Source organism: Equus quagga, chromosome 7, assembly GCF_021613505.1.
Source record: "Equus quagga isolate Etosha38 chromosome 7, UCLA_HA_Equagga_1.0, whole genome shotgun sequence".
In the NCBI taxonomy this organism is placed as follows: Eukaryota; Metazoa; Chordata; class Mammalia; order Perissodactyla; family Equidae; genus Equus; species Equus quagga.
The window spans coordinates 64225205-64287168 of NC_060273.1; the positions used below are offsets into that span (position 1 = coordinate 64225205).

General features: G+C 41.1%; 3 protein-coding genes across 6 annotated transcripts; all 3 read left to right on the forward strand.

The window, feature by feature from the left end:
• The first annotated feature begins 1166 nt into the window (after window positions 1-1166).
• GARIN3 (golgi associated RAB2B interactor family member 3) lies at window positions 1167-3732 on the forward strand. The gene is made up of 2 exons (XM_046665838.1): window positions 1167-1775; window positions 2578-3732. Exons 1-2 carry the CDS (start codon window positions 1167-1169, stop codon window positions 3730-3732), a joined length of 1764 nt encoding a protein of 587 aa, XP_046521794.1.
• A 15565-nt stretch (window positions 3733-19297) lies between these two features.
• Window positions 19298-24926, forward strand: MED7 (mediator complex subunit 7). 3 transcript variants are annotated; one of them, XM_046666894.1, is made up of 2 exons: window positions 19298-19376; window positions 23831-24926. In XM_046666894.1, exon 2 carries the CDS (start codon window positions 23848-23850, stop codon window positions 24547-24549), a length of 702 nt encoding a protein of 233 aa, XP_046522850.1. In that variant the 5' UTR covers window positions 19298-19376; window positions 23831-23847; the 3' UTR covers window positions 24550-24926. The 3 variants fall into 3 exon arrangements, with proteins under 3 accessions (XP_046522850.1, XP_046522852.1, XP_046522851.1); XM_046666896.1 differs by lacking the exon at window positions 19298-19376 and adding an exon at window positions 19400-19558; XM_046666895.1 differs by lacking the exon at window positions 19298-19376 and adding an exon at window positions 19584-19701.
• A 15974-nt stretch (window positions 24927-40900) lies between these two features.
• HAVCR2 (hepatitis A virus cellular receptor 2) lies at window positions 40901-57666 on the forward strand. 2 transcript variants are annotated; one of them, XM_046667535.1, is made up of 7 exons: window positions 40901-40986; window positions 41985-42323; window positions 43196-43279; window positions 47541-47581; window positions 49043-49169; window positions 52864-52900; window positions 54790-57666. In XM_046667535.1, exons 1-7 carry the CDS (start codon window positions 40932-40934, stop codon window positions 54947-54949), a joined length of 843 nt encoding a protein of 280 aa, XP_046523491.1. In that variant the 5' UTR covers window positions 40901-40931; the 3' UTR covers window positions 54950-57666. The 2 variants fall into 2 exon arrangements, with proteins under 2 accessions (XP_046523491.1, XP_046523492.1); XM_046667536.1 differs by lacking the exon at window positions 43196-43279.
• The last annotated feature ends 4298 nt before the right edge of the window (window positions 57667-61964 follow it).

The window sequence follows — 61964 nt, forward strand, 5'->3', positions numbered from 1 at the left end:
GGGGGTTGAAGTTAATTTCAAGACCTTCACATAGTAATCGTTGAGTTTGGGGGATATATTTTTATTTCAGAAGTTGTTTTCTAACTGGGGGAGGGGGAATTTGGATTCATCACCTTGTAACAAAGAAAGAAAACTCCAGAAAGAGGTCTTTGCCATAATCTCTCTGAAGAGCTTTTCAAAGAAACGAAACATCAATGGTTTCTCAGGTAGACATCAAGAGCAAAGCAGCAGGCATACCAGTGTGGGAAATCCTATGGTGATTCAAGACCTCTACGAATTCCTGTGGTTCCCAGTAAGTCCCCACGCGTACTGCTAACTGCAAATGATTCCATATTTGGTGCAGAATGAGAGCGAAATGGTGAGCCATGCAGCTTGAGACAGAGAAAAAGCCCTTACCTGAGTCACGAGACCTGGAATTGAATTCAGCTGTGCATTCGGACCCCGAGCAAGATCATCCTGAGCCTCAATTCCTTGCCATAAAATTACAGTTTTAAACATTAGCTTCCATCAAATGATAAAATGGGTGAGAAAATCGTCCACACCCTGGAAATCACTGTGCAAATGGGACTCTGTTTCTTATAGGTAGCAGAAGCCCCTTTGGACCATTCATTCAACAACTTTTTCTGAGTTCTGGCCAGCACCAGGCTATGCACTGTGAACATGGACAACAGCAACCCCGAGAGGATCCTTCCCCTTATCAAGCGCACAATCCACTTCCAGGATTTTATCCCTAGGAAATAATTCAACTGATGCAGAAGCATGTTTGCAGGAAGATGATCATTGCAGGGATACCAACAACAAGGAAACTGGAAACAATCCTGATATTTACAAAAGTGGAACGTTTTCATATATTTTGCATCCCAACATTGTGATTAGAAAGAATATCCAGTCTACCCACGCCTACACCCTGGCAGGGTCAGCCTGTCCCCTGTGGAGCTGGTGGTTTGTTTGAAGGGAGGCTGGTGACCCTGCCCCAGGGGGTGGCTGCTTAGAGGGACAAAGGGATGTGTGATGGTGACAGGTCACAAAGGACAGCGGAGGATAAATGTGGTGGTCTGAGGAGATGTAAGCAGAGCCCTGCAGGGAGATGGGCAGTTGCCTTCACTCCAGCTCTCTCTCAGGGACTTAATTTGTGCCTGGCGGAGCTGTCTGAAATGAAGAGAACTATGAGCAGTGAATGTTTGTTACCTTATTACACAGCCCAAAGTTACCGTTCAATGGGCGTGTTCAACACCTCCATGGGAGATCTGCAGCGACAACTGAACAAGGGAGGAGAGTATGATATTTTCAAGTACGCACCAATGTTTGAGAGTGATTTTATCCAGATCAGCAAAAAAGGAGAGGTGATTGATGTACACAACCGTGTCCGAATGGTGACTGTGGGCATTGCATCCACCAGCCCCGTCCTTCCATTACCTGACGTCATGCTGCTGGCCCGACCAACTAAAGTCTGTGAGGAGCATGCCAGACCCGCCCGGCCCACCAGGAGGAGAGGTCACAAGGCCACAAAGACCCTAGAGCTCACCAGGCTGCTTCCCTTGAAGTTTGTCAAGATCTCCATCCATGATCGTGAGAAACAGCAGCTGCGCCTAAAGCTTGCCACTGGCCGTACTTTTTATCTGCAGCTGTGTCCCTCTTCAGATGCACGAGAAGACCTCTTCTGCTATTGGGAAAAACTTGTCTACCTCCTGAGACCACCAGTGGAGAGTTTCAGCAGTACGCCGACACTCCAAACTACAGATGCAGTGACCACAGATGATGACAAATGCCTAGTGGTAAGCATCTACAGAGACTCAAGAAAATGAGGCAGGGTGCTTTGGGAGGGCAGCTCTAAGCTGGTCCCACAAAGCCTTTGGTGCTCTCTGAGGCTCACCTGGGAAATGTATTCCATTTTCTAAAAAGCTCAGGGCCAAATGAGCCACCACTACGGGACTCACTACTCTGGGGAGGTTCCTAGTGCTTCTCTAAATTGCCCCACAAGGCCAAACTTCAGAGACCTTAGGTATCAGCTGCTCTGGTCTCATACCCAGGGTTGTAATCCCTTCTACAGCATCCTGATTGCCCAGTCTCTTCTTAAACACTTGCCCCAACCTGGGTAGTCTCCTCAGTTGTGAAACATCATTAACAATTAAGAATTCCTTCTTTCATTCTGTCTCCCTGTGACTACCATGTGCTGATTAAAATTGATACAACCTGCATGTGTGTCTGCACATGCACAATTTGTTTTAGCAGCCACCAAAATGTGAAATGTGTAGATCCTGTGACCCAGCAATCCCACTTCTAGGAATCTGTCCTGCAGACAGATAAGCACAAATGTGTAAAATAAAGGTGTATGAGGATAGGGAATTGCATCAGCACTTTTCCTAGCACTGGGATTGTTCAAGCAAAACTGAGTGACCCTTTGACAGGGTGCTCTAGATAGGATCTTGCATCCAAAGGGAGATTAGACTTGATTTCAAAGGCTCTTCTAATTATAAGCCCTTGATTTGCCCAGCATCAGGATGAGAGAGGAGCAGACAGTTCTGGTCTCACTTTCTGTCATCTCTATTTTACCTGCCTCTCCTCCCCTTGGCACAGACCACAGAGCACCACGGAGAAGGAGACCAGGATGAGTTTAGACTTCACAAGCTTCGTGACGTGTCTGGAGCCAGCTCTTCTGCTTATGTTGGAGGAGAGGGAATCCCTCATGCCCCTCAAAGAATGACCAGGTCACCTATAGACATGAAAACTCCAGGGACGGCCAAAGGGGCAGCCACAAGCGTGGCAATAGCAGGGACAGCAACAAGCCCTGCAGCAGGCGCTGTGAGCCTAGCAGCAACCAAGAGTGGAGGTACAGGCCAGGTAAACACGGCCCTGGCAGGAGCCGCCACCAAGGGTCCAGGAGAAAGTGGATCTAGCAAGGCCATTGCAGGTGCTGCCAACATATCTTCAGAGAGTACGAATGTGGTCTTGGTGGGTGCTGCAAGTACATCTTCGCCAGGTACTTCCACTGGAACGACGGGGGCTGCCAGTGTCTCCCCAGAGAGCAGCACAAGTATAGTGTTTGCAGGTGCGCTGATGACCAACAAGCCTGCTGCAGAAAGAGCTGAAGGCCCCGCAATAGCACCCCTCGTGTCAACCTTGCAGAGTGAAGGCTATATGAGTGAACGGGATGGAAGCCAGAAGGTCTCCCAGCCCAACACTGAAGTCCGGAAGGAAAGAAGGGAGAGAAGAGAAAAGAAGGACAGAACTACCACTAGGAAAACTTCCCGTCACCACAGGACAGGTGAAAGTCACCACAGGACAGGAGGGGACAAGTCGACCAAGAAATCATCCTCCCACCGTTCCTTATCTAGCCATGGAAAAGCAAGAGATGACAAAAAAGAAAGAGGACAGAGCAACAAAAGGGGCAGAGGACGCAGCTCTCACAAGAGTGCCAGTCACGGCTCCACTGCAAAGGAGTCAAGGAGAGCTCACAAATTGGGGAAGAGCAGATCTGCAACCAGTTCAGGAACTGTAAGTAAGCAATCCAGTAGGATTGGCTCTTTCTTCAGGAGCTTCAGAGTCATTCCTGGTTCAAAAGCAGTGGTCACAAAACGCGATACAGAGGTAGACATTGTGGCTAAGACAGTAGAGAAGTGCAACATAGAGGCCAAATTGGAGAAAACCCCGGATGGCAAGGATGTGGAGATCTGTGGTACCATGACATCTGAGACGATGGAGACAATAATCATTGAAGCCAAATCCGTTTAAATAGGAGTCAGGGCAGGAAGCTGCAATGGAGAGCAGCCTCAGGGAATATCCCTAGAGAGTCAATTCCAGCTTTCTTTAATAAAGGAAATCGTACAACTCTAAAAGAAATGCTATCTTCTGTTTGAATTTCTATGCCCCCTAGTCTGGTAGTGACCTCACAGTGGCTTCTGTGATGTGAACTGTGCTGCAGCCTGAGACCCCAGCCTCCCATCAAGCAGAACCCCACCTCGCATCCATGCCCTGCAGAGCCAATGAGCGCACTACCTTGCCTCAACCCCTTGCTGCCTTTGGTTTCCCCAAGACTACGGCTGCAAGTCACAGACTATGAGCTGGCAAGCATCACCACTACCATGTCCCCATGCCCTTCTTCCTCTCCACCCTGCAGGTCCCTGAATATGGACATTCAGTCCAATCTTTACACAGGGAAGACAGAACTCATGTCTCCTCAGGAAATAATCAGGGGAGGAAAGGCGGGGTGCAATAGCATTTGTATGCAACCAGAATAGTGAAGGTTCTAGATCAGGAATTGGCGTCTGAGGGCCAAATCTTGCCAACTGCCTGGTTTTGTAAATAAAGTTTTATTGGAACATAGACAAGAGCCATTCATTTACATATCATCTATGGCTACTTTCACATTAAAAAGACAGATTTGAGTAGTTGCAACAGAAATTATATGGTCTGAAAAGTCTAAAATATTTATTATCTGGCACTTCACAGAAAAGGTTTGCCCACCCTGGATCTAATCTTAACAATTCTCCTTCCCCCTGGGTATATACTCTGGAGAAACTCTCACATGTGCTTGCCAGGAAACAACTAGCAGAACGTTTATGGGAAATTGATTTGTAATAGCAAAACTCTGGAAACAGCCCAAATACTCATTGAACAGAATCAATAAATTGTAGTATATGCCTACCGTGCATATTATGCAGCAGTGAAAACGAACAGTAGCCATACATGTTGCCCTGGGTGACTCTTACGTAATGGTGAATAGAAAAGCAAATCAGAAAAATACGTACGATACACTTCCACTTGTAGAACAGTTCAAAAACAAGATCAAACAATATGTTTGGGGGTACATATTTGCTAAAAGTGTAGAGAAGAACAAGGAAATGAGAAACACGAAATTGTATATAGATATCTATAGAGTACAAAAGAGGGCGGGGTGATCCGGGAGGTACACACAAAGAGCTTCAACAGAGTGGGGAGTGTTCTATTAAGCAAAGGGGTGAGTCCATGGTAATTTATTATTGTATCTTTTTTATTTTAACCTCTCCGAAATCAGGCTGGTTTTCAAATTGCTGTCAGCCAGGTGGCAGTCACTGCCTTAGAAACAGCCAGTTTATCTCACTTATGTTTTCCTTTTAATATATGCACAAGAGAGATAGATGACAAAATATCTGTCTTAAAGCTATCTTTCAACAAATATAAAATAAAAATTCTAAGTGACAAATACTCACAATCTAGGGACATGGAAAAGCTTTAAATATATTGTTAAGAGATAATACAATAATCCAAAATGCTGTGTACTAATGAACTATGTAAATTATGTATGCATGGGGAAAGTAATTCCAAAAATAAAAAATCATACTACACTAGAAATGAGATTATAAACTGTAAAAATTGTAAAAAAAGAAAGTATGTTGTCTTTTCAATTTAAAAAAAGTTGTAAGTAAATTTCACGAGTTTATGAAAATCATTAAATTGTTAACTGCAGATGACAAAAGTTGGATTTACGAAAAACGGTTCTGAGAACCACATGTGTTTATATGACCCTGGGGGTCATCTGCCCAGCCTTGCAATTCTTTGCTCATTCTCCTCTGTGTGAATAGTGTCTACCAGGATGGAATTTGGGTTTCCAGTAAAATGAAGGGACTTTCTCCACAGAGCAAGTGTGTGTGGTAGAGGGGAGGAGGTGAGAAACAAGGTACTCCGGGAGGACTAGTGGTTTGGGAGTATCAGGGGAGGCCCTTCTTGGTTGCTCTGGTGAGTGGTTGGAAAATCCCACCTTGTGATTTCTGATATACAAAGACCAATAGATACTGGGGATCAAGGTGTCCTTGGAGTTGACTCTTGAAGCAGTGGGCACAGGTAGAAGGAGAGAAAGAGACATATTCTCAAAGAGCTTAGAGGGGCTTTGGGGAAGCTTTCTGGGAATGCGAGAGGTTTTAGGGTAGAGGAGAGAGACAGAGGTGAACTCTTTCCAAAGCCTTTCATTCAGAGCCCCAAATTTACACTATGCCAGAGGCTGAATTATCCTCGCTACATATGGCTTGAACTCATGAATCTGTAGCCCCTGGCTTTATCGTTCATCCTTCTCTGAGCTTTGCTTTGTACACTCCCACTCCCATACCCCAAAGGGCTTCTTTAACAGGAACCTAGTTTGTCCACCATGCAGGGTGTTAGCTCAGCAGACCCACAATTTATACAAACGCCACTGAAGTAAAGTGGAGGTGGGGACTTGCCCACCACAACGTGCTCTGCCAGGCACTTTCTCTGCATTTCCTTTTCTATCTGACAGTTCATCAAGAGATGTATGCATATAAATACCTATGTATTTCAAAGCAACAGCTCTCTTCCTCTGGAGGGAGATATCAATTGGGGTATCAGGGCAATATACCCTATCAGATAAAGGCCAATATTTTTGACAGCAATATTCATCACCATGGTAGCAATTTTGCTGCTGCATAAACAAAGACATAATGGATGGTTGATTAACCAGTGTCCCAAACTTAAAGTTTGGCACACATACACACATATATACAAAAGATCAGAAAGGGATCTTTTGCCGAAAGCAAAATAAGGTCATTCAGGGAGCTGCTGTGATGGAGTGGAGTCTTTCAGATAGAAGAAAGATGTGCTATGGTGGGAAGAAGTAAGGTGCCTCAAAATATCGAAGGCAGTATCATGACTGGCAGGGTAAGAGTGATGAGGGAGACGCTGGAGAATGCAGCAGGGGACAGGCCAAAAAAGGCTTTGAGGTTCATGTAAAGGATTTTGAATTCTGACCTTAAGGTAACAGGATGCCACTGAGATGTTTTAAATAGAGGAGTGGCTTGATCAAATTTGTACTTTGTAAATGGCACCGTGGTGGCTGTGAAGAGAAATATTTGGGGAGGGATTGTTAATATGTGACCTTATGTCATGTCCTGTCTTTTGCCACAGGATCTATAAAATGAGGAGATTGGAGGGGATGTTTTGAAAGACACTTTTCCTTTTGAAATATCCATATGGGTTGGACAGTTCTTCAAGGAGGGACTTGTGGCCCCAGCTGCAGGGAGTGCTGCCCATGGACAGCCTTCAGCTGGTAGTGAGTTTGGAAATTGCGTCGGCTTCAGAGAACTCCCTCACTGAAGGTAACGCTCTTCCCAGACCGCACAACAAGAACTGACTGATGTGGAGAGTGAAGGTCTGGCCATCTTAACCCAAGGCAGACCAACTCTGAAGGGCCACTCTAGTTTGAGAGCTCCCCACAGAGCCTGCATCACAGCTTGACTTCTCCCTCTGTGCACCCCTGCTTCCAGCACTTCCCTTCCACAGGTGCTACTCCTAAGGGTACTTCCTAATAAACATCCTTCTCACAAAAATCCATCTCAAAATCTGCTTCTTGGAGAACACGATCTGTGACACTGTGCTCCTGTAATGTGCTGTGGTCTCCTCCTCTGACTCCACTAACCTTGTGAAGAGAGTTGGTGATGGGCAGGAAAGGAATAATGCATTGTATATGGTTTTGAATTTAGATAATTTAAAAATAAAGTACGTTTCTTTATTGCAAAATTGGGTCTATTTTAGAAAGTTTAGAGCATGTAGATATAATACAGAAGGAAACAAACATCCCATTGATTGCCTTGCTAACTCACTGTTTACTCAAAAATGGACTGATTAGACTTATGCTTCCAGAAAGATGGAGTACACATATTTTTCCCTATTCCTCTCATTTGTACAACTAAAGACCTAGGACATTGTATATAAGACAAGCATTAGAAGACTCTGAAAGGTGGAGGGAAGACACACCAGCCAGGAAATGAGGAACAACATGGTGGTGAGTTCCTTGGATTTCCTTTTTGCCTCATACATCCCAGACTTGGAGCTGAAGAAGCTGGCATTCCTGAAAATAAGTCCCAACAAAAACCTCTCTCTAGCCAAAGAACCAGGAAAGGAACAGCCAAGACACACAGAAACCTTTTAGACAATGACTGCTCTAATTCAGCCAAAGATCACATGCCCCCCATTCCCCACCATGCAAGCAAAGGCCAAGTGGGCACTCTGGACTAACATCCTCGTGAAGCTGTAGCAAGACCTCCAATACTCCCCCTGGGTGGTGTCATAGAATGAAAGGAAGGGAGCTAGGGCTTTTATCCAGCTAGCTGGTAGTAAAGCCCCTCTCCACTCTTCCCTCTGTCATTGGAGACCATGTAGGGAGTCGAAAATCTCACCCCTGCCTAGAAGTAATGAGAAGCCCCCACCTCTGGGATGTGTGATCTGAGGCCAAGCGGACACCTGACTTCGACAGCAGTAATAAGATGATACCCACTCCCCATTTCTCTGCTGGAGTAGTGTCAGAGCAAGCCTGTGAAAAGAAGTTTAAATAAGAGCTAGAGTCTCTTCAGATGATACAAAAATGTTCAGGCTTCAACCAAAAAATCATTTGTCATACCAAGAAACAGGAAGATCTCAAACTGAATGAAAAAAGACAATCAGTAGATGGCAACACCGAGATGGCAGATGTTAGAACTAATGACAAAGATTTTAAAACATCCATGAAAAAGCAATTAGAAATATGCTTGAAACAAATGAAAAAATAGAAAGCCTCAGCAAAGAAATAGAAGAGAAAAAGAATAACCAAATGGAAATTTTAGAAATGAAAATACAATAACTGGAAAAAAAAAAAAAGCTCAGTGATTGGGCTCAACAGCAAAATAGAGGAGTAAGAAGAAAGAATCAGTGAACTGAAAGATAGAACAATAGAAACTACCCAGTATGAACATCACAGAGAAAATAGACTGGACAAAAAATGAACAGTGCACCAGGGACCTGTGAGACCAGAACAAAATATCTATTATTCCTGTCATTGAAGTCCTAGAAGAAGAGGCAAAAGGGTGGGCTGAAGAAATATTAGAAGAAATAATGACTGAGAACTTCCACAATTTGGCAAAAGACATAAACCTACAGATTCAAAAAGCTCAGTGAATCCCAAACAGAAAAAATCCAAAGAAATCCACACCAAGACAAACCACAATTAAACTTCTGGACAAAAAGAAAGAAATCTTGAAAGAAGCCAGAGGAAAATGGTGCCTTACCTATAGGAGAAAGCAATTTGAATCACCGCAGATTTCTCATCAGAAACCAAGGAGGACAAAAGGAAGTAGCACGATGTTTTTCAAGTGCTGAAAGAAAAGAATAGAAAACTCAAAATCCTGTGCCCAGTAAAAATATCCTTCAGTAAAGAGCATCCACAAAAACCTCCAGTAAACGTTATATGTAGTGGTAAAAGATTGAATGCTTCCTTCCCAAGATCAGGAACAAGACAAGGATGTTCACTTTCACCACTCTTATTTAACATAGTGCTGGATGTTTTAGGCAGTACAATAGGCAATAAAATTAAATAAAAGGCATACAGATCAGAAAGGAAGAAATAAAACTGTCCTTATTTGCGGATAACATGACTATCTATGTAGAAAATCCCAAACAATCTACACAAAAGTTCCTAGAACTAATAAGTGCAGCAAGTTTGCAGAATACAAAATCAATTGCATTTCTATATATTAGCAATGAACTTGTGTACACCAAAATTAAAAATACAATACCATTTACAATAGCTCAAAAAATAAATATTTATGTGTAAATCTAAAAACACTTGTACACAACTTGTATGCTGAAAAGTACACAATGCTGAGGGAAGAAATCAAAGACCCAAGTAAATGGAGAAACATATCAGGTTCATGGATTAGAAGTGTCCACATAGTAAAAATATCAGTTTTCTCCAAATTGATATACAGATTTAATACACTGCTTATCAAAATCCCAGCAAGATATTTTGTATATATAGACAAGATTATTCTAAAACTTACATGAAAAGGGAAGGAAACTAGAATAGCTAAAATAATTATGAAAGAGAAGAATAAAGTGGGAGGAATCAATCTACCTAATTTCAAGACTTATTACATAGCTACAGTAATCAAGACTCTGATATGGGTGGAGCGATAAGACACACAGATAAATGGAACACAATAGAGAACCCAGAAATAGGCTATACAAATATTCCCAACAGATTTTTTTATTTTTTAAAGATTGGCTCTGAGCTAACATCCATTGCCAATCTTACTCTTTTTTTCTTCTCCCCAAAGCACCCCCCGGACATAGTTGTATATTTTAGTTGTAAGTCCTTCTAGTTGTGCTGTGTGGGACGCTGCCTCAGCATGGCCTGATGAGCGGTGCTAGGTCTGCATCCAGGATCTGAACTGATGAAACCCTGGGCCGCTGAAGTGGAGCATGCAAACTTAACCACTGGGCCATGGGGCCAGCCCCCAACAGATTTTTGACGAATATTCAAGAGCAATTTAAAGGAAGAAAGATAACCTTTCAACATATAGTGCTTGAGTATAATAATAATCATAATAATATAGTAATAATAAATAATAGTAAATAGTAAAAAACAAAATAAATAAAATAGTAAATAAACCTTGACCTAATTTCTCTTTATCAGAAAAAAGAACTCAAAATAGATCACAAACTTCAGTAAAATGTAAAACTATAAAACTTTTAGGAAAAAAAACATAGCAGATAATCTTTGGGATCTAGGGCCAGGCAAAGAGTTCTTAGTCTTAACACCAAAAGCATAACCAACATAAGGAAAAATTGATAAATTTGATTTCATCAAAATTAAAACCTTTCACTCTTTCAATGATCCTGGTAAGACAATGAAAAGACAAGCTACAAACTGGGAGAAAATATTTGTAAAAGATATATATGACAGCAGATTGTTATCTAAAACATACAAAAACTCTTAAAATTCAACAATAAGAAAGCAAACAACTCTATTAAGAATGGACCAAAGACTTTAACAGACACCTCACCAAGGAAGATATACAGATGGCAAATAAACATATGAAAAAATGCTCCACATCATATGTCATCAGGGAATTGCAAAGTAAAACAACAGTGAGATACCATTACACACTTATTAGAATGGCCAAAATCCAGAACGGTGACACCACCAAATGCTGGTGAGGATGTGGAGCAAGAGGAACTCTCATTCATTGCTGGTGGGAACGTACAATGGTACAGCCACTTTGGAAGACAGTTGGGTGGTTTCTTACAAAAGTAAACATACTCTTACCACAAGATACAGAAATCGCACTCCTTGGTGTTTACCCAAAGGAGTTGATAACTTAGGTCGACACAAATCTGCACATGATGTATGTAGCAGCTTTATTCATAATTGCATAAACTGCAGTACATTCACACAATGGAATATTATTCAGGAATAAAAGGAAATGAGCTATCAAAACAAGGAGGACACACAAATGCATATTACTGAGTGAAAGAAGCCAATCTTTAAAGGCTACATGCTGTATGATTCCAACCGTATGACACTCTGGAAAAGGCAAAACTATGAAGACAGGGAAAAGTTCAGTGGTTGTCAGGGGTTCAGGGGGAGGTAGAGACGGACAGGTGGAACACAGAGGATGTCTAGGGCAGTAAGACTATTGCGTATGATACTATAATGGTGGATACATGTCATTATATATTTGTCAAACCCCACAGAATGTATAACACCAAGAGTGAACCCCAACATAAACTATGGACTTTGTGTAATGATGACATGTCAATGTTGGTTCATCAATTGTAACAAATGTACCACTTTGGTGGGGAATGTTGATGCTGGGGGAGACTCTGAGTATGTAGGGGTTGGAGGTATTCAGGAACTCTTGGCACTTTCCACTCAATTTTGCTGTGAACCTAAATGCTCTAAAAAATAAATTCTATTTAAAAATTCTACTTAACTTTTTGGTTGTGGAATTCCAAAGCTTTCCCCCAAACCCCTGGGAAGAAAAGCTTTTTTTCCTATTAGACATGACTTTTCAAATGCTCTTTGAAATGTGTGCAATTTCTAGGTCTAATTTGTATTTATAATCAACAATACAAACAGAGGGAGTTACTAATAGAACTAATCAATGTCAAAGCTTAAGGAAACTTAGAGACCCTAAGATTCAGTGGTTTCCAAACTTTTGGTACAGTTTGACCTTTAAAAAAATTTTTATAAGAAATCTTAAATGGACCCTAGTGAACAAAGAGATGAAGGTGGAAGTGTTCTGGTTGAAAGTGGGGACAGGGCGAGCAGCCTGAAGTCCCACCAGTTTGGCTCCCCTTTGCCTTAGTGGACACCGGGAAAGCATTTCCCTGACTTAGAGGCTACTGATTTCTCCTGAGATTCTCATTTTACTGAGAGAAGATATGGCTTGCTCAAGGTTACCCATTAGGCTGGTTGAACTCCAGTCTATTGACTCTTAGGCCAGAGCTTTCTCCACTCTCTTCCACTCTGATTGAAAAGGAAGGTTCCTTAGCCCAGGATAACAGATGCTTGAGGACAAATTGGGCCTCAGGTGTCGAGAGGTGGAAGAGGATAATAAGGAAACAAAGAAAGTAGATTCAGAAGGAAGATAGCCAAATCCTGTGCAAGTCACAAAGACCAGAGTGTGTATTGGGGAAAGGAGGCTGTAGGGGTCTGAACTCATAAAATCTGTCTCTGTCCTTTGGAGGTCCAAAGTTCTAAGAAAAGTTCATTTTGGACCTGAAGCAGATGGAACCGTGGATAAAGACTTTCTCAGATAACTGCAGAGAAGCAGTTTCTAGGCTTGCATTGAGTTGGACCACTGTTTTACAGCCCCTAAGACAGTAGCTGGCATTTAGTAGATGACCAATAAATAATGGATGAATGAACAAACTTATTTTTTTATTTTTTATTTCTTGTGAGGATGCTTTGCCCTGAGCTAACATCCGTTGCCAATATTCCTCTTTTTTTTTTTTTTTGTTTGAGGAAGATTAGCTCTGAGCTAACATCTGTGCCAATCTTCCTCTATTTTGTATGTGGGATGCCTCCACGGCATAGCTGAGGAGTGGAGTAGGTCCACACCCAGGATCTGAACCCACGAACCTGGGCCACCAAAATGGAGGATGCGGAACTTTAACCACTTGGCAACCAGGCTGGCCTCAGATGAATGAACAAATTTATTAGAAAATGAAAATGTCATTAAACTCTAAACTGCTGTCTAAGAGTGTATTGCCACCCATGCCTTCAGGAAAATAATTCTAGTCTTTGAATGATAGAGTTCCATGGAAGGATCTCTCCTCTTTAAAGGGTGGTATGTGAACTACTGATCCTGTCTTTATTTAAAATTGTAATATTTTGCCCATTATGGATTTTTGCCTTAATTTTTATCTCTAAAATATTGCATTAAAATATTATTTATCTTGCCTACTGAGTTTTGCTCTCTCTCCTTAATTTTGCAGCTGAGGCAAGTGCCTTGTATGCCTTGCCCTAGTCTCAGTTCTGAGGTGAAGTGATACTGAAGGCAGGCAGCTCATATTTGTACTCACTTGCCATTCGGGAAACATGGAGTTTTTCTTCTTTCTCTTGCTTTTGTTCAATGTCCATCTTTCAAAAAATACCAGCACTGGCTATGTGTGAGGCAATGCTGGGAGCTGTCAGAGCTGATGCCCAGACAAGTCAGGAACTTAGCTATAGCCACAGAAGTACAGCAGGTGCATAATTACACCTTACGGTAGAGAAGTGCTGTAAGTACAGAAAAGAGTGGGTATGAGTGGGTATGGAGGTAATATTTATTTTGGTGAACTTGGAGAAAACTTTTGCAGAAGGTCACATTTGAGATGAACCCTTAAGAAGGATCTTAAATGGGTTGGATATAGTCCAGATCCTTTTGGGAATGCATAGGAAATAAATCAAGCAACCAATAAAACGGGTTGATTTGGGATGATTCAAAAACAGGTATGACAATATCATGGATACTATTACACTGGTGAAATTCCACATAATAACGTAAATGTAGACTTTAACCACAGTAACAGCTACAATAAAAAATTCAGTAGGGATTACCTGATTTTTGTAGGATTTTAAATCCATTTTAAGTTTTTCAGCCTGCAGGAGATAAAAGATTTTGTCCTCCAGTGGGATCTCATGTGTGAGACACAAATCTTTGTTTAAATGAAAAGTGTAAACTGGGATAGTTCCCAAATGCCAGGGTTACTGCTGCCCCCTGCTGCTAAAGACAGGTGTGGCAGCCGAAGCAAACTGGGCATCCTGCCCCCCATCTGCTCACACAGGTCTGGGTGTTGCGATTGTTGTTAGCGATAAGGTCATTAGCACCCATTAGACAACAACAAGAGCGAAAATGGTGATCAGCAATTGAAACTATACAGCAGACTAAAGGGAACAATGCATTAGCAATGACTCATCCAAAGTGCGTTGTTTAAACACTATATATGAGCTGACAAAAATCATACGATAGGAAGAAGCAGTGGCTGGAGATGAAAAACTTAATCTGCTAGCTTTCATTTCTTCTGCCTGGGCTGATTAACAAGTAAAGATACAAGGTAATTGACTAATAAGACTTCAGAGATTATTATTTATGAACCTGTCTACCAATGACAGAGGTAGCAAGACCAAAAAATCAAAATCAGGGTAAATGGCACTGGAACAATTGGGCTCCCACACGCAAAAAAACAAAAAACCCCCAAGTAATATCAACTCATCTCACACCACATATAAAAATTAACTCAAAAAGGATGTTAGACCTAAATGTAAAACTCAAAATTATAAAACTTCTAGAAGAAAACACAGGGGAAAACTGTGACCTTGGGTTAGGCAAGGATTTCTCAGATAGAACACAAAAAGAATGAACCATAAAAGAAAACAATTGGGGCTGGCCCCGTGGCCAAGTGGTTAAGTTCGCGCACTCTGCTGCAGGCGGCCCAGTGTTTCGTCAGTTCGAATCCTGGGCGCGGACATGGCACTGCTCATCAAACTACGCTGAGGCAGCGTCCCACATGCCACAACTAGAAGGACCCACAACGAAGAATATACAACTATGTACCGGGGGACTTTGGGGAGAAAAAGGAAAAAAATAAGATCTTTAAAAAAAAAAAAAGAAAACAATTGATAAATAGGACCTCGTCGAAACTAAAAACCTCTGCTCTTTGAAAGACACTGTTAAGAAAATGAAAAGATTAGCCACAGACTGGGAGAAAATATTAACAAAACACATATCTGATAAGGGACTTGTATCCAGAGTGTTGTTTGTGTGTGTGTGTGTGTGTGTTGGTGTGTGTGTGCATGCTCTTACAACTCAATAGTCAAGCAAATAAGCCAATTAAAAAATGGGCAAAAAATCTGGACAGTTCACCAAAGAAAAGATACACGTGGCAAATACGTATATAAAAGATACTCAACACATTTGGGCCAGCCAGGTGGCATAGTGGTTAAGTTCGCACACTCCACCCTCACAGTCCAGGGTTCGCAGGTTCTGATCCTTGGTGCGGACCTAGCACCACTTGTCAAGCCATGCTGTGGGAGCACCCCACATAAAATAGAGGAAGATTGGGACAGATGTTAGCTCAGCGAAAATCTTCTTCCAGCAAAAAGAGGAAGATTGGCAACAGATATTAGCTCAGGCCCAATCTTCCTCACACACACAAGATGCTCAACACTAGGGAAATCAAATTAAAACTACCACATAGCTATTAGAATCACAAAAAGTAATAATAAAAAGGAAAATACCAAGTGCAGGAGAGGATGCAGAGCAACTGCAACTCTTATCGTTTGCTGGTAGAAATGAAAAATGATACAGCTTATTCAGAAAACTGCTTGACACCTTCTTATATAGTTAAACACAACTATTATAAGGCCCAGCAATTCTGTTCTTATGTATTTATTCAAAAGAAATGAAAACATATGTCCATACAAAGACATCTATATGAAATTTATAAGACTGAAAATAACCCAAATGTCCATCAGTTAGTGAACGAATAAATGAATTATGGTACATCCACACAATGGAATATTCCTTACCTATAAAAAAGAAGAAACTATTGATACATGCAACAACACTCATGGCCCTCAGAAGTTTTATGCTAAGTAAAAGAAGCCAGACACAAAAGTCTACATGCTGTATTATTCCATTTATATGACATTCTGGAAAAGGCAAAACCATATGAACAGAAATCAGATCAGTAGGGGCTGGGGGTGATGAGAAGGGATTGACTGCAAGGGGGGAACAAAAGAAATTGCTTGGGGTGATGGAAATATTCTGTATCTTAATTCTGGTCGTGGTGGTTATATGACAGTACATATTCATCAAAACTCATCGAACTGTACAACTAAAGTTAATTTTACTCTAGGTAAATTATAGCTCAATAAACCTAAGCTTACAAAACCAACAGGGTGGAGAAAAAGTGTGACTATTTCTGCTTGTCACTTAGGGTGAAATGATAAATAATGATGTTCTTTATAATGTGCCAAGCTCCTAACAGGCAAGATGCCGGTTACCACGTACCCCTGCCTGTTTCCGCCCCTCACCTCCTCTCAATCTCCCTTTGCTCATTAGCTGTAGAACTCACAGGCTCCCTTTCTGTCTCTCTAACTCAGGAAGATCATGGCAGTCTCAGGCTCTTTGCACTTGCTGTATCCCAGATCTCTGCACAGTTGACTCCTCGTCACTTATGTCTTGGCTCCAAGGTCACCTAGTAGAGGCTACCCTGATCACCCTCCATAAAGTAGCTACCCCCCAACTCACATAGCTATCACATTATTTTATTTTATTTTTTCCCCCATAGTCCTCATCATTATCTTAAATTTGTGTTTGTTTGCATGTGTGTGTCTGTGTCTCTCCATTAGAATGCAAGCCTTTTGTTCGTCTTTTTTACCTTCTAGAACAGTAGATGCCCAATAAAGATTTGTTGAATGGATGTATTCCTCACTAAGCTATAGAGAGCATCTTTAAGGAATAAACTTTCCATTCAGATTCTGAAAATGTAGCCAACTAAATAATGTTTATTGCATGTTATATTTTCACTAGCCTCTCTCATGATATAAATTTCATACCATTATTCATTTGTAGTTTATTGTAAAGAACACTAGACTGAGAGTCCAGAGTGCTAGTTCTATCCTTGATGCTTCCACTAACGGTAAGACCTCGCACCTTTGGGTCAAGTAATTCCATTTCTAGAAATTTATCTCAAGAAAAAATATTGGACACACGTGGAAACACATATGCACCGGGATGCTCATTTGGTGTATTAACAACAGGAAAAATTGGAGGAAGATAATTTCACACAGTGGGGCTTTGGCTAAATAGACTGTAGTTTATACATCAATGTCACACTGTGAATTCATTTGAAAATGATGATTATATTCATTGAGTATTTGCCAATTTCAGGCACTGTTCTAGGTGCTGAGAATGCAGCAGTGAGTGAAAAAAAAGCCTCCCACTCATGAACCTTGTATTTTGATGAGGAAGAAAGACAATAAAAAAATAAATCTACTACATAATATGATATCAGATGATAAGTTCTATGGAGGAAGGATAATGCACAGTAAGGGGGTTGGGGCATCCCCCACGAGAATGATTGGGGACATGCTATTTTTACAGAGAGTGACCAGGGAAGGCTTCTCTGAGAAGGTCACATTTGTCCAGAGACCTAAATAAAGTGAGGAAGTGACGCATGTGAATTTGTGTGGAAAGGGAGTTCCAGGCAAATGCAATGGCCCTTAGCAATCTTGAGGGAAAGAAATAATGCCTGTGGCTGGAGAAGAGTGAGCATGGAAAAGAATGGTAGGAAATAGTATTGAAGAAGTAGCCAGGGACCGGATTTTGTAGCGCTTTATGTAGGCCATGGTGAGGACATAGATTTTATCATAAATGTGATAAAAAACCTTGGCAAATTTTGAATAGAGAAGTCAGTGTCTCATATTTTAAGACAGTGTGATAAACAGGCTAAAGGAGGACAGAAGAGGAAGCAAGGAAACCAGCTAGGAGGTATTTCAGAAGTCCAGGGGAGATAATGGTGGCATGGACTAGGACTGTACCAGTGGGGATGGTGAAAATGTTATATTTGGGACTTTTCCTTTTTGTAGATAGAACTAATATAAAAGGCCGGTATAGTATACTCCTATGCTTCGATGGAGTGTAAGGAGAAAGAAGAGTAAAAGTCGAATCTTTAGATGTGAGCCTTTGCAATGCCGTGAAGTGCACTTGAGTAACGATGTGCAATACTGTTGGAAAAAGGGGTCTGAGTGCAAAGGAGAGGGTGTTGCCAAGGTCTGGAATCACCTGGACAGTATTACCTGGATGAGTCCTGGGCAACTCGAACGATCAAATGTGCCAAATGTTGCTGAGAATGGAGTAAAAGGAAGACTGAGAATGACCATTGGAAGTCAGGGGTGTAGGTCACAGTGGGCTCAGTAGCAGGGAGAAAAGCCTGATTGGGATATGCTCAAAAGTGAATGGATTTCTTCAACAAATAAACTGATGTGGGGGGAAAATTGAGATGAGGGAAGAAACCTATCGATTAACAGGTAATTAAAAGACATCAGCCAGTCACAAATGGGTATGCTTCACTGGATCCTGAGACAACTGGTATCCAAATATTGACTTGATTTTGGTGATATTAAATAATTATTAATTTACTTTTAAATGAGACAATAGTTCTGTGGTTATGTGAAAAAAATAAGTCCTTATTTTTTAGAGATGCATGCTAAATGAAATGCAGATAATTGTTCAAGTCGGGTGATGAGTACACTGTTCTACTTTTGTGTATGTTTGGAACTCTCCATAATAAGTTTTTTAAAGACGAAGTCAAAGAATTTTATTTTAAAGAGGTAAAGTTGAGAGCTTTTATCAAAATAACCACCTTACTTTTTAGGTGCAACATGCTCTTCTAAGATTCCCACGAATTTAGAGATTTGTGACACTTCTTATGAAAGTAACATCCAAAAGAAAATTTTAAGTCTGATTTTTAAAAAAAAAAATTGTTAATTTATTGCTTGGAAATATAATAGACATCGCTGGATTCCTAAATGAAAATAAAAGTAAATGGATGATGAGGAAATGGAAATGGAGAATACATTATTGACTCCCAATCATGTTCACAAATATTTCCACACTAAAAAATATATAAATAGTATATAGAGTCCAATCTCATTTCTTTAAATGTTATTTTTGACAGTGGGGTTAGAGTCGACAGAATTTTTTAAAATATCCACTTACCTGTATTTTCTAACTTATGTAAGGCACATGGATGGATGCCTTGTTTAATTTTAAGCGTTAAAAAACAAAGGAAAAGAAAAAAAAAAAAGAACGAGACACCACCGGCTGCTTTTAGTGATACAAAATACAAACACTCTCCCGCCAACTCCCAAACCTCCGCCGAATTCCGGAGACAAGAAGAGAGATATGCGCAGGCGCAATAGCGAGCCATCGGTCTGAGGCGGGACTAGAACCTCGGTTAAAGGACAGCTCTCTCAGCCAATCCAGGGGCAGTGTCAGTGGCTTCTTCCTGGAGGAGGAGGCCGGAAGTCGGGTTTCGGCTGCGGCGGCGGAGGCGCTTGCCAGTGTCAACCCGCTGCGGAGGTGAGTGGGCGGCGACGGCTCCGGGCTCCGTTCTCCCTGCGTTTCTGCCTCCGGACCCCGCGGCCTCCTCAGGGCGGGCTGGGAACGCGGGAGGCCTGGGGCGGCGTGCCCTCGGCCGCCTTCCTCGGAGAGCGCGGCTTTCCAGCCGCTCGTGGAGCCCCCGGTGGGCAGGCAGGCAGCAGGTGCCCTCAGCGCGGCGGGTTCGGGCTTCCTCCGGGTGGGGAGGCCGAGCCCGACCGGAGCTTGGGAGACCTGCGTTCGCGTCCCGCGCCGCTGGTTTGCTAAGCTGTGTGGCCCTGGCGAGTCATTGGCCTCTCTGCCCTTTGTAAGATGAGAATGACCCTTCCTCCCCAGGGAGCCATCCTGAAGTAGGCTAGTTACCGGGGCCGGGGGAGGAGGTGGAGCTCCAGCCTGACGGCAGGCTCATCTGGAGAGCTTCCAGCGGGCCCGTTCACAGTAGACAAAATGAATCGAATGTCTGGGGGTGGGACCGTGGTGTACCTTTCTTCTTTTGGGTAAGCCCCCCGGATTGGAACAAACAGTAGAAAGTGGGTCTTGATTCTGATAAACCGGCCATGCTGGTTTTGCTAAACATCTCCATCACCTTTGATAAGTTCAGTCCAGAGACGTGATAGAGAAGTAAACATAATTCTGTAATATGTCAGGTTCTTTTTGTGCGCTTGGAGGCTTCATAGTTTACCGGTTTAAAAGAGCTTGTACTTTGCAGCCCAAAGGACCAAGGGTAAAAATTCCTGCTGTGCCGCTTACTGGCCTTTTGACCTGGGCAAATGCTTGCCCTCCCCTTGAGATTTGGGAGCCTCATCGCTAAAATGAAATTGATAATAGTACTTAACTCATAGGATTGTTAGGAAGGTTAACTAAGCGAGGATGTAAAACAATGGTAAAACAATGGTACTTGTCACGTTCTTGGCCTTTGGAAAATGGCAATTTAAATAGATGGTGCTGGGAAGCACAAAACAGTGGAGGGAAACCTGGGCTGGCTAAAATTTATTTTGAAGTACCAGTTCAATGCTGATTCTCTGATTTTGGTAATTATGTGGTTATAAGAGAACATTATTGTTTTGGGGATACACACTGAAGTATTTAGGGGTAAAAGAATGAGAGACCAGTAAGGCAAATGAAGGAAAATATTAACATTTGGAGAATCTGAGTGAAGAATATGGAATTTGCTTTGTACTATTCATACAATTCTTCTGTAAGTCTGAATTTATGTTAAAAAGTTGATTATAACTATTTGCAACTGTAAGTGTGTTGTAAATAAATGAAACAGTACGCAGCGTTTATAACCCCCCACCCCATGCATTTTCAGCCCTTTTTCCTTAATGGCTGTATTGTATTATAGAGACAGATTTTATGCAGCCCTCATATTGATGAAATCATGAGTTATTTCTGACTTTTCCTGCTCTTTCAAGCAGTCCTGCATTAAACATCCTTATACACATTTTTGTGTACTTGTACCAATATTTCTACAGGATAAATTTCTAGAAATAGAATTGTTGGTTCAAAGAATATCAGCATTTAAAATTTTGATACTGCCAAGTTAAATTCCAAATATGTATCTGTTTCCTTTCCTGTCAGTTGTGTATGAGAATTCCTCATATTCTCTTAGCTGGTACTGATCTGCCACCTAAGAGGATTATGCGGAGGTGGTGATGGTGGCTTCTGTGAGAGCTGAGGAGAATGGATGCTCCACCACAGAAGGCTTTCCTGCGAGGCCAGAATAGCCAAGAGCCTGCTTCTAAGACTGGAATGACCACCCTGCAGAAACTGAGAGGGAGTGTGTGACCTCTGGTGGAGTCTAGGGTCTGCCACATAGAAGGCATGTTAATATTTGTTGAATGATGGAATATTTGAAATCTTGGTAGTCTGATAGATGAAAAGTACTCTTTTTTTTTTTGAGGAAGATTAGCCCTGAGCTAACATCTGCTGCCAATCCTCCTCTTTTTGCTGAGGAAGAGTGGCCCTGAGCTAACATCCGTGCCCATCTTGCTCTACTTTATATGTGGGACGCCTGCCCCATACCGCTTGATAAGCGATGGGTAGGTCCACACCTGGGATCCGAACCAGCAAACCCCAGGCCACTGAAGCGGAACGTGCAGACTTAACTGTTGTGCCACTGGGCTGGCCCCGAAAAGTATTCTTTTTAAAATTTACGTTTAAAAGGGTGTTAGTCTGAATATTTCCCTGCCTTTATTCAGCATTTGTTTTTACCTCATCATCTTTTGTCTAGTTTTCTATTTTTTTGAAAACTCATTCAGTGGACCTTTATTGAGGATCTAGCACCTTCTAGGCATTGTTGAGCTGCTGGAGTTAGAGTTCTGAACAAGACAGGCAATCCTGGAGTCAGTGCTTTCCTTCTAGTGGAGATGGAGTTGGAAAATATGTTTTTAAAAAATCAAATTAAAATTTTTAGTATTTGCCCTTTATTAGCTCACAGGCATTTTTCTCCCAGAAAGATGGATTGTCTTTTAATTTTGCTTGTCATATTTTCCTGTATGGAACTTTTAGATTTATTTTTGATAGATATGTTGGTTTTTTGCCTTGTAGTTACTTATTTCTTGTCTGTTTTCCTTGATAGATTGTAAGCAATGTTAGGATGGAGACACTGTTTCTTGTTTATCTTTGAAAGATAGTGTAGTGTTTGAGATCTTTAGGCTCTAAATCCTTCTACTATTTACTCTGTAACTTTACACAAGTGGCTTAACCTTTCTGAGCCACAGTTGTCTTATCTCTAAAATGGAAAGAACACCTTTCTTTTCTCAGATTACTCACAGCCATGAGAAGAGCATTTAGAACAGCGTCTGGCACATAGTATGCACACAAATATTGTCTATCATCATGGTCATCGTTGCTGGATACTCATTGTCATATATTAGACAATAAATATTTGAAGGAGTGAATATGTATTGAGGGTGTTTGTACCTGCTTCCAAATTCCCATTGATTAGAGCCCTCTTGAAATGGATAGCGCTGCTCAACAAATGTTTAGGAAGCCCTTGTGTGCAACGTTGTGGCTGCAGTGAGAACTATAATAAGAGTCCTTCCTCTCATGGAGTTTATGGCCTGGATGGGGAGACAAATGAGATACTGGTACAGAAAGAAAAGAGAAAGCAGCATCTACTTTTGATAGAGAAGTTGTGTCTTTAGAGGTGACATTTTAAGCTAGTGCCTGAAGCAGGCAGAAAAGGATATGAAAGACCCAAAGGCAGAAGACGTTGGTATAAAGAATTGTGAAGAATGCTAGATTGAGGGGCCAGCCCCATGGCATAGTGGTTAAAGTTCAGCGCACTCCACTTTGGCCGCCCAGGTTTGCAGGTTTGGATCCTGGGTGTGGACCTATACCACTCATTAAGCCATGCTGACATGGCAACCAACATACAAAATAGAGGAGGATTGGCAAGGATCCTAGCTCAGAGCCAATCTGTCGCACCAAAAAAAAAAAAAAAAAAAAAAGCTATGGAATTGACTGAGATCTTCCAAGGGAGATTATAAAGTAGAGGTCTAAAACTAGTGGCCAGCAGACCACAAAGATCGTTGTGGCTAAGTTCTTTTTGACTCCACAGTACTTGACAATTTCTGGAATTAATTACCCGTGTTTAAATATTGAGAGATTTCACCTAAAAATCTGGATTTTGGCCCTCTCTTGAAAAATTAAGGAACTGAGGAACAATAAATCTTCATTTCCACGTGAAGGCTAATGGCTGGAGTTGTTGAGATCTGGCCAGCCTGTGCTTGTTAGTTCACCCTAATCCCTGCCCCAGAGCACTTCAGTCGTTACGTTGCCTGCCTTTCCCTTTGATATTTGAGTTTGTGATTCCCTACTTTAGAGAGAGAAGAGGGCCCAGGGAGCGTTCTGCAGCACCCCGCTGTTAACATTTGGGTAGAGAAGGAGAGGCAGTAAAGGACACTGAGATGGAGTGGCCATAAATGCAGGCTCACGGAAGGTGAAGGAGGGGGGAGTGTGTTGGGAAGGAAGAAAGTACTGCTGAGAGATTGAGATTAGAAAAATATCCATTGGATTTGGTGGTATGGTGACTGTTGATGACCTTGATGAGCAGTTTTTGTGGAGGTAGGAGGTTGAAGCCAGATTGGATAAGGACAAAAATGAATATGCAGAAGGTTAGTAAAGCAGCAAATTGCGGGTTGGTAATTCACGATGCCACTGCCACTGCCTCATTGACTCCCAGCAGCATCTCATGCAACACTGTGGCTTGGTGGAAACTCAGGGCTGCCCGGTCCGGCGGAATACATGGATGATTGAGGATGTAATGTGAATCAGAAGAGCGTGGCAGCCTTTCCCTGTTGTAAATGTTAGTTTTAGAAACTAAGGAGATCATTTTGTCTCGGACCCCAGACTGCTGGGGGAAGAAAAGTCAGCCAGTGTGACTGGTTTGTTTTGTAGCTCTACTCTAAATCTTTGGTCTATTTTTATAGGTTCTGGATCTTCCACAATGGGTGAGCCACAGCAAGTAAGTGCTCTTCCGCCACCTCCAATGCAGTACATCAAGGAGTACACGGATGAAAATATTCAGGAAGGCCTAGCTCCCAAGCCTCCACCTCCAATAAAAGACAGCTATATGATGTTTGGCAACCAGTTCCAATGTGATGATCTCATCATCCGCCCTTTAGAAAGTCAGGGCATCGAACGGCTTCATCCTATGCAGTTTGATCACAAGAAAGAACTGAGGAAACTCAATATGTCTATCCTTATAAATTTCTTAGACCTCTTAGATATCTTGATAAGGAGCCCTGGGAGTATAAAACGAGAAGAGAAGCTAGAAGATCTTAAGCTGCTTTTTGTACATGTTCATCATCTCATAAATGAATACCGACCCCACCAAGCAAGAGAGACCTTGAGAGTCATGATGGAGGTGCAGAAACGTCAACGCCTTGAAACAGCTGAGAGATTTCAGAAGCATCTGGAACGAGTCATTGAGATGATTCAGAGTTGCTTGGCTTCTTTGCCTGATGATTTGCCCCATTCAGAAGGAGGGATGAGAGTGAAAACTGAACCGATGGATGCTGACGATAGCAACAATTGTTCTGGACAGAATGAACGACAAAGAGAAAATTCAGGTCATAGGAGAGACCAGATTATAGAGAAAGATGCTGCCTTGTGTGTCCTAATTGATGAAATGAATGAAAGACCATGAAGGGTGTTTCTTTTTCTTCTTGCTTTTCTTTTTTCTTTCCAGTAAATAGCATCGTATATTAGTTAATTTGCTCTTGGAGAGTCTTAAAAGAGATAGAACTAGAGGTTATGTAAACGGCTTGACTCTCCAACTTTATCAATGATGAGATGTCAGGCAGTAATTTCAGTTTATGGCAAACATAGGCAAATGAGTGTGCCTATATTAAGAGTAATCACCTTAAAAAGGAAGATGTTTGCTGCTTTTCTGTTGAACCTGCTTGTTTTTGGAGTTTCAGTAAACATTGGAGATATCCTCAGTAATAGCAAGCCTTCATCCTTGTAAAGTAGATTTGTCATTTGCTTTAAGAATGATGGATAAATAAAGGATATCAAGCTGTATAAGTGTGAAATTATGAAGTCTTTAGATTTATTTCACTTAAAAATTTACTTAATCTCTGAAGTAGTGTAACATGTTAAAAGAGAGGAATCCCATAGTTATAAAACAGCGATTTTATTTTGTCTTCTTTTGTGTGTGTGTGGAGAAGATTGGCCCTGAGCTAACATCCGTTGCCAGTCTTCCTCTTTCTGCTTGAGGAAGATTGTCCTTGAGCTAACAATCTGTGCCAATCTTCCTCTATTTTGCATGTGGGACGCCACCACAGCATGGCTTGATGAGAGGTGTGTAGGTCCACACCAGATATGCAAACCCACAAACCCTGGGCTGCTGAAGCAGGGCACACAAACTTAACTACTATGCCATTGAGTCAGTGCCGTATTTTAACTCTTGACTGCTCCTGTAAATACACTATCTCAGCCTCTTCTTCCGATCCTGGTGGGATCCCATAACTTTTTTCTAGTCACTCAGTAAGTCCTTTGATCACTTTTAGTTACAAACATTTAGTAATTAAAATGTCTATGTAATTAGCTATACATTTCCTTTAAAGCTAAACTCAGGCTTGCTCAAGGCTGCAAGCCTGCAGTGGGAAGGGCATTTGGTGGCAGACTGAGAGATGTGCTCCGGAGATTCTTGCTGCCCTGAGATATGGCTGTCCTGCCAGGGACTACATTTCCCAACTCTCCTTGCATCTGTCTAAGGCCATGTGACTAAGTTCCTAGCCATGGAATATGGGTGGAAAAATCCAGGCCTGCGTCAAGAATATCTTGCATGATCCTCCATTCTCTTCTCATTTGGTTGCATGGCCGCACCCAGGATCACTTTGGAAGCCACTTGAAGATGGTAGAGGTTCAGTTTGGGTCCTTGAATGACTGAGGACTAGGCCCTCCTTTCATTAACTCCACCCCCAGCCTACCCCAGCTGGTTCAAGTTTATATGAGCAAGAAGTCAACTTGTCTTGAGTGCTGAGGTTTTGTTCTGTACTTTCTTTTCTGCCCTCCAGCCTCTCCTCCACCAACGTCTTGGTGTAGAGTCTGCCTGATGTCTGAGATTCACTGCTGGCCTTTCCTTAATGTAGGCCAGTGGTTCTCAAAGTGTAGTCCTGGGCCAGCAGCATTAGCATCTTTGGGGCACATAGAAATGTAAATTCTCAGGCTTCATCTCAGACCGACTAATCAAACTCTAGGGGTGGGGCCCAACAAACGTGGTTTAAGAAGCCCTCAGGGGAATCGGATGCATGCTTGAGGTTAAGAATCACTGATGAAGGTCATGCCTTTTCGCAGATGTCCACTTGTGAGTCTTCCCTCCGTCCTGGTTTCCAGTATACCACCCTTCAGGGATTTGCACTGTGAATGTTTCCAGCTCTAGAGCTGGTGAAGGCCAATTTAAAGTGGCCACAGGCCAATTCTAAATGGGAAACACTCATGTGTTTCTTTTCTTTAAGAATGGGGAGTGTAGGCTGTTCCCAAGTAAACACCTCTCTATTAGAGAGGCAGCTAGCTGGCCAGTCTTCTTTTTTTCTGGTATGTGTTCGGTATAGATCTTTGGGCTCCAGAGGCTCCAGAAGACACAGTCCTGGCTCTCTTAAGTTTAAATTGAAGGGAGAGGAGAGCCCCCTCATCCGCTCTTGGGATGGGTTAGACATTGCATAACACTTGAGCAACTCTGCAAAGAGATCTCCGTTTTCACCTACTCTTTTTATAATCTTGAGGGTTTTGGGCTTAGAGGTACAAAACCAATTTTTGGCTGCCTTGCAAATTCTTACGTGGAAGTAACTAATTGAATCACATTGTAATGTCATTGCAAGTCACATCATTTGTTTATGAATTTGTGTATGCGTGTGTGTTGGTGGGGAGGAGGATTAAGGGATTAAAATTCTTAGAGGAATCTTAAATTCTAATTTTGGGAGTATCTGATCTTGCGGTTCTGTGGGTGGGAGCTGACATAAAAAACTTTTTAAAAAAGAGTTCTGATGTGAACTACTATTACAATGGGATGAAGGAGCTTCAGGGTTCTGATAGTTGTTACAAGTTTAAAAGTTTCTGTGCAGCTGGCCCTGTGGCTGAGTGGTTAAGTTCACGTACTCTGCTCCTGCTGCCCAGGGTTTGCTGGTTTGGATCCTGGGCATGGACCTACACACTGCTCATCAAGCCGTGCTGAGGTGGTGTCCCTCATAGAAGAGCTAGAATGACTTACAACTAGGATATACAACTATGTACTGGGGCTTTGGGGAGAAAAAAAAGAGGAAGATTGGCAATAGATGTTGGCTTAGGGCCAATCTTCTTCCCCAAAAAGAAAAGGTTGCCTTAAAAAAAAAGTTTATAAAAAGTCTTTCAATCTTGTGAGGAGTAAAATACACCTCTGCATGCCTGATTATAATGAATATTCCTGATAGATTGAGGCCTCAAAGTGAAATATTTGGAACAATAGCCTGAGTATCTCTTGAAATTACCAGTGCCCAGGCCCCAGACCAAAGAGATTCTGATTTCATTGTTCTGGAGTGGGGCGTTGGTATTAGTTTTAAGAAATCTGTAGGGGCTGGCCCTGTGGCATAGTGGTTGGGTTTGGTGTGCTCTGCCTTGGGGGCCTGAGTTCATGGGTTCGGATCTGGGTGTGGACCCATGCTACTTGTCAGCCATGCTGTGGTAGTGACCCACCTACCTACAAAAAGTAGAAGATTGCCACAGATGTTGGCTCAGGGAGACTCTTCCTCAAGCAGAAAAAGGAGAAGATTGGCACAGAGATGTTAGCTCAGGGCAAATCTTCCTCAGCAAAAAAAAAAAAAAAAAATCTGTAGATGATTTTACTGTGCAGTGAATTAAAGGAGTATTGCATTAATACTTTCTGCTTGAACTAGTGTAAGCAAAAAGATGAATTTGTTGAAAGGATACTGTGCTGTCACATGATTGAAGGATAAGTGGAACCTCCACACTATGAAGAGGACTAGGAGGGTCTCTAGAGCAAATGGGACTCAAACTCCGGACCCGTCTTGTCTCTCCTGTCTGGCCTCTGTTAGCTTCATTCCCTTTACAAACCAAATGCGTTCATGGTATGGGTGGAGAACATGGCTGCTAACAGTTCCCAAGTGTTCAGTTTTTCTGCACCACTGCCTGGGAGTTGTCCCCCCCCCCAAAAAAAAGGAGGACTAATTAGCTAGCCTGGGAGGAGGGATTAGGGGTGGCATTCCTGATTGCACCTGGGCCACTCAGCAGGGGCCTGTAAGAGTTGGACAGTCCTGAAAAGGTCCATGCGTGGGAGGAGGTAGGCCGCCTGTCAGGGGAAAGGAGTTGCTGAGCTGACCATACTGTGGATGTCCACTACAAATTAAGGACATAAATGAACTTTTGATATAACTAGCAAAAATAAACAGGTGTGCCAATTTATATTCCTTTTATCTGTGTGAGAGTGGTCACCCCACCACCATTCATTCATTTATTCTTTGTATTCAGTTAGTGAAGATTGTGGTCCTCTCTATGCCTGACACTGGTTTAGTAGCTGGGGGTCTGGAGAGTGGGGAGGAAAATGAAAGATAAGAAAACAAATGAGTTAATTTTTGAAGACGTAAGTTCATGCATGTAACCATGCAGCCATTACAACACTCTGAAGAATCTGGATCCAATTATATTGCTCTTGCTACCTCAAAATGCCTTGTCCACATGATCTTTTCAATTTAGGTTGATGTGTTCACATTTAAGGGCTTTGGAAGGCAGCTTCAACTGTGCTGCGCTGTATTTCAGAGAAGAGGCTGTGCTAGGCCCCAAGGTCACTGGAAACAGCAAGTGCAAGCGTCTCCTGAGGAAATAAAAATCGGCATGATTTGAGTGAGAAAGGCGATTATGTTGGAGCCAGAGAAGCCGATGGAAGGCAGATTACGGGATATTGAAGGTGAAGGGAAGGAGTTGGAGATCGACAGCAAACATGTTTAGGGCTCTGTTGGCACTATTCTAATCTCTACATACATCGGGTCATTTTATCTTCACAACAACCTGATGAAATCAGTCTGATTTTGACACCCACATGACAGATGAGGAAGCAGAGGCTCAGAGAGATTATGTAATTTACCTAAAGCCACCAAGCTAGTGGGTGGCAGAGCCAGGATTGAAACATTCTAGTCTCAAAGCCTAAGCATTCAACCTCCATACTTGACCACCTCTCTACTGCGTCATGTAGTTGAGAAGTCATAGGTAATAAATAGTGGGCCGAGAGTGGAATCCAATATTTTGACCCTAAAGTCCACACTCAAACACTACATGATACTGGACTGAGGCGGGAGCGGATTTGTAGATGGGACTTAGGTGTTCCCTTTGAACACGTGAAGGCATTTATGCCTCAGACTTCTGCGGCTGTCTTGAGATACTGTGCCTATAGCGCTAATCTTCCTAAAAACCCCTCTTGGTAGGTATTATTCCCACTTTATGAAACTGAGGATCAGTTTTGTAGTTTGCCTAGGTGGCATATTCAGATTAGAATCTAGGTCAGGAGTTGACAAACTTTTTCTATAAAGAGCCAGTTGGTAAGTGTTTCAGGCAGTGAAGACCATGAGGTTTCTGTTGCAACCACTCAACTACCGTGGTGCAAAAGCAGCCATAGACGATATGTGAAGAAAAGAGAGCGACTGTTCCAGTGCAACTTGTATGTGGACGCTGAAACTTGAACTTAAATAATTTCCACATTATGAAATATTATTCTTTTGATTTTTTCCAACCATTTAGACACCTAAACTAAATCTTAGGTTGTGGACTGTACAAAAAAACAGGCAGCCGACTGGATTTGGCCAGCGGGATATGATTGATCTAGGTGTTTGGGTTCTAAAGCCTGGAGTGTTTTCACAAAACCACTAATAACCACAGAAATGAACATTACAGGATTGTTCTAAGGCCTAAAGGAGATTATGGCTACAAACACTTAGAACAATCTCTAGTACTTAGTAAACTATCAAAGGTCAACTAGTATCCTTCCTGCTAAGTCTTTGTGTCTTGCGTTTGGCATTTAGAATCAGATTGAAGAGCTGGTTTCAGACTGCAATGTGATGAGGCTAACAGTAGGTGGCACTCTTACCCCAAGTTTAGGAGCTGCATCCCCCTGGCAGAGGAGGGGAGTAGGAAGGAGAAACTCAGAGGTGCTGCTGATGATGTTGAGCTTTTTATTCAACAAGTGAGATTTGCTGCCTGTGCCTGTCTTTGGTCTACAAAATCTTTTCTCATGGAGAGAACAGGGTGTGAATTTTTCAAAATAATCAGTGTTATGTTGTGAATAAGAGTCTTTTGATCAGAACCTTTCTGCCAGGGCTGCCTGGACAAGACCTGGGGAAGACCCAGGCATTATTGGTTAATACTGAGTGGATGATGACAGTAAGATGCTTTTTACATTTGCTTAACACATATGACCAAGTTCTAAGAAGCTGCTGGTTCCCTGCCCCCAACTCTAGGTTTGGAGTATGGGAAGACAGTCAAAGGATGGGAGTTGGGTGGGGACATGTTACATTGTACTAGAACTACAAGGAAAGATGCCCTTTGGCTCTTTATTGATTTTCACACTCATTCATTCATTCAACAAACATGAGGATCTACTATGAATACCATGAAATCAGTAAGAGCCATTAAGAAGAAGAATACTGGGGCCGGCCTGGTGGTGTAGCGGTTAAGTTCACACACTGTGCTTCAGAGACCTGGGGTTCACTGGTTCGGATCCCGGGCATGGAGCTGCACACTGCTTGTCAAGCCATGCTGTGGTAGGTGTCCCACATATAAAGTAGAGGAAGATGGGCATGGATGTTAGCACAGGGCCAGTCTTCCTCAACATAAGAGGAAGATTGGTGGCAGATGTTAGCTCAGGGCTAATCTCCCTCAAAAAAAAAATAAAAATAAAAAGAATGAGAATACTGAACCAGCCTGGTGGTATAGCAGTTAAGTTCATGTGCTCCACTTCGGCAGCCTGGGGTTCCCTAGTTTGGATCCCAGGAGTGGACCTATGCACTGCTCATCAAGCCATGCTGTGGCAGGCGTCCCACATATAAAATAGAGGAAGATAGGCATGGATGTTAGCTCAGGGACAGTCTTCCTCAGCAAAAAGAGAATTGGCAGTGGATGTTAGCTCAGGGGTGATCTTAAAAAAAAAAACAAAAAAAAAGGAATGAGAATACTGACATGGAAAGATATTCTAGATACGATAAAAGTAAGTTTCTGGGTATAGTCTGAACCCATATTTGTATCTATCATCTATCTATCTAGCCATCTATCTATCTATCAATGCATAGTCAAATTGGAAAAATATGTAAAAACTATTTTATAGATGAGGAAATTGAAACTCAAGAATGTAACTTTCCACACACCAAGGACATTTCAGCTAGGAAACGGCAGAATTAAAACTTAGGTTTAAAAGAAAAGGAAAGAGAAAGAAAAAGATCACAGCACGGTAGAATTCGGGCTCCACCCTTTACTAGCTGTGTAGCCTTAGTTGAAACTCAATTTCCTTACTTATGATAATTATAGTACCCATATCGTAGGGTAGGTACCATCTAATATTGAGAACAAAAGAGAAGACACTAGTTCTTTCCGAAACTTGTTTGTCCCCAAGCAACATACTCAGTTGGGTCTCAGGCATGCTAATCATCTGTGCAGAAGCATCTGAGCTGGAAGGGCCGAGTGGGTCCTGAGCCTGGGGCTCGGAAACACTCCTGCTCACAGGGGAGAGTGATAAAGAAGAGAGGAGGAAGGCACAAATGACCAACAGCAGAGAGGAAAAAGGGACATGACTACAGATTTTATAGACAGAAATAATGAAAATGTTATAGATTACCAATAAATTTGAAAATTTAGACAAAGTGGACAAATTCTTATAAAATTACCAATATTGGTTTAAGGCTAGGAAGCTGGAATAACTTTTTAATGATTAAAAAAAATGACCAGTAGTCAAAATCTTCTCACAAAGAAAACTTCAAGTTCAAACAGCTTTGCTGGCTAGTTCTACCAAACACTGCCAGAAAAAAAAAATATATTATACAGACTCTTTCAGAGAATAGAAAAAGAGGGGATATTTCCCAACTCTTTATGAGACTAGCGTAAACAAAATATTAACACATTGAGCCTAGTAATATGTAAAAATAAAAGGTAATGTGTCATGGCCAATCTGTGTTTATTTTAGGAATAAGAATAGAAAATTAGTTAATGTAGTCTGTCACAATAATAGATTAAAAGAGAAAAATCATTTGATCATCTCAACAGATGCACAAAAGGCATTTTATAAACTGTAGCATCCATTTATGAAAATGAAAAAGAAAACAAACCATTTAGAACATTTAGGAATAGAAGAGAACTCCTTTAATCTAATAAACCATAAAACCTATAGCATGTATTATATTTAAGGTGGAAAGCTGAAACCTTTCCTTTAAGAGCTGGAATGAGACAAGGATGCCTGCTATCAAAACGTCTATTAAATATGTGCTAGATTTCCTAACCAGCATGGTAAGAAAAAAAGGTAAGATTGAAGAGGAAGAAACTAAACTGTCATTATTTGCAGAAAATATGATTATCTACATAGAAAATTCAATATAACTCCAGATAACTTATTAATAACAGATTTTACTGGTTGGAGGAAAAAAAATCAACATTCAAAAATAAAGTGCTTTTCAGAACACCAGCAACAAGCAGAAAGTAAAAATTTAAAAATAAGATACTATGTAAAATAGCATCAGTAATATGAAGTACCTAGGAAAAAAATCAAGGAGTAAGTTGAAGACCTCTGTGGAGAAACTTTTGAAATTTTATTGAGAGGTATTAAAGAAAATCTAAATATGAGGAGAGATAAAACATGTTTATGGATTAGAATACTCAATAATATAAAGAGATCAAATTTATTCCACATTGATCTTTGGATTCAATGCAAGCCAATCAAATTCCCACCAGTTTTTTTTTTTAATTTGATAAGGTGATTCTAAAATTTATAGGAGGTATAAAGGACCTAGATAGCCAAGATGCCCTTGATAAAAGGACTAAGTGTCGGTGGGGGGGGGTGGGGGTGTGGGTTAGCCTAGTGGTGTAGTGGTTAAGTTTGCCCACTCTGCTTCAGCAGCCTGGGGTTTGTGGGTTTGGATCCTAGGCGCAGACCTACACACTGCTCATCAAGCCATGCTGTGGTGGCTTCCCACATACAAAATGAAGGAAGATCAGCACAGATGCTAGCTCAGTGACAGTCTTCCTCAAGCAAAAAGAGGAAGATTGGCAACAGATGTTAGCTCAGGGCCAGTCTTCCTCACACACACACAAAAAAAGGACTAAGGGGAGGATTTGCCCTATGTGCTATCAACATCTCCCATAAAGCTGCAGTAACTAAAATAATGTATTATATTGGCAGAAGGATAGGCAAATATCTCTCTATATATTGGTACAGAGTAGAAAATCAAGAAACAGATCCCAGCCTATATTATTTTCGAAATATAGCAGAGGTGGCATTACAAAGTAGTGGGAAAATGCTGGAATTTTCAATAAATGGGGCTGGGGCAAAACATACCAGTATAAATTCTTGGAGGATTAAAGGTCTAACAGTGAAAGACAGAACTATAAAGCTTTTAAAGCTAATGTGGGCGAATATTTTCATAATCTCTAAGTGAGAGAAGAATCCTTAAATAAAATACAAAAGTACTACCTACAAGAAAAGGCTAGTAAATTTTACTATGTTAGAATTAAGAAACTGTGTTCAAGAAAACCCACCATAAATAAGTGAAAAGCCACGAAGTGGGAGAATATATTTACAACAGATGAAACCAGCAGAAGACTAGTATCCAGAGTATATAAATTATTCATATAAATCAATAAGAAAAAGTTGAGAAACCCAACAGAAAAATGGGCAGAAGATTTGAAGAAGCATTTGTTTCCCTACCCTTCCCCAAATCCAAATGGTTCATAAACAAAAAAAGGTGTTTATTAACCTTGTTAGTAGAGAGAGAAATGCAAAGTGAAGCCATGGTGAGATGCCATCGTATCCTTACCCATTTGGCAAAAAAAAAAAAAAAAAAAAAAATCTGGAAATACCAAGTGTTGATGAGGATGTGGAATAAGAGAAATTCCTATACAGAAGGTGAAACGTTCCTCTAAAATAGAATAAACACATAATTGGAGGCATATCCATTCCCAGGGAAACTATTCAGTAATAAAAGCAAACAAACTACAGGGATATACAAAAGTATGAATGGATCTCACAAATACGCTGCTGAGTGAAAGAAACAAAACATGAAAACCTATAGACGATATGATTTCATTCATATGATGTTCAAAAACAAGCAAAACTATACATATAATTTGGGAATACGTACATAGGTGGTGAAACTATAAAAAAGACAAACAACTGTCGCAAAATTTAGAATAGTGATTACCTGTAGGAGGGGGAGCCTTTGTGATCAGGAAGGGACACATGGGCTTGGAGTCGGGGTGGAGGGATTTTACGAGACTGGCAATGTTTTATCTTTGGTTTTGGGGTCCTGGGTACTTGAGTGTTTGCTTTGTAAGTATTCGTAAACTATACATTTGAGTTTATGCAACATTCTGTACATTCGTTATATTTTCCAATAAACAATGGTTTAACCTCACAGCCACAAGGTCATATCATCATACACCCATCATATTAAATTAAAAATTAAAAAGTCTGACAGTGTTAATATTGCAAAGACATGGAACATCATAAGAGTTCTCACAGCCAGTGAGAATGTAAGCTGGAATAAGCACTTTGGAAAACTGCTCAACCTTCTCTTATAAAGTGGATGCCTATGAGAAGAGAAAAATGAGAATGTGGGTCAGGGACAAAGGGGGAGAAAAGTAAAATGAAAAAAAAACTGAGAGAGACCTCACCAGGACCGATGAGGAGTATGTCCCTTGAACTGAGGAGTATGATTAGCTTCACCCTCTCAACCTGGAATAAAAGATGAATAAACAAACCAAAAAAAAGAAGAGGTGCCACCACGGAGAACATGCTCAGGATGAGTGATCACTCACACAGGTCCACCAGGGGCATGGATTCTGTAGGAGGGAGAGGGGCCTGCATTTTCAAGATGAGACTGCAGATAGGAGTTCCTGCGGTGACTCATACGCAGTTCAACAGTTTCCTCGCTGGTAGACCCCTTCTCAGTTTCATCACTGGAAGCCCTGCTGAGTTACTAAGGCTAAATGATTTCACACCCCTCCCCATTTCCTCGACTCTGAAGAGGTTTGATTAAGTGGGCAGGGGCACATTAACTTCCCTTAGAAGTTACTTGCTGCATAAATATTGTAATATCTCAAAATGCAGACTTGTCTTCGCTGGGCCACTGTTTTCTGTGCTGTGGGGCAAAGAGCACTGGAGAGGGCTCTGAGCTGCCTCTTGCACTGATTTGAGTGTGACCTCAAGCTTAGTCTCCCTGGCATTCATCCATAGTTACTAAATATAAAAACTCTCTATAGACATGAGAGCTCCTTATCATCTTCCTAGGGTTGTGAAGAGTGTGTCCTTGCAAGTTAAAAAGTACTGTATTAGTAAAAGGTCATTTTTGTAAGAAAAAGGACCATACGTGTTTGGAGGGGCAGGTTTTCTCTCCCCATCTCCCTGCCCCATCCCTTTCTGGGAGGGGTCTGTAGTGAACATTTGTTTTTGCTGCCCAGCATCCATTTCTCCTCCTGGAATGCACTGAATATTTTCTTTAGGGGAACAACCCTTCTCTCACTTTCAGAACATGAGGTTTGAGGACGTGACCCAGGCATAACCCAATTAATCCTTTTTGACCCCGTGGACACAGATTGTTCGGGAATGAGACTGTCCCAATTTGGACCTTTGAAGAATGTAAATCTGCCTGTGTGGAAGCAGCCAAGAGATGCTCTTTGTATGTAGATTGGTGCTCTGCAGGTACAGGAGAGGGACGCCACATAGAATCTGAGGAAGGAGCCAACACTGGAGAGCCAGAAACTAGGTCCCTGCTCACCTCACTGGGGCCATTGAACCAAGTCTTGACTGAACCTGGGCTTTTCAATAATGTCAGTCATAAATTCACTTTATGGTTTAAGCTACTTTGAGTTGAGTTTTCTGTCATCTGCAGCATAAATAAACTAAGGGTCTTTGGTGAGAGGAGAAGTATTTGTGGGCATAAGAACACACAAGGATCATTCTATGAGCGGTGGTCAATAGCAAGGGAGAAATTTATTTGTCTTGGAAATGACCCTGAAAGACCTGGAGTTCCCTCCTGGTATGCCCAGGATCTCAGTGGTCTGAAGCAGCCCTCTCAGTGCTGGGACCTGGTGGGGAGGACAATGTCAAACACAACTTCATGTAAATGAGAGCACTGAGCCACAAAAATAAATGTAAAATAAAAATAAAAAGACTTCTATCTGAGGTGGAGTCTATGAATGGACAGGTGATTTAATGGAGAGTGTAAAGAAGTGTTTTGTAACTTCTCCTGGATCCCCCTGTGTTTATGATATTCACAACTGTCCACGAGTGAGACTTTCTTTCTGGTGATATACCCTCAAGATGTCCTGCCTTTACATGTTCGCATGTATATAAAGGTATGCAGAAAAATATCTGAAAGGAGACCCATTGTGTTGATAGTGGGTATTTCATGGTACTAGGAATATGGCCTTTATTTTTATGCTTATTTTATTTTTCAGAGTTTTCCACAGAGAATATGACTTATATAATAAAAAAAGGGTTTTCAAGTACTGTACAGACACACAGGTTACAAGCACTCTTAAAGGGAAGTCACATGGCTAGCTGCAACCTGGAAGTCAGGACACCTAGCTCAAAAATGCTTAACTTAACCTCTTACTCTTAATATCCAAACTTGGTGTCTCCCTTTGCAACATTTTGGGACTAATGGTACATGGAACCTCGCTGAGATGTTGTGATTTAAATAAGAGAGGGTTTTTGATTCAAATCAAGGCCATATAGGATTCCATCTTTAGTGGGCATTGTGGTTATCTCCCCAGTATCCATCCCACTGCAGCTCCTCCATTGTGTGGGGTAGATTCTAATTGCACTGAGTTCTTCCAGATGACCCCGTCTATACCACCCGTGTTTTCCTGTCTCCTGACCTGGGTGGAATTCTCTAACTTCCATTTTCTGAATTTTGTCAAGTGGCTCCATAATTATAGCCAACATTTAACAACTACCCCTTAGGAAAATTCGTGATGCAACTTTCTAAGCACAATTTAGAATCTAATTAATTACAATACAAAAGTCTTCTTCAACAAAAACACACTCTGGGCTCCTTTTAAAAAAGCAAACTTTCATTGCACATAATTAAAGAATCATAGGCTGGGGCTGGCCCGGTGGCTCAGGGGTTAAGTTCGCACGTTCCACTTTGGTGGCCTGGGGTTCGCCGGTTCGGATCCCAGGTGTGGACATGGCACCGATTGGCAAGCCATGCTGTGGTAGGCGTCCCACATATAAAGTGGAAGATGGTGGGCACGGATGTTAGCTCAGGGTCAGTCTTCCTCAGCAAAAAGAGGAGGATTGGCAGCACTTAGCTCAGGGCTAATCTTCCTCAAAAAAAAAAAAAAAGAATCATAGGCTGAGCTGGGTCTTTTATGATCATCTTTACAAATAAACTGAGACATGAAGTGTCTATTTCAAGAGGATGATATCTGTTACTGTCACCCAATGTTTTTGTCCAATGGGATCTATGTAGCTTTCATAAAAAATGAGGACATTCTATATGAGCTGAAATGGAGAGATCTTCAGAATAGAATGTTAAGTTAAAAAAGAAAGGTGCAAGCTGATCCCTCTTACCATCTCTAGATGTGGAGGGACCAGACAGTTGTGATGGAATCTGAAGCATGCAGCACCAGCTGTGAAGAATTCTTGCCCAAAAGTCGAACCTGAGTCTAACCAAACCTCACTTATAGGAAGCACAAAGAAAAGAGAAATAATTTAACTGCCGCCACAAGGAAGCAGACACACCCAGAATGTGGAACATTATACAAAACTGGTTTGTACAACCAGTCCATGGCAGAGGGAAAGGAGGGAAAATTGTCCTAGATTAAAAGAGACTGAGACGTAACAACCCAGTGCGGTGTAGGGAACTTGTTTGGGTCCAGATTTAAACAAAGCTATCGTGAAAGGACATTTTTGAGATAATCAGGGAAATTTGATTATAGACTGAGGAATTAGGTGCTGCTAAAACATCATTATTAATTTTGTCAAGAATGATAGTGGTATTATGGTTATGTAGCAGAAGGTCAATTTTTTGAAAACAAGATGCACACTAAAGTCTGTAAGGGTGAAATAACATGATATCTGGGATTTGTTTTAAAATAAAAGTTTGATAATTTTGGATCTGTGCTTTGAGAACTTGTACTATTCTCTCTGGTTTTGTATATGTGAAAAATTTTTATATAAAATAATAAGTAGAAAATGCAAAGTGCAAAACCACGTATATGATATGATATTTTTTTTGTCTAAGAAAGGAGGGAATAAGAATATTTATTTTAGGGGCTGGCCCAGTGGCACAGTGGTTAAGTGCGCACTTTAGCTTCAGCGGCCCGGGGTTTGCTGGTTCAGATCCTGGGTGTGGACATGGCACTGCATAACAAGCCATGCTGTGGTAGGCATCCCATATATAAAGTAGAGGAAGATGGGCACAGATCTTAACTCAGGGCCAGTCTTCCTCAGCAAAAACAGAGGAGGATTGGCAGCAGTTAGCTCAGGGCTAATCTTCCTTGGAAAAAAAAAAGAATATTTATTTTATTTCTTGTGTTTGCATTGGGAGGATACACAAGAGACTTATGAAAATGGAAACCTAGAGCGTGGGTGGAGAAATTGGTTGACTTGGAGGAGTGAGAATAAAGCTTCTTAATATACGCTTTTTATATTGCTTAAGTTTTAGCCATTTGGATGTATTACCTAGACAGTTTTTTTTTAATAAACAATAAGTAAAAGTTAAATGAACATGAAAATGTTCAGAAACAGCTCCCTAAACACAGAGAAAAAGAAGGGAGTTGGAGTAGGTTTCTCGGCTCCTTTATGTCTAGACTTCAATGAACTAATAAATTGTTCATGTTTTGTAAAGCTGGTCCCAGTGGCAATTCTGGAGATGCACAGAAAACAGAGTAATAACAATAAAAAGCAAAACAAAACAAAAAAACAAAACACAAAATCTGATGGCTGAACCTTTTAAGGGTGTTGCCTGGAGTCATGCTCTTAGTAAATATGACCCCTGACCCCATGTTTAATCCACTCCGCCTTACACTTCAATATGGGCATTTACTGGTTGTTATTAGTTATGTGGGCAGACATGTTAAGGGCAAATATGAAATTTATGGAACGTACATATATAGCTTTTAGAGGAAAAAAATCTAGAGCTTAGGGGACTAGAGTTCTCATTTTGAAATTCCCAATCATGCGCCTTTGGGCAAATCAGTCTTTTCAGGCCTCAGTTTCCCTGTCGATAAAATGAAGAAATTGACTATGGTCTCTTTAGTAAATGCTAGCTCTGAGGTGCTATGGAGGTACACACACTGAACATGCTGGATATTTATGTTAAATGCATTTAATGGCATAAAGGAGAGTGACAAGGAAATTCAGGAAGGAAAGATAGAGGAAGGCCACCATCAGGTTTTCAGAAACTGTTTATGTGAGCTCACTTCCCTTTTGTGAAGAATTGTTGGCTTTTAAGCCAACAGAAGTCACTTTTCCAGCGCTGAGAACTTTTGGGTGTGAGATGTTACCTTTGTGATGGAGAGTGTGGCTGGAATTCAACACTTTCTGACAATTTATGCCTGAAGCTCCTGGGGTAGGAGCAGAGGGGACATCTCGTGTATGTGAGATGAGATAGAATACTGAAGTCCCCTCACTTCTACCCACGGTAGGGCGAAGAAGCATTGCAGAAAGAAATGTCTTTCCTAAGCGAAAGAGTTTGAAAGTTCTAGTCAAAGCCAGAATATTAGAGCAGGGAGCTGTGCCTATACCATCCAACACAAGTTTCTCATTTTTTAAATTTTGTAAGTGAGGAAACTGAGATCCAGTAAGGTCATACGATATAGCCCAATTTATGTTAGAACAAGGCTAGGAATTAGGCTCATGATTGGAGTGGAAAAGGCCCAAAAATGTGAAGATAAGGAACACATCATTCATTATGGTATTCTTCATCTCCTAGTCCACTGCCTGACACATAGTAGGTGCTTCATTAACATTAGTCACATGACTGACCAATTGACTGACTTCTCTGAATGAATGCATGGATGATATGTTCCTACCTTGTGTTCCGTGGAAACTAGCTGGACCCGTACCCTGCCATTTCAAGCAGAGGACTATTTCATCAGAGATATTAGAAGGCTCTCTCTGCTTGCTGAGACACTTTTTTTTTTTTTTGAGGAAGATTAACCCTGAGCTAACATCTGCTGCCAATCCTCCTCTTTTTTGCTGAGGAAGACTGGCCTTAGCTAACATCTGTGCCCATCTTCCTCTACTTGATATGTGGGACACCTGCCACAGCATGGCTTGAAAAGCAGTGCCATGTCTGTACCCGGGATCCAAACCGGCGAACTCTGGGCTATTGAAGTGGAACATGTGAACTTAACTGCTGCGCCACCAGGCTGGCCCCTCAGAGAGACTTTTTTTTTTTTTAAAAAGTCTTTTATTAAATATTTCAAACATTTAGAAAAAGTACATACTGGAATAACCGGTCCTAGTTTTGTCACCTGCATGCTCTTGGGCATAGAGAGATACTTTTCTTGACTAATACTTTTCTTCCTCTGAGTATTGCTTCCTCTTTGTTGATACTAGGAGGATAAATGTCAGAGCTCTTGCAGGATGTGCGTGGTGTGACATGACAGAGAACTGGGGTTTCCTTTGATGTGACTGTGGCCTTGGTAGTGTGAATAGAGGAATAACTGACAGTCAGACGCCCTGGTGTGCTGGACTGGCACCCAGGGGAGTGGCCACCACTCCTGTGATTGTGGAACAGAGACGGTTGCAGGAAGTATCCAGTTCAACTGGAGAATTGAAACGGCACCTACACAGAGCCATTCTTTGACTTTTCTTCTTCGGAACACATGTTTTCACATCTTTCCTTTGACTGTGTCCTGCTGTTGCTGCTACTACTTACAAGTAAGTCTGGGCATAGACATTTGCAGTTGGATAGTGCAAGATAAAGATACGAGGATGGACATTGTTTGTAACAGCAAAAGCTTGGAAGTAAACTAAATGTCCACCAGCAGAGTAGTGGGTAAATAAATTGCAATATATCCATGATGCAAACAGTGAAGCTGCTAGACATAATGATATGAAATGTCTCTAAGTCATAATGTCAATTGGAAAAAGCAAGGAGCAGAATAATGCATATGTTAGACTTCTATTTGTGTGTGTGTTGCAGGGGAGTGGGAATCCATGAATGCTTCTTAATGCTCAGGCTCTGGGAAGGGCAGCTGGGAAGTGGGAAAGAGCAGGGAGAGAGGAAGCAGACTTTCATACACCTTTTATACTGTTTGAATGTTTTACTATGTATGTATTTTTTTTTTAAAAAGGCAATTAATTTTAAACCTCAAAACAGCCATATACTAGCTTCTTATTCAGCCAACGTTTTTATTCATCATGTACCCGGTGCTTTAAAAAAAAGGAGAGAGACATTTATATTAGGATAACGACCCTTTGTTGCTGAACAGACAACTAGCCCAGATGGATGAGCTGTTTTCCTGGCTGACAATGGCCGGTTTTCTCACTGTCTGTTTCCATCAGCCTTGCCCTCTGGTGTTCACTGGCCTGGGCCACAGGTCTCTCCTAGGGCTTTGGTTCTCAAAGTGAGGTTCCTAGACCAGCCATGTAAACAACTCCCAAGAGCTTGTTAGAAATACAAATTCGTAGGCCGCACCCCAGACCTATTGAATCAGGAACTCCAGCAGGTGAAGCCGGCCATCTGCATTTTAACAGGGCTTCCGGGTAATTCGGATGCCCCTCAAGTCTGAGAATCATTGTCATCGTGAATTATCCTCCAACAGGATAGCAGCAGTGGTTTCGTTTTTATTCTACGACGCATTATTGGCAGTTTTCCTGAAATGGACCAATCTCACTCATTGCCTGTGTCTTGCTCTCCTTCCTTCTTTCTTCAGGGTCTTTGGAAGGGGAATACACAGCCAAGGTGGGTCAGAATGCGCATCTGCCCTGCCACTACTCTCCAGCCCCCTCTGAGGATCTCGTGCCTGTGTGCTGGGGCCGGGGACCCTGTCCTGTGTTTGAATGTCATGGTCTAGTGGTCAGCACTGATGGAAAGAACTTGAAATACCAGATATCCAGCAGATATCGGCTGACGGGGCATTTATACAAAGGCGACGTGTCCTTGACCATAGAGAATGTGACTTTAGCTGACAGTGGGACCTATTGCTGCCGGATCCAATTCCCAGGCCTAATGAACGATAAAAAAACAAACCTGGAGTTGGTCATCAAACCAGGTGAGTGAACCTTTGTATGCCTTCTTTATGAACAAGATCCACCTGCAAATCATGTTAAATACACTGATTGCCCTCACCTCTGACCTCCCCGATTACAGCGTGGGTCCCTAAGACCTAAAGTTTAACAGGCCCTGTCAGTGATGCCCAGCCACGTATAATTCCCTCCGTCTGTTTTTAAACTCATAGATAGGATCTAGAGAATGGGAGCAAAGGCCTGGATCAGTTGTTCGAGATGCTGGCCACTCATTAGAATCACCTGGGTTGCTTTTTAACACCTATAGATAGATGCTTGGGCCCCACCCACGAATCAGAGAAATCAGCATCTCTGGAGGCAGAGCCTGAGCACCAGGATTTTACAAAGTTTCCTCCAGGTGATTCTTCCCCACGTGCAGCCAAAATTGAGAATCATTGGACTGTGTGTGTGTGAGGGGAGCATGTGCTTGTGTGTTTGAAGATTTATAGAGCGTGTACTTTGTGGCGAATGGAGCTGAGTTCAAGCCCAAATCTGCCTCTTACTATCTGCGTAATCTTGGGTAAGTTATATTTAAATGCTGTGACCTCTTCCTCTATAAAATATGATAACACCCATCATATAGGTCATTGGAAGGATTTTAGCAGAAGTTTTATGAAAAGCATTTAGTGCTGCCTTTTGTGGCCGTTAGTTCTATTATTAACAACGAGACCGTGACAATGATGACTGTAACGTCCTTCTCAAAATGTATAAGAAACATTTTAAGTGTGTGATACACTCTCAACAAGCCCCAGCGAGGTTGGAAAGTTAAGCATGTGTTTCTCTTTCTGTGCTATGCTGCCCCTCTGATTCCCCGAAACAAACGCTCTGCTCTCATCCTCACGTTGGTTTCTGACATTAGCTAAGGTCACCACTGCTCCCAGTCCATGGAGACATTTCACTACAGCCTTTCCAAGGATGCTCACCACCAAGGGACATGGCTCAGGTAATTACACATGGGGTGTAGGAGGAAGCCTTTGGCCAGTTTCTGAGTTCAGAGGGTTTTGAGTATGCGAAAAATATGAGAAAGTTTAGGAGTGGAGGCATGAATGTTTCTGTGCAGCTGAAACAGTGTTTGAGGGGAGGGAGGTGGTGGAGACAAAACTTTGCAGGGGAAAAAGGAGCCCCAGGCTAGGATTCTGGATTAGTCACGACTAACCCTGTGGCCTGGGCCAAAGCCTTTCACTTCTCTGGATCTCACCTTCCTCTTCTGTCCAAGGAGTAGGTTCAGAGACTTTTGGATTTCATGACTCAGTAAAATTCCCAACCCCCCAAAAAGAATATTGGTGATCCACATATTTTGCCAAATAAGAGAAGACAAATTTCTATCTACTCTTACCAACACTGCACCAAAAAAGGGACAGTCTTTTAAATTAAGTAAGTTTAATTTAATGGAAAACTCATTACAGAATCATTATTTTCTGATTTACTCCCAGACTGGTGGTGTTTTGTCGTGAATTGGCTCCAGTCCATATTTGGGGTTGGTTTAGGTGATTTGTAGGATCCCTTCTAACTGGAATAAAGCCCATCAGCTTCCTCAGATTCCAACCTCAGAAGGAGCAGCTAAATTCTTTAATTAATTCAGCAAGGACTTTTCCACTCTGCTCTGGAAGAGAAGATAGCGCCAGAAGGGCAGATATCAGATCACACTGATCAGGGAGGTTAATCTTAACTATTTCCTGTAAGAGTCCTAACTTCTCTGGAGCTCAAGCTTTTGTTCCATAAAATGAGGTTAATAATAGTTAAGTCCCATTTCCTAATCTCATAAACCTCTTATTTATGTAAATAAGAAAATGTGTCTAAAGTGCTTAGCCTAGTATCTAATCATAGTACGTATTCAACGCATGTTAGTTATTGTTATTAATATTATCAGTAAGATCCGGAAGCAGAATGAGATTGTGGTTAGGTGCTTCAGTAAGAGGTAGAATGGGTGTTAATGTCAGCTCTTCATACTGGCTTTATGAACTCTGTAAAGTTGCTCAAACTCTATGAGGCTCAGTTTCCTCACCTCTACAACGAGGGTAATTCCAGTGCCTACTTCATAAGATTGTTGTAAAGGTTGAATGTGATGATGTATGTAAAGTGCTCAGCATAGCACCTGGCCCACAGGAAGTGCCCACACATTAGTTATTATTATAGTTATTAACTTCAGCTCTCTAAAGTTTCAATCTTTGGTTGTTCTTTAGCGATTGGTAGCCAATAGCTCTTACGCAATTAGTGAGGAAATTAAATATGAGGGGGACAGATGATCATCCTCATTGTGGGCTAATCGAGTCATACCAGATGTTTATTGTATGCCATTGTTATGTTTTAAAGAATCCTACAAACGTAGACCCAGAAGGGACCTCAGGGATCATTTAGTCCCACTTTCCGATCCTGTGCCCCAAGGCTCTTTACAACATCACCAAGTGGTCATTCACTGCCCACACACCTTCCTGGATGGGGAGTTCACTTCCTCCCAAGGCAGTGCGTTTTCTTAGAATTGCCTACACTACGAGCAGAAGTCTCCTTCCCTTTAGCTTTTACTTGTTAGGCCATTCCCTCTAGGACAACAAAAATGTAGCCATTTCTTGCATCAGGGGGTATAGACACAGTACCTATAGTCTCTGAGCTTTTCAGAGGCCCGAGAAAATATTTAAACAAACAAAAAATAGCTCCAAATAGGAAAATAAAATGAAAAATTGAAATTGATGAATATTTAATGGCATTTCTTTTTTTTAAAAAGATTTTATTTTTCCTTGTTCTCCCCAAAGCCCCCGATACATAGTTGTATATTTTTAGTTGTGGGTCCTCCTAGTTGTGGCATGTGGGATGCCATCTCAGCATGGCTTGATGAGCGGTGCCATGTCCGCACCCAGGAGCAGAATGAGCAAAACCCTGGGCCGCCGCAGTGGAGAGTGCGAACTTAACCACTTGGCCACAGGCTGGCCCTAATGGCATTTCTGTAGTATGTAACATTATGTCAATTAGTTACCTGCCAGTCAACTCATCTGTAGTTATACCTATCTTTTCTTGAATGTGGAATGTGGGTACATTTGGTATGTTTGCTATAAAGTGGAGTGGAGCCTTAACAAGTAAGAGTCCCAAGGATTCTGGAAGTTCCTAAATCCAACTTGAACACAGAACAAATGCGATCTCTCTTCCACCTGAAGGAGGTAGGACCGGGTCATGGGTGAGTCCTCAGCTCTGAAGGTAAACTTGGTTTGAATTTCAGCTTTGCCAATTAATAACTGTGTGATCTTGGGCAAAGTACCTCTCTGAGACTCAGTTTCTTCATCTGAAAAACGTGAAAATAATAGTACCTACCTACCATGGTGGAGATTAAAAGAGATTGTACATGTAAAGTGCTAAACACCATCTCTGGCACATAGTACTTGCTGGATGGTAACGACTGAATTTTTATACTTATAAGACCATCACTTCCACCCCCACTGTTGCCTCTACCCCAGCCAAGTCTTGAGTTCTTTAGGGAAAATATTGCAAATTCCTCCAGCTGTCCCATTCATCTTTGTTGATGGCTATCTATGTGAAAATAAGCCACGATAACCCAGCAGTGGTCTATTTTATTGATTATTTTCACTGTAAAATGAAGCAAAAAAAAAAAAGCCATCAGACAAGAAAAAGTCATCATCATTTAGACCAAGAAAAATAATTACAGGGAAGCAGAAACTGGGTTTGAATTAGAAAATCTCATGTGTGGTTAAGATTCATGTTTACTTAGCCATTCCACCAATGTGGTTTTTATACTTTAAATTCCTCTTTTTTTTAAAAAAAAAAATAATTTTAGGCAGAGACTAACCTTTACAATGTTTAATTAAGTATGCTTTTAATACTATAAAAGCATAATCTATGAAAACAGCAGTTATTCAAACCCTTTACACACAAGGGTTTTACATTCAAAGGTTTAGACTTTTAGGTTTCCAGAAAGTGATCATGACATTTAAGAAGTTTCAGGGACCGGCCCTGTGGCTGAGCGGTTAAGTTTCAGTGCCCCCAGGGTTTTGCCTGTTAGGATCCTCGGCGCCGACATGGCACCACTCATCAAGCCATGCTGAGGCGGCATCCCATATGCCACAACTAGAAGGACCCACAACTAAAAATATACAACTATGTGCCAGGGGGCTTTGGGGAGAAAAAGGGAAAATAAAATCTTAAAAAAAAAAAATAAGTTTCAGAGTCTCTGGCTCAGCCAGAAAAATGAGTATGCATGCTTAGTTTTTCCAAAGCTGACGACCTCATCTTGATTTTCTAGAATGCAGTGTCCATGAAGTCAGGGCCTGTACCAACTGATCACTGCTCTGTCCCCCGTGCCTGGCATAGAGTAGGGGTGTAGCACAAGTTCATAGAATAATGGATAGGCAGATAAATTAATAAACCAATGAAAAGGAAAGGAGGTGGGCTGGCAGCTGGGCAATGTGATGTGCTGAGCAGTAGTGACAATGTTCAGGTGAAGGTTGTTGAGGGCAGCATAGTTGAGTATATGCTTAAAGCCATGTGGACCTAAATTGGAAGGCCATTTTTGTCATTCACTAAGCTGTGGGATCTTGGGTAGATCACTTACCTTACTAATTCTCAGCTCCTTCATCTGTGTGATGGTGCTAGTAGTCCCTATTTTAGGATAGTTGTGTTGAATGCTAAATATTTCATTTAAAGAGTTCAGCACAATGCCTGTTCATGGTAAATTGTAACTGTAGTTGTTATTATATTCATTTTTAGGCAACCAAATACTCTATCAAAATAAATTATTTTTAAGTTTAATAATAATTTTTTATAAAAATAAATAATTTTTAATATTTGCATAAATGTTAAACTTTTTCAAGAAAATTAACCTTTGTTATCTTTTGAAGTCTAATTAGAATATAATGCCTGCCTGAGTGTTATCACTGTTGTTGGAATTTTGTAGACCCCATTAGGGTCCTGTGGACATAACAAACCACATATTCAACGCAGGGCTTCCTGGCAGAAGTCTCCATTTCACAGAGATTAAGTAGCTGGGTTCATTATCTAGATGAGAAAAACGTGGGCATCCTAAAGTTGATTTGTAAGTGTTCAGTAAATTTTCTTGGGCTCCCAATTAATTATTGTAAAGGTTATGGGAGCAGAATTAATTTCAGATAGGATTATAGGCATCTTCAACATTTTTTTTAACTCAGATAAAATAAAATGTTCCTAACTCTTCTATTGGCTGTTTTTCCTCTTTGTCGCAGAGACACAGACATTGGAGACCCTCCATGACAAAAATCTAACAGTAAGTAACTGTGTGTGTGTGTAAGAACTAACATTGTGTTCAACTTAGAGAAAAGAAAGCGTGGCTTTAGCCTTCCTTCTTGCCCACTCCTTCCTTGGTCTCCCTTAGCTTCAGATTCCTTGGCTGTAACATGCTGCTGATGACAATTCTAACCGCAAAGGCCTGTTGTATGGAAGGAATGAGGTGATGCATGTAAGATGCCTGGCACATAGTAAGTGCTGGAAAACCAAAAAGAAGTAGCATTAGCATTTTGTCCCTCTTATCAAATTTCACAACTCTATACCACTGGGGAGGATTTGAAGACCCTCCATCTCCCCAGAATGTTTCTTCTTGCTTCCATTGCAACCCTAATGAGAGAGATTATTTGTTTGTTTAAATTTATTTATGTATGCCAGGAGACTGGTCAGGAATATTCTAATCCAAGAATTTATATGTGTAACTATCAGCAAAGCAGTATTACAATTAACCACAATTTTAGTGTCCCCTACCTTCTCAGAGTAAAAGAGAAAATCACTAGAAAGCAACCTTACAGCAGTGACTTAAAAATTCTTTGAGGACGTATCCAGGAGTCCACAGTCACTTGACTCAATCTCTTTTGTGTGTTCACAACTGAGGCTCAGCATTTTGTGTTTGTCCCTCCCATCTTTGCGATCAAGGACGGCCTTTAAGTACCTCTGTGTGCCCACAGTGCTTAATGCACAATGCCTCACACACAGCACTCCTGCAGTAAATGTTTATTGAAGGAATGGAAGATTAATTTCCTTGACTTCCTTGTTTTAAAAGTGTTTACTCTTATTGTTTAAAGGGGGAACATGGACTGAAATTTTAGAAGCAGAAGGACTTTCTGTGTGACTCTCAGTTTTTAAAACATCAACTTAATTAGAGCAATAGCAATAATAGCTACCACTGATGGAACATCTATCATGTACCAGGCCCTGTGCCAAGCATTTTATATTTTTTCTCACGTAATTTTCTCAGTAACTCTACAAGATGACTCAGCTCTTGGCGACAGCGCTGGGATTTGAACTCACAACTGTCTGGTTACAAAGTCCTGGCTTTTAAATCACTGTCTTTCTGTGGAAATAGGAGTTTCATTGCAAGACACCAAATTTAGACCCCTCTGAAACTCCTTGGGAAGAACAAGGGATCGTGAATGAACAGGACTCAACTCTCAAGCCCATTTTTGTTTGGGGAGTAGGGGAGCCCATTTCTAAGAGCTCCTTCTCCACCCACAGCAGAGGACGGCACATGTTATTCCCTTGCTAACTCCAAAGATTAAGCTAATCCCTTTCTTTGGGTGATTTGAGGCTTGTCTAGAAGGGGACAGATCAAGGGTGGTTTCAAGGTCCCTGCAATGCTGTGATCCTATGAAAGGGATAGTCTGAGGCACAAGTCATGAGATTGGCTGAGTGCACAACCGATTTCTGGCCATTGGCTGCAATTCTGTTTGTGTTTCCATAGCAAATATCCACATTGGATAATGAGTTACAAGACTCTGGCGCGACCACCAGAATAGGCGTCTACATCGGAGCAGGGGTCTCTGCTGGGCTGGCTCTGGCTCTTATCTTTGGTGCTTTAATTCTCATATGTAAGTCATCTAATGTTGCTTCTCTCTCCCTCTGACAACAAACTGCTAATATAGGAACCAACATAATCCTAGATAGAAATATAAATTTACATTTGTGCCTAAAGGTCATTAGAATAAATAGCCTTTAGATTTTTCAAACCCTAACAACAATAATAGCTAATTTTTATTCAGTGCTTACCATGGAACAGGCAGGCATTGTGCTAAATGTTTTATTTACATTTTCTCATCCTCACCATCTTATAAGGTAGGTAGTATTGTTATCCCCATTTTACAGCAGAGGAGAGTAAAGCTTAGAGAGAGTAAACCACCTCCCAAGGTTTCAGATTCAGTAAGTGGCAAAGCTAGAATTCAAATCCAGGCTGGCTGATTCCCATACCTGTTCTTTTATCTTTTGTTAAGTAAACAAAACTGTTTAATTCATGAATACCTCCAGGTTTATTAGGAAGCACGACGAAGAAAATCACGTCTGTGCATTTGTCCGTCTTGTTTCTCAGGTGTAGGTCTTTAGAGAAGGGCTGCAAGTCCTTTTAACACTGGTTCATGGCCAGGATTGCAGCATTCGTATTTCCCTCCATCGTGAAACTCAATACATTCTTTTTTTTTTTCCGCAGTTACTTATCTTTATTTTTAAAAAAGTTATTAATGTATAATTTATATACAATAAACTGCATATTTAAAGTGTGTTCAACTTGATGAATTTCAATAGATGATTACACCTGGGAAACCATCACCACAGTCAAGACCCAAACACTTCCATCGCCCCAAAGGCCTCACACACTTTTCTAATTGTGATATATTCTCTTCTCTTTGAGGGCAGATGCCAAGGTCTTACACCCCAGGGCTTCGTGCATTCTGGCAGCTTTTCTCACTAATATACAAGCATGGAGTTCCTGGAGGGTGGCCAACTGTCCTAGATTTGCCCAGGACTGAAGGGGGTTCCTAGGATGTGAGACTTCCAATATTAAAATGGGACAGTCCAGGGAAAACTGGGATGAGTTGGTCACCCTAACTGTGTAGCTTGAAGCTACTGAGGGCTTTACAGGCACTAAATCCTCATAACTACCCTATGAGAGAGGTATTAACACTATTCTAGTTTACCAAATGGAGAACCAGCGTGCTGGAAGGTTAAGTAACTTACCCAAAGTGACACAGTTAATTGATTTGTATAGGGTTTGAAACCAGGGTTGTCCTATTCCTCACCATTAAGTTGTTCTGCCATTATCAGTAGATGAATTGTTCGGAGAAAGAAACTACCCCACCCACACTTACTTGATTTACACAGAGGTAGCAGTGGAGTTTGTGAATTGATCACCCGAATGTTAAGTCTACGGGTTGATAAGGAGCAATGATAACACTCACTATCTTTTTGAGTTCTGCCAAGGCCTGGATACTAGGGATCATTCTAATTTGTTTAAAGGGGTTTGAAAGGAGGGTAATGAGGAGTTAGAAAAGTCTGATGCTTTGCACACACATATTACTCCAAAAAATATGGCTACTTAGAAGAACAGATGGGAAAGTCCTGTTTGATTTATAATCTTTTTCTTAGAAGCTGCTGGAGAAAATCTTATAACCAAGGTGACAGGTTTTTAAGTCATGACATCAAAGCCATAAAGTGGCACTCAATAATGGCCAGCAATCCTATATCTTTCTAGGGCACTCTCTGAGATGAGCTTCCATACTTCACTGCTACTCACACCTCCCTCCTGTCTCATTCAGCTGATGAAGTATCAAAAGCCTGTTCCATCTCCTTTGCCTTAGCCTAGACTTCAGTCCTCCTTTTATCCCTTTCTCCAGAATCATCTCTCCCTTTCTATTTATGCTTTTTTTTTTGAGGAAGATTAGCCCTGAGCTAACATCTGCTGCCAATCCTCCTCTTTTTGCTGAGGAAGACTGGCCCTGAGCTAACATCTGTGCCCATCTTCCTCCACTTTATATGTGGGACGCCTACCACAGCATGGCTTGCCAAGCAGTGCTATGTCTGCACCCAGGATCTGAACTGGTGAACCCTGGGCCACTGAAGCGGAACGTGTGCACTTAACCGCTGCGCCACCGTGCCGGCCCCCTATTTATGCTATTTTTAATAGCATAAAAATATGTTCTAGTTCACACATTCCTTTCCAGCTACTCTCATATCTCTGCTCTCCTTCACAGCCATATTTCTCAAATGAATTGTCCCTACTTCTCACCCCCCTGAATTCTTCAACCCACCATGTAACTTCTACCCCTGAAGCACCATGGAAATAGTTTTAATCAAGCTCACCAATGACCTCCATTTTGCTAAATCCAATAGACATCTCTGTCTTCATTGTAGTCAATCTTTCAGCAGTATTTAACCAAGTTACTCTCACTCACTCTGGAAAGTATTCCTTCTCTTCACCTCTGAAATATCACTCTCCTACTTCATTGGCCATTCCTTTTCAGTCACTTTGTTATTTCCACTTCTTTGGTTTGACTTTTAGATGTTGGGATTCCTTAGGGCTGGCCCTTTTCCTCTCTATACACCCTCTAGGTGATGACCTATATTCCCGTAGACTTAAATGTCATCCTTAATTTCTCTCTCCAACTCTCAGAGTATTGGTACTGATTTCCAACTGTCCAAATGCTATCTCCACTTATATATCTCCCACATTTAACATGTCCAGAATGGAGCTCTAGATGCTATGTTCCACCTTCCCAGAACCCAACCTCTCCCTCTCTGATCTTCCCCATCATAGAATTTCACCACTATCCATCTGGTTGCTTAGGCCAGAAAGCCAGAAGACATCCCTGAATCTTCTTTTTCCTCACTCCCAACTCACAATCTATCTTCAATTCTTACAGAGTCTTTCTCAAAAATATATCTAAAATCCATTCATTATTCTGCATCTCTCTCAGTCACCACCTTACTGTGAGGCATCATCATCTCTACTTATCTCCTTATTTTTTATAACCTCTTTTAATCCATTCTCTGCATAGCAGCCAGAGGGATCTTAAAAACCCAATCATATCATATTTCTACCTTTCAATTATTTCTTACGGGTCTTAGAATAAAATCCCAACTCTTGAATATTACTTAAAAGGTCCTATAGGATCTTGCCCCAGCCTGCCTCTCAGATCTTATCTTGGCCACTCTCTTATTCCAGCCATGATTTCAGTTTCAGGCACTCATCACCATCTTTACCAGGGGTTCTCTCTACTTGGAATGTTCCCCTTGTCTCTTTACTTGCCTGACTCATTCTCTTCTTTCAGAACTGAGCTTAAAAGTCATCTCTTCTGAGAATTCTTTCCTGACCACGCTCTCTATTATCTGTTCCAGTGCACTCTTGGTTTTCTTTATAGCGCATCATAATTTGAAATTATTTTATTTTCCTGTTTACTGTTCTTTCTTTCTTTTTTTCTTAAATGCCTCCCTCACTAGAACATAAGCTTCATGAAGTCAGGGCTCATAATTCACATTTGTTTCCCCAGTGCTTAGCATACTGCCACATAGTAGGTGCTCTATATATTTTTTGAATGTGAAAAATGCATCTTTGTTGCTTTCTAGCATGGTTCGTGTAATAAACCAAGACACACACTGGTAGTTTGACTCAATTCAGTATAAGAGGAGACCAGATTTCCCTAAACAATCCTTGCCTCCAGCGAGCCCATTTTATTTCTTATCTCATTTATTTTATGAAAGCATTTTTAACTGACTTCTCTTCCCCCTTTTACCTAGGGTATTCTCATAGCAAAGAGAAGTTACAGAATTCAAGGTAAGAATGATGGGTGGGGTAGGGGAAGGGGGGACTCTTGGAGACTCCTACTCTACTATGGCTTTGATCTTTGCTCTAGAAGTCGTGCCCTGGGACTTTGGGATATAAACTTACACTTCCTTTTTGCTGTAGGCCTAGATTTATGGAATGCAAATTCAACACATTGCTCTGTTTACCGCCTGATCCTTCTAGCTTCCTTAGTCCTAAAATTACAGATATAGAATTTATCTACCCATTGATAGGAAATGTTTGTTTATTTCTGAATTAGGGATTTTTTCGATGAACTAACCCTTCAGTTGATTGAGCACCTACTACATCCAGGCTCTGGGCTGGCCATTGGGTTACAGAAGTGAACAAGAAACCCAGAGTCTACTGTCAGGGCTTTTACAGCTCAATCCATGTGTTCTTAACTCTGATTGCCTATTAGAATGACCTAGAGCATTTAAACATACTGTTGGCAACCCCAAAGCAACTATATCAGAATCTTTGGGGATGAGACCTAAGCATAGGTATTTTTCTAAAAGCTTTCCAGGTGATCCTTGCAAACAGGGATGAGAACTACTGGTCTATTATATCTCGGTCTTAGTCTCCATTCCTAACTATATATATATGTATATACACATATATACATATATATACACATATATATATACACATGCTCCCATTCCAAATACACATAGCTTACATAATTTTTACTAGATTTTAGTGACATTTGGTACATAAGTAGAATACAAAGTATTTTAAGAAAAAAATGACTCTGTCCATTGAGTACTATCTAAATCACTAATAATTTTAGACTAAGTGTAGACAGTATAATTATGAAGAAGAAATAGCCTGCAGTAAAAAAGTCAAATAAGGACAAATAAAATATTTAATTATCAATGGTTTTAGATCATCTGTGCCAGTATTCTTTATTAGAGCTGAAATCTGAAATGTGATAATATCCATAGGTAACATTTACATGCATGAATTCTTTAATTTCACAAATTATTTGTGAAATTATTTGATTGCTATTCATCTCTGCCTATAATTAGCCTCCATAGAAAACTAGGAACTTGTCTGCACATCAATAACTGTATCCCTTAGCATAGCACTTGATACTTAGTAGGCGCTTAATAAATATTTTATGATTGAATGAATAAATACTCCTTTACAATGGCCCTGTGAGATAGAGCACTTATCATTCCCATTTTGTAGACGAGGACCCTGAGACACAAAGTTTACTGATATGCAACCTCTATGGGATTTCTGTGTTTTGTTCACTTCTGTACTCTTGCTACATAGAACAGTGTGTAACACACTAAGAATGTCTTGAATGAATGAATGAAAAAACCAACCCAACTTACCCAAGGTCAGATGGCTGGTAAGCGACAGAGACAGAATTCAAACTCAAGTCTGATCGGATCTATCACGTATTCTTTGTTTTTTCTTTTCGAAATTGTTCAAGCCCACAAAAGAATTGAAATAACAGCACAAGGAACAATAGAACCCTTCACCTAAACACGTGATTTAATGTTTTGACATGTTTGCTTTATCTGCTTCTTTATTTATGTAATACATGATTTTTTTCTGAACCATTTGTAAGGATGATTCAGACATCTTGACACTTCACTTAAACACTTCTCTCTGTACTTCCTTAGAATAGGGATGTTCTCTTAGATAACACATGCCATTTTTATACCTAAGAAAATTAGGGTTAATTCAGCTTTCCTCAATTGTTCCCCAGTTATTCTATTGCTGTTTTATGGGGTTTTTTCCTCCAGCCAGGACCCGATCAAAGATCATGTACTGCATTTGGTTGCCATCTTTTCAGTAAAGCCTATTCTCTTAACTCTATTCTATGTTGCCTGGGAAGTGCTAAACTCAACTGCAACATTTTATTTCCACAGCCTTGTCACTTTGGCCAACCTCCCTCCCTTGGGATTAGAAAATGCAGGAGCAGAAGGGATGCGCTCAGAGGAAAACATCTATACCATTGAGGAGAACATATATGAAATGGAGGATCCATATGAGTATTACTGCTCTGTTAACAGTGAGCAACAATCCTGACAACGTCTGGGTTGTCACCTTTCAATGCCATCAGATCCAACTACTTCATTTTTGAGCTTGGTATTCTTTGAAAACTGTGAAATGTGTCAGCTGACCGGTTTTAGAGGCTCTGTCCATGGCCACCAAGCAGAGTTTTTCCATTTTCTGAAGATAATTAGCTCACTTGGGGATTGAACTGTGACCTGCACTCTACTTATGCCCATCACTTCTGTATTCCAGCCAATGGCGCTACCCAACTCAGAGAGTGCTAATCAAGGCATTAGAGATCTAATGGGCTTTTATACAAAGGAGGAATTCTTAATATGGGAGCTCTGAAATTCCGGGAAATTCCTTCTTATCATGTGTCCATGAAGTTCCCGAAAATATAGGGAAAATTATGTGCTGAGATATATGTGCATGTCTTTTTTGGCACAGAAAGTCTAAAGGAGTCACTGATTTTCAAAGAAATCTGTGACCCATAAAAGGTTAAGAAACTACTGGAGTAGGAAGATGGTCTTGGAAGTTCCCTCTGAGTCTCAAGGTTTATGCTTCTTTGAATGTTGATTCTCCAACAGTAAGTGCCACGGCACAGCTCTGCTTTGCCATTTGAGAAGACTGCCCAGCAAGGACTGTGTTGTGGCAGGCGTTCCTGAGAAAAAGGAAGTGCACTTGGTGTGTTTTGCCAAGTTTTGCTTGTGGTGCACTCAGAGTGAAATATCTCTGACCAACTTCTCCATTCATGGAAAGGACTGGATCTGTGTTTTTCACAGAAGAAGAAGCAGTGACTGGGACGTAAATTCTGTTTCCTGGTGGGAAGAAGACAAAGGACTCCAGCAATCTGTGTTTGTCGGGGTCAGGTCCCTTACGGAAAGACAGTGTTCCTAAGGTTCAATTCCAAGATGGTGGCGACTAGGTCTGCTTTGCTTATTTTTTGCCTTCCCAGTGCCTGGCACAGCTCTGACACATAATAGAAATTTACTAAATATCTTTGGAGTGAAAAAAATTAAATAAGCAGAAAGGTAGCTTTCTAGAAAGACTTTTCCACTGGAAGCTTAGACAGATCTCTGTAACTTCTCTTCTTGGAGAAATCACAAATACCCTTACGCTCCCATATGTGCTCTTATCTAGGCCGAAGTGGCCTTTGTTTCTCAGCCTCATCTCCCAGCTCAGACCCTTGGAAGTCTGTTACTCTCTTGCCTGTTTCTCCCTTTCTGCCGAACCCTCAGCAGCACATGAAGAGTCAATCAACAATACAACCTGTTGCTGCCTGAAAACTGCTCCTCCCCAGGTGGTGACTAAAGTGCTACTGTGCCACATGCAGAAGATCGTGGTCACCAAAGATGCAGGCAGCCTGTTTGTTTGTTTCTAGACGTCTTCCTGGCAGTTTTGTTGTGTGCATTATAGTGTTTGGGCTGCATCTAGACAGTTTTGGGAAGCACTGGCTTTCTAGAAGTTGATATGTAAGGGAGATCATTTTGCAAAGTTATAGGCAGTTGCTCTTATACATGCTGAAAAATTAATCGTGTAAATGTTTTAAAGTAACGAAATTCTAGGGGAGGGACTTAGAACATATTTGGACCAAATCAGGGGTTCCCCCTGAAAGAGATTCTCATTACAAAAATCTTTATACAAGGGCTAATATACAAGAATGATCATTGCAACGGTGTTTGTAAGAGACTCCTTCCATCAATGGGGGAATAATTGATTATTATGGTGTGTCAAGACACTGGTGCAGTTAAAAAGAATACGTGGTTTCATCATTGAGCTATTTTGCTAATTCAAGAAATATTTATTAAGTGCTTACTATCTGCTGGGTACTCTGGTGCTGAGATCATAGAGACCAAATAGACATATCCCTGACCCCGTACAACTTCTAGTTGATCTGACAGGAAGGAGGACTCATTCCCTTCATTCATTCAGTGAACATTTACGGGCACCTACTTCGTGCCAGACGCTATTCTAGTCCCTGGAAATATAACAGTGAAAGAAGCAGACACAATCCCTACTTTCACAGAGCTTAGGTTACCTGTCAGAGGGAAATACTATATAGCTAAGTCAAAAGAAAAAAACAGTTCTAAAATAGTGTATATAGTCGGTGCTAATTTTTTTTTCTTTAAAAAATCTGGAAGAATATACCCAAATTAATATGGTTAGCCCGTAAGGGCAAATGGTCAATAGATAGATTTTTCCTTTTTCCTTTTATGTGCTTCTGTAATTGTTTGAATTATTTTCTCCATTTTCTTTTGTAATAGAAAAGTTAGAGTTAAGCATGATGACAATGTTTTCCTGTCAGCCCACCCTCCTCGTCACAGAAAGAAATGAAGAAATGAATACGTTAAGTTCAAGGTCATGGCCGACAGTAGGGTGTGGCAGCAAGCCAGGACTAGAACCCTGGTTTCAATTATTTGGAATGGGGACTCAGTTGAGAAGTGGCAAAGAAAAGGGGGATAGCTGGAACATTTGGTTGGAGGGTTCTCAAGCTTGACAAGGGCTCAGATTTTGGCCAGTTTTCAGAGGAAACTTGTACAAAGGAGCAGTATGAGTCAAAAATGTTAGTTTCAAGCTTCTAGATCCTCTTTTTCTCAGTCATATTGACTGCAATGATTAAGGTCATTCCAAGTCACTCATTGACTGGTAGCAGTGATTTCTTTTGTGAATTCTTATTCAGATTCCTTCTGCTTATGGTTGTGTCTCACTTTTTCCAGAGAAGGCAGTGATATCTATTTTTTAAATGGTTATTTATGCTACTCACGTGTGGTAGTGGTGGTGGTGGTGGTGGTGGTGGGACATCTGTTTAAATATGCATATTATTTTAATATAATTGTTTTGTGGGTGGGTCACCTTTGGAAAATATTTCACTATAGCTTTATAGTCTACACGAAAACCTGCTTCATGATAAGTTGATTTACTGTTCTTTATAATTTCCACATTTTGTATTTGTACTTACTCATTTTAAACCTAGTTCATGTAAAACAAATATTTTATATTCCAAAGCAGTGTTTATCTTCTCTTTGTCAGCTCTGAAATGTCCATATATCTATATCTAATCTGTTTTCGATATTTTTATCCACAATGTTACTTGCCACTACTACTCAATTGCACACTGAATTTAGTTCTTGTTCAGAAGCACTTAAGTAAAAAGTGACAACTATGTAATGGTAGGTGAAGGTTGTTTCACACGGTTTTGCTATACCAGTGATATAGATTTTTGATTCATTTGTTTATCCCAAAGTTCACCACTAAAGCTTAAAAAAATCTCTTGACCTTAGCATTGGCTAAATCTGAGGGTTGAAGTAAGGATCCAAGGGCGAGGGAGCTTTAAACTCTGCCAGCTGCCCAGGCCTCAGCGAAGTCCTCCGAGCAACGTGCCTTTCCTTACTCTCCCAGCAACCCCTCTACTCCAGCAAAAACTCCTCTTACATAAGCAGCAGCCAAACAGCTTCTAATCACCATGAGAGAAATAAGTTATCTGAACTGATGGAATTTCAGGTAAAAATTAAGAAATACTGCATTTAGTTATCTGGCTGCCTTATTTCAAGAAAATGTGTGGTCTTCCTTCTGCTTCTAGAACAAACCAAGTTCTTTCTGGCTCCAGCGCCTTTTCATGGAGTCGTTTCCCTCCGTTTGGAATACTTCCCTCAGACTGTTTGCAGAGCTGTCTCTTTCTCATCTTTGTGTTTCTTGCTTAAATATTATCTCAGAGCTTTCTCTGACTACCCTATCCAAAGTATCAACCTCCCCATCTCTAGTCCAGTTTATTTCCTACGTGGTTTACTCAAATCTGAAATTATCTTATTTGTTTACATTTTTGGTGGTTTGTCTCCCCTGATCATCAACTAGAAAGTAAACTCGATCGTTCATCTTAAGACCCAGGGAGCCAGTATAATGCTTGATTTGTAATGGATACTGAATAAGAACTTGTAGAATGAATATATGCCTGCTATATTGCAAACTCAAGCCGTGGCACAGGTGCCACAGATAGAAACATTCGTGTTTGCCTTCAAGGAAGTCCAGCAGGGCAGCCTGATGGCCAAGCAAATGATGACAATCAAAGGCAGTAGGCATTGACAGATCTGCATACTAGATTCTGAATGATACAGAAAAGAATTTTTTGATGATTTCTTTATTTTTTTCTTTCTTCTGGAAATACTAATTCTTGTCTTTACCACTTGTTTAATTTCACTCTATAAAATTCCAAGTGACTCTCAGAGAATAAGGATTGCCTGGCACACAGCAGGTGCTCAATAAATATTAACCAGGTGAAGGCATGAAGTGATACAGGTGACATAGATTCTAAGAGCAGACCCCCAAATAAATATAGAGTGACCTGCTGTGTTTTCTGCTTTGTAGAAAAACATGTGCATTGCCACGTTAGCGCTTGTATGGTTATTGAAGCATTATATCATAACCTTCCATGTTTCTAGGTGCTTGACGATGTCTGAATGTAGCTTTAGGCAACTTACGGTGCTTTCTTTTCTGTCTATCTTGGATAAAGAAAAGAATGGTTGTGATTAGACTGTGAAAAATACGTGAATGTAAAAGACTTCCACTTTTGTAGGAACAGACAGTTTGGGGACTTGCTTGTTTTGGGGGCATTTTTCTTTAGTTAAAACATTTTAGGGCTGGCCCTGTGGCCAAGTGATTAAGTTCACGTGCTCCACTTCAGCAGCCTGGGGTTTTGCTGGTTCAGATCCTGGGTGCAGACCTAGCACAGCTCGTCAAGCCATGCTGAGGCAGCGTCCCACATAGGACAACTAGGAGAATCGACAACTAGAATATACAGCTATGTGCTGGGTGGCTTTGGGGAGAAGAAGAAAAAAAAGATTGGCAATAGATGTTAGCTCAGGGCCAATGGTTAAAAAAGAAATTTTACATACTCTATATAAGCAGTACATTGATATATTGTTTGGAGTCCCATTGCCCACCACCACTGATACAGTGCCTTGACAAGGGTTTCGACAAAGCTCAGTGTACATTTGGAATAATTGCTACTAGCTCAGGAGGTTCAACTTGGTTTGCCGTCCTGCAGTGGTCTTGGTTTGGGAGAGTACAGAGTCCCTTAGAAAACCACCCTACCTCTTCTTGGTAAAATCCCATGCTATTACCACCGGTCTTCCCTAAAATGGATGTGGAGGAAATGTCTCACAATCATGTGATAATGCAGCAAGGCTCACTGGTTGAAAGTGAAAGTTTTAGTTCAAAACCAAATCCGTGATGTTATCAATATTTTTAAGTAGACAACAGCCATCGTTTGGGGTGGGAAGTGAAAAAAGGCTCCCCCTCATATCAGAATTTCTTGGGGAAACATTCTGCTTCACACAAGTAGCACCCTCTAGCTGAAGGATTTCAGCTCTCGTCCAGTTTTCTGACATCCTTGTCAAACACTTCCAATGCTTCAAAACTGGAGTCTCAGTTGACATCTTATTAACATGTGAAAGACGTGTACAAATTATACTGGTGCACAATGTGGCTCTACCTCATTCTTATTAAAGGTGGAAGCTTGTTTTCCTAGACTTCTCAGGGCAGAGAGTATAGGTTTGTTGTTTGTTTCGAGTGTTCCATGGCTTAGCATGGGTGTTCAATAAGCGTTTGGTGAAGTCATATTTGTTGAGTGACAAGACCAGTGGAGTAGAAGTAGGCAAATCTGGCTTTCACTTCTGCATCGGCCCCAAGTGACTTTTGTGAGTCCCATACTCTATTCCTCTTTTGGGTCCTCAGTTTATTTATCTAGAAATGAGAGAGTTTGCCCCAAGTAATTTAACGTCCCTTCATGTATAAACAATCTCGAAGTCTGTATGACTTTTCAGGCCTAGAGTCCGACCTAAAATCAAGATGTGTGCTAGATCTTTTAAAAATGGCCTAGCAGAGAGCAAATACTGTTCTAGCCCACTAGTGTCTCCCTATAATCTATTTAAGTTATTAAGTGGATCAAACCCAGCAAAAAGATTGGCAGACTTTGAAGATACTTCCCAACATTCTTATGTGAAGGTGTGGCAAAGAGATAAAGAATGGAATTCTGGGAGAAAGTTGTCTGTATCCATAAAAACCTTTGGAGAAAGGATCAGTCACAGACCACCAGTGGAGCTGGAAAACTACCTCCTAACTCATCTGTAAGTACAGCCTCCTGGAAACCTATGCCAAAGAGAAAACCAGAATTTTTCTGGTTGAACTTTCTCAGTATTATATGGGATATTAGGACGATGATTGAGCTAATAGAAACTAGGGGAAATTCACATAAAATAGAGTTCTTTGGATTTCTTGGGAAATCGATTCTCATTTAAACTGCAATAATCGATTTACACATTTGAGTTGTTTAACCTTCTCCTAGGCAACACCAGCAAGAGGAATAGAGAGGAAAAATTAAACCACAGTGGGAACACTGTGGTGCCTTTGGAGGAAGCCATACTTATTTAGGTTTACTTGAAAGCTGTTTGACTTTAGAGTCAACACATACCTTTGCTGGGCCTCTCCTCATCTGTGAAATGGGTATTACATAATATTATGGAAATGGGAATACATGTGTCTAGAGCATAGCTCTATTAGCAGTTTGGTTCATTGACTTTTGTGATTTGTAAAGTAAAAATATTTGTAAATTGTGAAAAATAACCAGTTGTGTAAAGTGTAATCTTCATTAAAGGAGGAGCCTAGTATTGGCTTCTGACTTTTCGAGGTTTGATAGTATGTAGTTTCTTCTGTGTTAGAACCTATGGAGTTTGCAAAGATTAGAATGTACAAATGGTTTGGTTTGGTTGGAGTTTTGTGAGGCTTGAGGTAGAAGGGCGTGGCCAGCTTGCAAAGGCAGGCAGCTTTCAGAATTTGGACTTTGGCACCGGGAAGACATTGAATGCTTTTAAGGTGGGGGAGATACCCGATTGGATTATTTAGACAGATACCAGAGAAGGTTAAAAAAAAATGAGCTCTCCTGGGAAGTGGCTTCTGCTAGTCCTCCCCGACAGCCTGCAGCTGCAGGGAGCTGGAGAACAACATCAACCTCGTGGGCTGCTCTCGCTTTCACAACCCCTACCTCCAGTAGCAC

Bases quoted from the DNA above. Each gene is read 5' to 3' on its own strand.
- GARIN3 (XM_046665838.1), top strand. From the start codon at position 1,167: ATGAGCAGTGAATGTTTGTTACCTTATTACACAGCCCAAAGTTACCGT. The intron at 1,776-2,577 runs GTAAGCATCTAC...CCCTTGGCACAG, and splicing joins ATGATGACAAATGCCTAGTG to ACCACAGAGCACCACGGAGA.
- MED7 (XM_046666894.1), top strand. From the start codon at position 23,848: ATGGGTGAGCCACAGCAAGTAAGTGCTCTTCCGCCACCTCCAATGCAG.
- HAVCR2 (XM_046667535.1), top strand. From the start codon at position 40,932: ATGTTTTCACATCTTTCCTTTGACTGTGTCCTGCTGTTGCTGCTACTA. The intron at 40,987-41,984 runs GTAAGTCTGGGC...TTCTTTCTTCAG, and splicing joins GTTGCTGCTACTACTTACAA to GGTCTTTGGAAGGGGAATAC. The intron at 49,170-52,863 runs GTAAGTCATCTA...CCTTTTACCTAG, and splicing joins TGGTGCTTTAATTCTCATAT to GGTATTCTCATAGCAAAGAG.